This window comes from Lynx rufus, unplaced genomic scaffold (genome assembly GCF_022079265.1).
Source record: "Lynx rufus isolate CCGP_SWC_20201006 ecotype Redwood Valley unplaced genomic scaffold, mLynRuf1.p SCAF_53, whole genome shotgun sequence".
In the NCBI taxonomy this organism is placed as follows: Eukaryota; Metazoa; Chordata; class Mammalia; order Carnivora; family Felidae; genus Lynx; species Lynx rufus.
Window position 1 is genome coordinate 365,218 of NW_025814871.1, and position 51,599 is coordinate 416,816.

Sequence of the window (51,599 nt, forward strand, 5' to 3'; positions counted from 1 at the left end):
TGCTTTTCTCCTTGCCCATCAGTGGCCGCCTGGCCACCTGCAGCCTGGATCAGGGGCGCCAACCATGGCCTGAAAGTCCCCCGGATATTGGGCCCGGAGGCCACGCAGACCCAGGAAGGGCCCAGCACTGACCGCTGCGCACAGTAGGTGCACACTTACTGCTCGTTGGGGGTGCCGACGCTGGCACTGGGGACACCATCCGTGTGTTGCGTTCTGTCTCCTAATCAGGCAGCTGCCTCATCCATCCATCCATTCATTCATTCATCAAGAATTCACTGAGCGCCTACTGTGTACCCGGCACATTCTAGGCACTGAGGACGCAGCGGCAACCAGGACAGACAAAATTCCACACCCTCAGGGAGCTGACAGTCTAGAGGAGGAGACAGACAAGATCTGGGGCCTTGAGGAGCAAGGGAGGGGGAGGGAGGGAAGCTAATTGGGAAGGTGCAGGCAGGGCAGTGGCCCTGGGGGGGAGGGGGCGCGCCCAGGGAGGCCGGGGTGAGGACCTTCCTTGAAGCGGGATACAGGAGCATGGGCTTCCAGCTGTCACGGGACCCCTAAAATCAGGGGGTCCCGGTCAGCCCTGAGTGTGAGGGGCACTGGGGCCTTGCGGCTTTTTCCCCAGTGGAGATGGAGAGGGGCAACCAGGCCCCCATCCTGAGGCTGAGGCCTGACCCCCCCCCCCAAAGCAATACAACAGCAAATCTAACCGGGTGCGCGTGGCAAGGAGATACGCCTCCATCCCAGGGCAGCCGGCAGTGCTGGGGGGACTTCAGGACGCCCCCTCCCCACCTCCCAGACCCCCTCCCCGTGGCGGGGCACCCGGGCACCCCGGGAGGGAAATCGAGTCCCCTCTGCTCAGGGGCCCGCATACAGACGGCTGCCCAGGGGGCCTGCAGAGAGGCCGGGGTGGGGGCCACAGGGTCAGGGTCCCCACTGTGCACAACGCAGCCCCTCCTCGTGTTGACGGTGGCCCCTGAGGCAGTGGATGGTGGCCAGTGACCCAGGCCCTGAATGCAAGTGTCCAGTGGTAAGGGGCGTGCGTGGGTGAGAGCGGCTGGGGGTTCCTCTGCGCACGCGTGTACGTGCCCGTGCACGTAGCAGATGACAAGCCCAAGGGGGGGGTCTCCCAAGTGTGGCCACTGGGTCCCGGTGATGACCATACAGGACTGACCCTGCCCCCTGGGAACTCCCAGTCTCCGGGGGAGAACAGGGAAGAATCAGAAATGCCACATGGGGGGGAGGGGAGTGGCCACTCGGCCAGTGACGTCGAGAGAGGACATGTGACCTAATCTGAAAGGTCTCAGAGAGAGAGCGGACCAGTGATCGGTGACCTGCAGGAAGGGTACACGACCCAGGGGAACAACATGTGCCAAGGCCCTGAGGTGGAACAAAGCTATTTTTGTCCTTACCCATCCGAGGTCCTTTTGTGCTAAGACTTTGTCTTAAAAAACTGGAAGTCCCTTGGGGCGCCTGGGTGGCGCAGTCGGTTAAGCGTCCGACTTCAGCCAGGTCACGATCTCGCGGTCCGGGAGTTCGAGCCCCGCGTCGGGCTCTGGGCTGATGGCTCAGAGCCTGGAGCCTGTTTCCGATTCTGTGTCTCCCTCTCTCTCTGCCCCTCCCCCGTTCATGCTCTGTCTCTCTCTGTCCCAAAAATAAATAAACGTTGAAAAAAGAAAATTAAAAAAAATAATAAAAAAAAAAACTGGAAGTCCCTTAAATGTCCATAAGCTGGTGCCTAGATAAACAAAATGTGATATATCCACGCATGGGAACGTCCCTCGGTCGCGAGCAGGAGCGAGGCGCCCTCCCCCGCCGCCCCGCGTACGGACCCTGAACACACGACGCTCAGGGAGGGAACCCGACACGAGAGGCCACGCAGGGTGTGAGTCCACCTGGGTGAAACGTCCCGAACAGGCCCATCCACGGACGGGAAGGGGGCTCGTGGGGGATGGGGGATGGGGGTGACTGGTGATAGGGGCGGGGCTTCCTTTGGAGTGATGGAATTGGAGAGAGGTGATGGTTGCACCACTCTGTGAATGTACTAGAAATTGTGGAACCGTACTTAATTTTTTTTCATTTTTAAAAATGTCTTATTACTTATTTTTGAGAGACAGAACACGGGTGGCGGGAGGGGCAGAGGCAGAGGGAGGCACAGAACCCGAAGCAGGCTCCGGGCTCCGAGCGGTCAGCACGGAGCTCGATGCGGGGCTCGAGCCCACAAGCCGCGAGATCGTGACCGGAGCCGAAGTCGGACGCTTAACCGACCGAGCCCCCCGAGCGCCTGGATTGTACTTGAAATGGATGGATGGTGTGCTATGTGAATTATATCTCAATAAGTTTTTTTGAAATAAGAAAATTAAGGTCACTTGCTAAGATCCCGCCCCACGATCCCTGCATGGAGTCCTCCCTCGGGTTCCCTCCCCGCGACGCGGGGTCTTGGGGAAAACAGCCGCGGGGGGCAGGCCTCCTCCCTACCTGAGCCTTGGGGTCCTCGCTGTGGAGTGGGGGGTCCTCGGGGTGCGCAGCACGGGCGTCGCCGTCCATCCGGGGACGCCGGGCAGGGCGGGCGGGGCGCACACAGGGGTCTTTGTGCGGCTCCGTTGGCTTCATTAAGAGGCAGGTCCTGTCGTGGGGCCCCGCTCGGCCGCATTAATTAGCGGACAGCCTTTCCTCCCCGCTAACTGTGCCCCAGACGCTGGGTCCTGGACGTACCACCGAGGCGACAAGCATCTGAGAGGGTCTGCTGGGTGGCCCCCAGCCTCTCTGTGCCCCCACCGGGGGCTAGGCTGGGGTGAAGGCCCCTGGGACCCCAGCCCCGGACACCCGCCTTTTGCAAAGCCAGAAAGGGACTGAGGCAACAGATGGGGCGCCTGGGTGGCTCGGCCCCTTCAGCGTCCAACTCTTGATTTCGGCTCAGGTCACGCTCACACGGTTCCTGGGCTTGCGCCCCGCGTCGGGGTGCTTGGGATTCTCTCTCTCTGCCCCTCCCCGCACGCTCTTTCTCTCAAAATAAATAAACGTAAAATTTTAAAAAAAAGAAAAGAAACGGACAGACCCCACCCTGGCCTGGTCAGTTCGGGAAACCGAGTCACACGGCGGTAGAGCTTGGCGACACAGATGTCATAGGACTTGATGGGACCCTACGAGACCCGTCGCAGGACGGGAGGATTCGCGCCCCAAGCGGACGATGGTGCAGGAGGCCCTGAGCAGCCCTGGGGGTCCTGGCATCCCAAGGGCTCCCCTCTCCCCCTCCCAGCGGCCCCAGGGAGCAGAGGACTTGCTTCCATTTGTCAGAGGGGGAAACTGAGGCCCACGGAGGGCGGTGGAGGATACAGCACCCCGTGAAATGTCCATCCCGGGGCCCAGCCTCCAAACACGCGAAGAAGCCGTCACGACGGATCCCGGAGGGCCCTCGAAGACGCCTCTGCCTGGCAGATTCCAGACCCGACTCCAAATTGTTAGTTCCGAGTGCCCCTCCCAATCCGGGCCGAGGGCCCCAGACACACACGCACATCCTTGAAGTTTACGCTCATTTTATTATAAAAAAATACAGAATCCAAAGTTGATTGTAATGGAGGGGGGGGTCCCGGTCGCCAGCTCCAGGCGTGACGCCACCACCCGCCCACGATGCCCCCTACAAAAGCCCCCCACCCGGCATCCAGGAGCCGTCTCCTGGCGGCCTCGCATCATTATATATTTATATATAATATATATAAAACACAGATCAGGAAAGGCGGGTAGGAAATATGAAATCTGTATAAATGCGGTTTGCTTCTTTAAAGTGTCGGGGGGGGGTGTCTTTTCTTGGTGGTGGCCCCCGTGTTTCCTTTTGTCCTGTTTTCTTTTCTCTCATAAACGTTATTAGTTCGGAGAGTAGGGGCAGGGGCTCCGACAGACACACGAGCTTATTGCGAAGTGCGGCTTCTACTCTAAAAAGTCCCCCCACCCCCCCACCAAAATAAAAGTGCCCCCCCTCCCATGAAGGGGTAAGAAAAAAAAGACACTTTCCAGGCCATCCTTAGGGATACAGTAAAAATAAATCACAGTATATGCTCGCTGGCTCTATTTACAGAAATGTCACGTCTTCTGGGCCTCGGGGGCGAGCGGGTGAGGCTGGGGGGACCGGGCGGGGCCTAAGCGGTTCTAAGACGGGGGTGGGGGGGTGGGGGGGCTCTGATGGGGCCAGGGCTCCACACGGGGCTCTCTGGTGAGGCACCCTGGAGGGAGGAGGTGGGGGGGAAGGGGGGGTGGGGGGTGGGGTCTGAGGTGGGCTCTGATTCCTGGGCCGGAATCAGGGGCACGCATCCCCGGCCCCTTCCGTCTCAGACCGACCGGCCTGTCCCAGGGCACTGGAGGGTCAGCCAGACCAGGGGTCTCCCGATCCCCGTGCCCCGGGGGGGCCAGGGACCCGCGCAGCATCCACTCTGTCTCCTTCCCAAAGTTACCGGCGACAGCAAGGAATAAATTAAATTAAAAACTCAAGTCTTTCTGATTCCGCCGTAAAAGAAAAGCCCTAGCGAGAGGTTCTCGGGCTCTCCGGCACCCCGGAAGGAATGGCTTGGCCCGGAGGCTGGACAGACACCCGGCCTCTCAGGCATCAGGGCCTTCGGCCGCGCCCCCCAGGGCTGGCCCTGGGGCGGTGGACAGCCCCCCCCTGCCTGGCAGGGCAGCACCAGTCGTGGGAGAAACGGAGTCTCGAGCTGGTCTCTAGGCGGGGCACCCAGGTGGGCCGGGACTAGGGGCCCAGGAGGGTCCACAGCACAGGGACGGTGCTGAGGACCAGCTGGCAGGCGCCCAAGCCACTGCACGAGTTATTGCTGGTGAAGATGGGCTCCGGGGCCTCGTACAGGGTCTCGTCTGGGGGGACACGGAGACAGGATGGTCAGCAGGGGGCCCCCCTCCCCACGGGGCTGCACCCCCACACCCACATTGTGCCTCAGCTGTCCCTCCCAGACCCGGAGATTTCTGTCCATCTCGGTCGGGGCTGTGCCTTTTGTGCAGAGCGTGGCAAACAGTAGGTGCCAAATGCGTGTCCGGCACCTGGGTGAAGTCACAAGGCTGCGGAGACACCCCCCCCCTTCTCTGCGTGTGGCTTTGATGTTTCAAGAGCTCAGAACGTGGACCCTTTGGTCTATCTTGGGGCACCTTCCTGGTGTTCACTCTTGGATGAAAGGAGCTACGGCCTCAGCAGAGGGCCCGGTCACAGACTTCACCCTCAGTCCCGAAGGTCTGAAATGCTGTCCTCGTTCACACGTGAGGAAACTGAGGCTCGGGGTCAGGAGCCGCCCCCGCCATTGCTGAGGTTGAGGGACTCCCCGGGCTGTGTTGGGACCACCCCCTGGCTCTCCTCCGTGGGCTCTGTGGGCTCGGGACACAAGGGTGGGGGATGAAACCCTGCGCGATGCCCTGAGCACTTACTGGTTGGCCGCACGTAAACCTTCAGCCTCAGGCAGGGTCGGTCCACAGCATTGGGCGGTGTGGCAGCTGGAAGAGAGGGGGATGGGGGTTGGGGAGTAGGGGGCTCTCAGTGCCAGAGACCTCCTGGGGCTACATCCCTTCCCCACACTGGTAACTCGACCCTGACCCAAGGCTACAGGAGGTTCCGCCCATAAAACTCCTAACCACACCTCAAAGCCCTAGACACAATGCCCTCTATTTCCCAGAAGTCCTCCCGCATACTTCCCCTGCCCCTCCCTTTGCTGAACCCCGACCCCAGAGACTGGGGGTGCCTGTGTCTGGTTCCACGTCACCCCAAGGCAGCACAGAGCAAAGTTCGAAGGTGTTGAATAAAAATGTTTTTAACCAGTCAGAAAAAAAAAAAAAAATCAGTGTAACCAAATGACTGATCTGGGATCGAATACCTGCTCTCTGGTGTCAGTGGGCAACTCACCCCCTATCTGGGCCTCGTGCGTCGCACAGTAAGTGCTCTGGAAATGATTACTTCCATCTGGGAGCTCACAGAAGCCAGTCACCCCTGGGAGACAGGCTATGCGCCCACCTCGCGCGGAGAGGGACGCACCCTGCTGGAGGTCACAGGGAGGCCGAGGCGTTAGGTCCCCACACCTCCAGTTCCACCTTTCCTGCTCCCTGCCTCTCGGCCCACACGGCCCACGGAAGCTCCCGGAGGGGCCGGGGTCACACCATAGCAGTGAGTCATGCGGGAGGCGGCCTGGGGACCAGGGTAGGGAGGGGAAGGAGGCCTGAAGCCCAGTGGGGGCCACGGGGGTTCACGTGTGACAACGGCACGGGCACACCCCCCCCCACCCCGTGCGCACGACCCGGCACACGGACACGCTCAGGCCTGTCCCCCTGTCCTCCTGGTGGCCACTGCCTCTGCCCGCCCCCCAGAAGCCCCTCACGCTGGAAGATGAAGACAAAAAAGCATGTAATAAAAATAACATTCGTCATAGAGTAATTACGATAATTATCTTTATGAAACTCCCGTCCTGGAAAGAAAAATGTAATTTTTCTTATATTACGAGGACTTAATTTAAACACCTTCTCCCCTCCTCCACCCGCTTCTTCCGTGAATTAAAAGGAAAAAAAACCCAAGTAGAGCAGAAAGAACGAAGCCTCACAGAGTTTAATGTGACGCAGCGGGAAGGAGGGTAGCGAGGGGCTGCGTCTCCCCACGGCCCCAGGGGCAGACCCCGCGCCCCACCCGGCTCCCTGGGGGCCCCCACGAGGCCGGCCGAGAGGTGGGCATCTCCGTGCCCCTCGGGGTCTCAGTGGCTCTGCAGAGGCATCAGCCCCACGCCAACGCGGGCTCCCCGATGCCCCCATGCCGGTGGGGACAGTGCCCAGACTCCCGTGTTCCTGGCTAAGTCCCTGCAGAGTCACGGGCTGCCAAGCACACAGCAGCGTCCTGTCCCCAGACCCTGCCTTTGGCACTTTAGGGGGAGGAAGAAGGATGCCCCCGGAATCCCTCCCCCCTCCCACGTGCGGCAGAGCCAGGGACAGCCTCCCTCAGCCCCGCCCACTCGCCGCGGGGCTGTGCCTGAGGGTCCCCAAGCCCTGAAAAGCAGCTCCCACAGTCCTCGGGGAATCTTGGGTCAGGTGGGCCTGGTGCGGGGGACATGGTGGGGGAGGGTGGCCGGGGGAGGGCCTGGGAGCTCCCTGCCCAAGCCAGGGTGTGATGGGCAGAACCCGAGCTCTGCCTTCGACCCTGGCTTTGACCACGCTCCCCTCCCCCACCAGAGTCCCTACACCCGTTTGGGGGGGGGGGAGGGGCAGTGACCACCCCTGATCTCAGTGCCGGCAAGTTGATGGTGGAGCCATCCGTTCCCCCAGCCCAAAGGCCCAGTGGCTTGATCCAGAGACAGGTCACAGAGGGGCATCTGCGGGTTTGTGACCTCAGCCCCACTCTCAGCCTCAGTTTCCCCGTCTGAAAATGGGAACTCTAGATAGTGAGGCCTCTGGGGCTTGCGCGAAGGATGATTCCATTCAAGCGCTTGACCCGGGAGACACAGAGGCCGAGGCTGGCCCAGACCCCATCTCCCCATACCAGGACTCTGCTGCCCCCCACCCCCTGTGCCCCCCCGCTCTCCCCCCGTTCCACACTGCCACGTTGTCTCTACCTCCTCCTGCTCCCCCCACGTGCTGCTCCTCAGACCCCACCCCCCATGCACCCCCGGCCCCCCTCGTGCACCCCCCCCCCCCGCACCCCCGCGCCCCCGCACTCACAGATGTAGTAGTACTCGTGGCCCGGACGGAACTCGAAGCCGAGGGAGAAGGGCGTGAAGAGCTGGAACTTCTCCGAGAACTTGAGCGGCCCCCCGGGCGCCGCGGGCCGGTTGCACTCCCAGCGCTTGAAGCCGCGCTGCCGGTGGTCGCAGGACGCGTGGCCCTCGCCGTTGACCATGTACAGCACGTAATGCTCCATGCGCTCGGCCGGCGGCAGCGGCGCCCCGTAGTGCGGGCAGTAGATGTCCAGGTAGTCGTTGATGCTGACCTCCACCGTGTAGCCCCCGCCGTCGTCCGCCGCGCCCGCGTGGAACCTGGGCCCCGCGGTCCGCGCGGGGAGGCCGGGGGGGGGGGGCGGGGAGCACGAGGGGCGCTGGGTCAGCGCGGGCGGTTGCGGGACGGGCCGGGGGCGGGGCCGGCGCGGGGGACCCGGGAGAAGCTCCGGGGCGCGGGCCCACGTGCCCCTCCCCCCTCCCCGTCCCCCCAGGCCGCCCCGGAGCCTCCCGCCCGCCACCAGGCGGGCCTCGGGGGAGGAGGGGCGGTCGCCTCGCCGGGCATTCTGGGTAACCGCATGCAACGGAGCAGGTGCGGAGCCCCCGGGGCCCAGCCTCCCTCCCGTAGGCCGCGCGTCCGGGCCCTTCCGTGACGGGGCCGGCACGCGCTGCCCCCGCTCCCCGTCACGAAGTCCCTCTCCAAATAAACGTTACTGCCTGACTGCCACGTCCCCTCCTCCAGGCAGTCCCCAGGCAGCCGCCGTGGCTTTTCCTCGGCAGATCTGACTGCCAAGGCGGCACAGGTGGGTGGGGCCTGGAGCTGGGTGTTCTGGACCCCTCTCCTAGCGTCAGTTTCCTTGCGGGGGGCGGGGGGGGGGGGTGTTAGGGTTTGGCGTGAAGGTCGCCCCAGCCCGGCTCAGAGGTGCTCTGGGTCGCGCCCCCAGCCTCAACTCCTTACCTCCCGTGTGACCCCAGCAAGTCCGGGGATCTCCCTCCAGGGCCTCTGCGACTTGACAACTGCCCCCCCAACCTCCCGGTCACCTCACCAGGTTCCCCCACCCCTGCCGCCTCCGCCCCTCAGCCCCGCTTCCCAGCCTTTGCCCTGGAGGTCCCAACTGTCAGGCAGCCTGTGCACGCAGCCTTGGGGAGCCCCCCCAGACCCAGCTTCGTCTGGCGAGGATGGAGGTCAGCTCCCCCCACCATCACCGCCTCAGGCCACAGCGACAGGAGCCCTTAGATCTCCCGGACGCGGTCTCCTGGGTCCCTGTCAAGTAAACGCAGCCTGGACCGAGGAGGGACAAGGGGGCCTCTGGAGAGGAGCTTTATTAGCACATAAAAGGCCTAAAAGCAGAGGAGAGGTGGGAAGCCCCTTCTCCCTCTCCGTACAGTTATGGAAACTGAGGCCCAGTGAGGGTCGACAGCAGAAGGGGCCCAGGCTGCTTGGACCCCAGCTTGGCCACGCCACGCCTCTGTGGCCCAGTCCGCGGGAGGGAGCCGAGGTGCGGCCCCCATGCCGGGCAACTGAGGGGGGGGGGCAGGATTATCAGCGGGCATTGGCTGCCCCCCTGCAGCCCGGAGGCGCTGCGCCAGGTCGGGGCGGCTCCGGGGACCCCAGAGGGGGGAGTGAGGCAGCGGGAGACCTTGCTCACTCGTGCCTCAGTTTCCCCACCTGACACAGGAGATCTCGTGGGGATGTCAAGTCTGCGGCTGAGGCGCAGACTCCCGAGAATTCCAGCTCGGAGAGTCGGAGGGAGCAGACTCACCTCCAGCCCTTCCCTGCTCTCGGACCGCCCGGGAATGGGGAGCTCTGCCCACCCCCACAGAAGTGGGATGCTGTTTGCAGATTCAGTGAATACAGCAGTGAGACTCGGGGAGTGGACGTCAGTTGGGGGCTGCAGATAGTTCTGTGTTCAGGCTCGGGCTTGCACCCAGCTAGGTCTTGTGGTTCATTCTCGTCTCAAAGCCTCAGTTTCCAACTCTGTACAGTGGGGACAGTCCTTGAGAACGCCAGTCGTGTACATAGCAGGCCCTGCACAGAGGCAGGGCAGCCCAAAGTCAGGCTGGGCCAGGGTCAGGGTCAGGCTCACAGCAGGGTCAGGCTGGGACCAGGGTCGGGCTAGGTCAGGGTCAGGGCCAGGGTCAGGCTCAAAGCAGGGTCAGGGTCAGGCTCACAGCAGGGCCAGGCTGGGGCAGGGCCAGGCTGAGACAGGGTCAGGGTCAGGCTTGGACAAGGTCAGGGTCAGGCTGGGACAGGGACAGGGTCAGACTCACAGCAGGGTCAGGCTGGGACCAGGGTCAGGCTAGGTCAGGGTCAGGCTCACAGCAGGACCAGGGTCAGGCTCAAAGCAGGGTCAGGGTCAGGCTGGGACAGGGACAGGGTCAGGCTGGGGTAGGGTCAGGCTGGAGCAGAGTCAGGGTCAGGCTCACAGCAGGGTCAGGGTCAGGCTGGGACAGGGACAGGGTCAGGCTGGGGTAGGGTCAGGCTGGAGCAGAGTCAGGGTCAGGCTCACAGCAGGGTCAGGCTGGGACCAGGGTCAGGCTAGGTCAGGGTCAGGCTCACAGCAGGGCCAGGGTCAGGACCAGGGTCAGGCTCAAAGCAGGGTCAGGGTCAGGCTGGGACAGGGACAGGGTCAGGCTGGGGTAGGGTCAGGCTGGAGCAGAGTCAGGGTCAGGCTCACAGCAGGGTCAGGGTCAGGCTGGGACAGTGACAGGGTCAGGCTGGGGTAGGGTCAGGCTGGAGCAGAGTCAGGGTCAGGCTCACAGCAGGGTCAGGCTGGGGCAGGGTTAGGCAGCGACCCTGCCCATCCCTTGGGCTGCCCCTCGGCTGGCCAAGCACGGGTGTCTCACGGACCGGCTGTGTTCTCTGGCCGCTTGGGCGAGATCGATGCAAAAGCCACTCCAGGCTTTTTCAAAAGTCGTTTTCGCTCCTTCCCAGCCCATTGAAAGCCCCATTGATCAGCCAATCGATGACAGCCGTGGCCGAGCGCCTGCCAGGACCACCCAGGCCCGACCCTGCAGGGGAGGTGGAGGTGGGGAAACGACGGTGTGGGGGAGGGGGGGCACAGGACCGGCCCCTGTGCTGGCCCCGGCCCCCTCTGGTCCTCAGTTTCCCCTCTCCTCCCTGGCCTCTGCTGCAGGGATGTTCGCTCAGCCTGAAAGGGAAGAGCTCAGCTCTCCGCGGAGCCTCGCAAGACGAATGGACTCGGGGGTGGGGCTGCCGGGGCATCGCCGACTCCCCACCCCACCCCTGCCCGTGCTTCTCCATGGTGCCTGCCTCCCCTGCACTGGACCAACGTCGTTCTCCTCTCCCGTTCAATCTCCCGGAAAACGTCCGAAAGCGAGGCTGCTTTGCTGGCCCAGAGGCTGGATGCTTGGGCCCCGCCAGGCGGGCCAGGCTCCTGGCCTCCCCTAATCCGGGGCTCGCTTTTCTGAGCGTGAATCAGACCCTCTGACTCACTGACTCAGAGCTCCCCCATCACTCAGAGTAAAACCCACTCCTCCCGGGTCACGAGGCCTGTATGGCCTCCCCGTCCCCACCCTCGTTGTCGGAGTTGTTGTCCTCCAACTGCCCCCAGCTCACTCCCTCCAGCCACACCAGCCTTCTGGCTGCTCCGGTTCCCACCCCAGGGCCTTTGCATGTGCTCCTCTGCCTGCCCAGCCTGCTCTCTCCCGCCGCCTCCACCTCATCACGTATCTCATTCCAACATCATCATATTTTTACCTTTACGCAGTCTGCTGTCCGCCCCCCCCCCCACCCCGGACCCTGGGGGCCAGCCTCCTCCTCCGCCCCTTTCCCTCACCGCCGGCACAGGCCTCGTGCACAGTGCCTCCACACGTTTGTTGATCAAACAAAGGCCGAAGATTCAAGGTCTTTGAGGTGCCGGAGTCACAGGGGGCAGACAGTGACCCACACATGGAGTGAGGACCCCCGGCAGGTGCGTCCCAGAAGAAGCCCCCACCCCTCCAGCTCTGGCTGCCTAAGCGGACCATTGTTTTCCCCTCCCCGGCTCTAAAATAGCGATGGCCTCGCTGCGTTGGCATTTCCCGGTTCCAAGTTGGCGGGCAAACCAGGGGCGGGCGCCTGGCCCCTGCTCAGGGTGGCGCCTGTGCGGGGGAAGGGCCCAACCCCAAAACCAAGCCGGTGCAAGCAAGACAAAGCTTTCATTTTCTCCATTAGTGAGGAAGCCTGATATGCAAATGCTCCACGGGAGCAACAGAGAGACAGAAAAACTCTCACTAAGGGGTTAATGACTGACTTGGGACGGGTTCCCAGACAGAGGGCTCCTGAGGCTTTCCCCTCCCGTGCCACACCTTCACCCCCACTCTCGTTCACCCTGCGGCTGCCTGCCAACGTGTGCTCCTCCAGGCAGCCCTCCCAGCCCCTGGCGGACCGACCCTGCCCGCCAAACCCACCCCTACCCCGCAGCCGCCCCCGCGCGGCTAATTAGCTCCAATCGGGCCATTGTCAAGTCATTAGACGCTAATAGCAAAGCAACTAATTAGGAGTCTCGCCCAAAATGGGAGTGGGGAGGGCTGTGCCACCCCCCCCCCCAGACTAGAAGTTGAGGCAGGGGTGAGGCGCCAGCAAGCTGAAGCCCACGCCACCCTGCCAGCTGCACTTGGGACCAGCTCCCTGGTCTGAACCCAGTCACGCCGCCTAGTGACCAAGACCCCAGGGAAGGACACACCCAGGCGGGCCCTGGGTGGGCAGCAGGGTCCCGAGGCCCAGTCCGGGGCAGGGTCAGCCCCTCCCCACCGCCATCCCCGGCGAGGCCCAAGACCTCGGCACGCACCCCCAGCTTTCTGAGGGGTCGAGAAGACACTCCCCCACCTGAGGCCTGGCCACCTTCCTTCTGCTGCGGCGAGGGGCGGGGGTGGGGGGGGGGAGCTCCGGTGCTGGGGGGAGCCTCAGAGAAACCCGGGCCCCCAGGTGGTGCGGGGTCAGCCTCGGGGAGGGTGTGTGCGGAGGGGATGGGTAACTGAAGCAACGACCCGACCGCGGAGCTGAAGCCAGAGGTCAGCCCCGCCTCTGGGCCCCGGGGTCAGCAGCACACAGGACGTGGCTGTCCTGGCCCCCCCCGCCCCCACCCCCCAGTGTCCTTAGCCGGCCTTGGACGCAGCAGCCTCTAGGACTGGGGACAGCCCGACCGGCCGGCCTTCCCCAGAGCCATGGGTGAGTCACTGTCTCCGGGTCCATGAAAGGGAGGCATAACGGGGTGGGCAGATCGGACGGGTGCATGGCTGGGCCGGCCGAGGGGGCAACTTGGCTCGTGTAGTGAACGGAGCCGCTTGAAACCAAAATCCCCAGGTCCGACAGGGCGACCGAGGCGTGGCGGCCGAGCCCCCGGGGCGCAAGAGAGCAGGCGTGGGGGCGAGACCCCGGCCAGGGCTGGCCTGCCAAAGTGTGGCTGAGGTGGGGACCGAGCTGTGCCGGTGCACCTAGCGGTCATCCGTGTGGAGGCGCAGACGTGGCACGGGGTCCGGGGCTGTGGGGGGGCACAGCCGAGCCCTCCCCCTGGACCCATCTCCAAAGGAGAGAAGTCCCCCAAAAGCCACGCCACGGGGCAAGGCTGGCCGCGTCTCCCGCTCCTGAGGGTAAGGAGAGGGGTGCGGGCCTGGCTTAGGCCGATGGAAGGAGACGGCCGGGCGCTCAGAAACACCGCCCCCCAGACCCCCTGAACGCACGTGCTGCCCCAAGAACCACGTCCACGGGTGACCCCGAGGGGCCCGCAGACCTCACGGAGACGTCTGGGGGGGCCCGGAGGTCAGAGCCGCCAGAGCCAACGCAGGCACAGCGCCCCAAGGGGAGGCACCGAGGCTGGGGACGGGGAGGACCCGGAGAGAAGTTGCCCAGGCCCGCGGTGGGGGGGGGGGGGGGCGGCCCTCAGAACTGCCCCCCCCACCCCCCTCAGCTGTTTCTCGCCCTGTCCTTCGGGCTGGACCGTCGCTGTCCATGCAGATTTGGGGTCCAGCCCCAGAAGCCCCTGTGTTCACCCGCAGGAGCTGCCTCGGTTCCCCTCTCTGTCGGGGACCTCTGAGCCCCTGGGGTCACGCCGGGGCCACAAGGGCCCTGCCACCGTCTGCTGACCGCCACACCTGTCGGCCCCCACTTACGGAGACGCGGAGGCTCCCGGCGGCCAAGCCGCCAGCCTGAGCTCGTGCCCGGGCTCCCCGCGGCACCCCCGGGCCCCACCCTCGGCCCCGGGTGCCCAGACCCAAGCGGCCTCGCCCTCCAAGCTCTGAAAGCCAGGCAGACTGACCTCTCTCGAACAAAACCAAAAACCCTCGTACGGCAAAATATGGCATCACCCGCGCAAAGCCACTTCTCCCCAGGCCCCGGGCAGTGCTGCAGCGCCCCGGGGACCAGGGAGGCCCGACGCCTCCACCGTGGGAAAGACCCTCTCCGGTCGCCATTTTCCTACCTGCACCCCCACACGCGGAAGCACACGCAACCCCCTTCGAGCGCTCCCGCGGCCCCGAGCCGCCCGGTGCGGGTGGGTTCCGGGCCCACAGCCCCCGCCCGCATCGGCACCACCGCGCACGTGCAGGCCCGCGCTCGCCACTCGGGTGGGGGACTCGGGGACAGCGGGCGCCCTGCACAGTCCCCCGGCGAGGACCCACCCGGCTCGAGGAGGGGACAGAGGAGGACAGTCAGCCGGGCCGCCATCGCCGGAACCGTCCGCCCCCTCACCGGGGGCCCTGGGACGGCCGGGGCCGGGCCGCACGCGCAGCCACACGCGTGCACTCCGCTCACAGATGCGCTAAAGACACACGTGTGCGCCCCCCGCACACACACACACGCACGCACACACACACAGCCCCCCCCCCCCGTCCTCCCCGGCGCAGACACGCACACGCAGACGGGCACGCGCGCCCCGGGGCACGCGCACCCCCGGGCACGCGCATTCCACGCGCAGACGCGCCGTGCGAACACGTGCACGCACTCTGGCACAATCACGCACACGCGTGTGCAAACATGCCAGAGCCGGGAGGCACATCGTCACCCTGCCACGCAGGCGTGTGTGTGAGTGACCCCTGCACGCCGCGGGAAAAAGCACGCGAGTGCACGCGGCGACACAGGCGGAGACACGGAAGCCTGAGCCGGAGGCCGCAAGGACCTTCCGCACACAGCACGAGCCCCCCGCGGCTGCACACGCGGCCCCGCCAGAGGGCCCAGCCCCACCCGGCCGCGGACAGGTGCAAGGACCAGGGAGGAGGCGGCGCGCGGCCGGCCTGCGGGGGTGACCCGCCTGCGGGTGGCTGAGCCGGACAGCGGGGCCCCACCCTGCCGCGGCGGTGACGGTGGGTGCGGGGCTCGCTCGGCCACGTCCACCAGCCGCGTGTGCGCAGGAAATGCGCTGCGCGGCAGGAGGATGTGACTGGGAAAACAGAGCCACACACTTATTACCTTGGTGCAGGTACGAGGCCGGGCGGGCACGCGTGGCCGGCCTCACCGCGGCACTGCCTGTCCGTTCCCCACGTGAGCACACCCGTCCGTCCCTCCAGCTCCTGCACGACCGCCTGTCCCCCCACCCAAGTGTGCCCAGCCCTCGCTCTGACCCCTTCCCTGCTGTGCCTTTTGTGTGCGCCCCTTCTCTTGGGCACCCCCCCCCATCTCCTCCACCTGCCGCCGCACTGATCCGTTACTAACCCAGCCGGGTCTCTCGTCTCTACCCGCGGGACTGCCGCCAGCTCCAGGCCTGCTCGCGGACCCTGCACCTCTGCCCTGGGCAGCCGCCTCTGGGGAAGTCACCATTCCTGGGTGCCCTTGGACCCGAGGCCCGACACCACCCCTCCTCCCGTGTCCGACACGCACCCTGTCACCGGCTGCAGGTTCCAGGCCAGCCGGCCCCGGGCAGCGAACCTCCCGAGAGGTCCCCGGGCCACCGAGGCCCTCGGGCAGCTGGTCGGAACAGGACTGTCAGGTCAGCAGCAGGAGGCGCTCGGGTGTGAGGCCAGAGCCGGGCACCTGGGGCTGCCTCGTCCCCCCGGCCGGGATCCTGTCCACAGCCCTGTGGCAGGTGGGGCGGCAGGCCGCCCCAACCACCCCCTTCCGTCCCCATTCGAGGCTCCTCGTGTGTTTGGCGTTTGCTAGAACAAAGGACAGGCCATGCCTGGGACGGAGATTCCAAAGCTGAAACCAAAAACTTGGGCCGGGGAGGCGCTGCCCGCTGGGCTCCCCCGCTCGGCCGCAGGGAAGAGCCTTAATCAAACCCACATGTGACCAGCAGGGCAAGGCGGCCAGGGAACCCGCTCCGCGGTGGCCTGACTGTCCCTGTGCAGCCCGGGGTCTCTGCCCTCAGCCCTGGGGCCCAACCCCACAGCTGAGCGACTGAGGGGGGCGTCTGGGTGCGCTCCCTGCCCCCCACGGCAGGACAGTGGCCACCCTTGTCCCAGAGCCTGCCTCAAAGACGGCCCTTTATGCAACTTTCTGCCCGACAGTAACGGGATGGCAGAGGACAGTGAGGGTGTCTTGACCGGCACTTGAAAGGGAGAGAAAGTGACCAGTGGCAGAGGGACAGGAAGCAGAGAGACTGGCCTCCTCACTCCCGTGCGCAGCCCAGCCGGCCCTGGGAACGCCGTGGGAGCCTGGGTGCTGGGGCTGACCCCTCGGAGTGCTGGCCTCCAAACCCCATCTCCCGTGGGCCCCCCGGCCTTGGAGAGCCGGCGATGGCCCAGAGGCTTCTGCAGATGTCCAGGACATGGTCAGTTACCAGCAAACTTTTCTCAGTCGGATTAGCCAGGACTCCGGCTGCCCCCCAAATTGCACTTAGCGCTGGGCGCCGAAGGGGTTGTGCGGGCGGGCAGGACACCGCAGCCAGGCGTAGCAGGCTGGGCACGAGGCCACCTGGGTCCCCACCTCCGCTCCTCTCCCCTCAACCGTGACCTTGAGCCAGGCACGCGTGCATTCTGTGCCTCAGTTTCCCCATCAGCACCGGGAGGACGGGAGAGGATGCCGCCGGGCCAAGACTCCCAGGACCGCTCCTGGGTGCCTCAGTCTCCCCACCTCTACAAAGCTAGGACCTTGGGCCCCCTGGAGCGAAGACGGTCCTGGTTTGGTAGGGAGGAACAGATCAACTTCCCCGAGTTCACGTGGGGACCCACCCGCAGGACGCGCCCGCGGACCCCTTGCCCCGGGGGGAGGGGGAGGCCGCGGTCCCCCACCCGGCACAGTTCAGCGATGAGGTTCCCCGGGGGATCTCCACCAACTCCGACGCCGCCGGCAGGCGTCCCCGGAGAGGCCCCAGGATGGGGGACCCCCAAGTCCGGGAAAGGAACTCGGGGCCGCCCAGCTTCGGAGGGTCCCCCCGAACTCCGGGGGCTGGCGGCGCTCTGGGCGCGCAGGGCGTCCGGTGGGGCGCCCTGCGCGTGTGCGGGGGGGAGGATGCACGAGGAGCGGGAGCGCCCCGAACTCCGGGGCGCCGGAACTCCCTGGGGGCTCCCGCCGGGGCCCGCGGCGCCCCCCGCCCCCGCCCCCGAGGCGGAGCGCGCTCGGGGGCCGCCCAGAGCCCGGGGCGCGGAGGCCCGGCCGGGGCGGGGGGCGCCCGGGGCCCCCGGCGCCGCCTCCCCGCGCGCGGCCGCGCTCACCTGGGGTTGCTGCGGTTCCAGTAGACGGCGTAGCGGTCCGAGTTGGCGCGGGCGGCGTCCTCGGCGCGCGCGAAGGGCGGCGGCGGCGGCAGCGGCAGCAGCAGCAGCAGCAGCGGCAGCAGCGGGCGCTGCGCGGGCGCCATGGCCCCGGTCCGGCCGCCGCGCTCGCCTGGCCGCCGCCTGCCAGCGGTCTCCGCCTCCTCCGCCGCCGCCGCCGAGCGGGCGGGCTCGGGGCGGGCGGGAGGAGGGCGCGCCGGCGCTTGGAGATCCCCGGCCGCCCCCCCCGCCCGTGCGCGCGCGACCTCGGGCGCCGAGAAGGCAGGCGGCGGGCGGGCGGGGCGCCGGGGGTCCTCCCCGGGCGCCGGCCCCCCGGCCGCGCGGACCCTCGCAGCGCGGGCCGCCGCCGCAGCCGCCGGGGAGGGGCCGGGGCTCCGGCCTTTGTCCCGCCCGAGCGCCGGGAGGGCCGCGGGCGCCCCCTCCTGCCGTGCCCCGGCCACGCGGGGGCCGGGCGGGGGTGGGGGGATGGCCCCCCTCCTGCCTCCGCCGCGCCCACCCCACCCCCCCACCCCGGGCCAGACCGTCCCCGACTCGTCCCTCGTCCCTCCCGGTGGGGCTGCCTGCCGTGGGCAGCCCTGGGGTCCTGCCCTCCCCCGGCCCCCCGGAGACGCCCAACTCCGGGGGGCCTCGAGCCACCACCACCGCCCCCATCATCCTCACAAGGGTCCCCTGCGCTCCTCTCCCTCAGGACAGCAAGGCGGTCTGCGGAGCCTGGCCCCCGGGACAGGAGGAGGCACAGAGACGACTCACCCCCTCTCCGTCCCGCCGTCATTCAGCCATTCCAACCCAGACCCCAAATCCTAACCTAGGCGAGCTAACCAGCTTCATGCCTCCCTGTTCCTCCTGGGCAGGTGTTTTCGGCACGTGCTGGCCCGAGTCCAAAGGCTGGTCCACCACTGCCTCCCTGGGGGACCTCAGGGCAGTCATTTGTCCTCTGTGGGCCTCTGTTTCCTCTCCTGGGAAATGGAGCAAGAGTCTCTGCTTCAGCTCCTGAGCGTGGGGGGCACAGAACAGGTGCCCACTACACAAGGGATCTGCCCGAGCCACTCAGGGTGGGATCCAAGCCGCCCAAGGTAGGACCCAGGCCAACAGCAGATGAAGTCCATACACAGATGAAGTCCGACCCCGGAGCAAGACAGAGAAGGGCATCTGGGCACAGTGCACGGCTTCAGCGGAGGCCCAGAGTGGTCGCTCCTGGGGAGCTCACTGGGGGCCTGTTCCTCCGTTTTCCGGTCTTATGCATGCCACAGCCTCTGTCACCAGACTCTGAGTTTACAGAACTACTCTGTCACCAAGTGCTGGCTGGAAACTGCTAGTGGTGCCCGGCCGGGGTCCACCTCTCTGGATTTGTTTCACTTGCCCAGGCCTGGTGAGAGTGAGACCAGAGCCCTTGAACTAGAGGGTCCCCACGGGAGGGAGTGTTGCAGGTCCTCGTAACAGGAGCCATTAGAGGCCAGAGACCGGCAAACTAACCTTCACCCCAGCAAAGCGGACGGGCCCACGCCAGCCACCTGCCTCCAGGGTGTTGGGGGGCACACGCCACACGACGCCTGAGTTTCTCCCCCCCACCCCTTCCCAACCTTTGCTCAGGCTGTGCCCTGAGAGTACCTCCCTTTTTTGTGCCATTCAAATTCTGATCATCCATCAAGGCCGGTCCCTGCCCCCGTGCCACCCCCCCACCCCCGCCCCCGCCACGAGGAGGTTCTCGGTCCTCTGTCCCCTGGAGAACTCAGCCTGCCTGTCCTGGGTGTTGTTCTCTTACCTGACTGCGGGTACCCGAGTCCCAGGGCTGGCCCTTCAAATAGACTCTCCGGATACCCCTGGCGTGAGGGCCTGGGCTTCCAGCAACACGGGCCCAGCTCAGCCCAGGATGACGGGTCTGGCCCTTTGGAGAGCACAAGGGTGGTGGTGGCCCCCAGTGAGGAAGTCCCCCTTGCACAGCTACGGAGGTGGAGCCACAAGCCCAGGGGCGCCAGCGGGCCTGGCCCAGCCCAGTGTCCCGCCTTCTGGAAGCTCCCACTGTTGTCCCACTTGATGGGACCTCACAGTTGGTTGGGGCTGGGGTCTCCTCTGTCAAAGCCAGCAGGACGTGAGCCTGCAGGGGGTAAGGGAAACAGAAAGGGCACACCACACAGGGAGGACGGCTCGGCGAAGGCCCCGCAATGGGGCTGCTCATTTGCATGCAGGGGCCACCAAGGCAAGAGCCGCCACGCCACTGCCGCTGCCGGGCGGATTTGAGCTGAAGCTCTGTTTTCCTTCTGTTCTTGTCTCTCTCTCAAGGTCAGAGCCAGAGCAGGGACAGGAACAAAGGCGCGCGTCCCCCATTCAACCTCCCTGCGCCCGCCGGCCGCTCCTGGAGGCGGGGCCCTGGGGAGGGGAGGGCAGGGCAGCTCCAAGGCCTGGCCCCAGGCAAGGTGGGGGTGGGGGCACAGGACCCGCTGCTCCAGGGGACTCCTGCCCCGCCCGGGGGGGGGGGGGGCCACTGTGGGCACCTAGGAGGCCCTGTCCCCTCCCAGGGCCAGTGGCCACCCCAGCCTCCAGGCACAGCCAGTGTGTGTGTGTGGGGGGGGGGGTCAGCTGGGGCCAGGGGTCATTCTGGAGGAAGCTTCCTCTGGAGTCAAGGGTCAGAGATCAGGTGTACTCTGGGGACAGGGGTCAGTCTGGGGTTCAAGGCTCAGTGAAAGTCAGGGGTCATTCAGGGTCGGCTGTCAGCCCTGGGCTCAGATCCAGGACAGGGTCTCCGACGGGGTCTGCCCCTGTCCACCCTGCTCTGCACTCTCGGGCTGGGGGGTCTGCTCCAGACTCGGGGAGGGTCCTGCCAAGGCCAAGCTCAGACTTGGCTCCTAGCCTGTGTCTGTCACCCCTGGTCCAGCACCTGCTGCCTGCTGCCGGCCGACCCCTGGCCCGCAGGGCGAGTCCCCACGGCTTGGGGTCAGTGTCCGACACCCTTGCACCCTCAGAGGCCGCAGTGCCAGAGAAGAAGCTAAAACCGCGTGGCGGAAGTGTCTCACTCAATAACCAACGGGACCGAATGTACCTGCCGCTCCGGCTCTGGTGGTCTTCAGAGGCCCCACTCCTCCCCGCGCCGCAGGTGCAAAGAGTGGGGCCAGCAGAGGAGCCCCCCAGGTCCCGGGAAGACGCCCCGCCTTGACGGCTGACGCGGGCCCAGCTCCCACCTGTCCCTGTTTCCCAGACGGGCGACTGAGGCCGGGGTCGGGCCGGGTCTCAAGCTGCACAGCGAGTCGTCAACCAGGAGCCCGAGACTCCGGCCTGGCCGCTGGCCGCGTCCAGCATGCGTGGTGGCCTGCGGGGCAATCGAGGTACCGGGAGGGGCCGGGGCCGTGGGTCTGGACCCCCCCGACCTGGCACAGGCTAGGGACCCGCTGCGGTGACCCCCGTGTGCGAACACGAGTGCATGTGCACGTCCTGTGTGCCTCCCACACGCGAGCGTCTGCGCCGTGTCCCGGGCCTGCCTGTGAGCACAGGAAGCCCCTCCCGCGCTCGCCCGCGTGCACACAGGGGCCCCCCTTTCATCCCGGGCTGACGGGCCCCTCTCCTGGCTTTTAGCCGCTGAGAACTTCCTGCTAACAGTGCAGTAACCTCGGCGGGCGGGGGCTGCCGGTTACTCGGCACTAACGCTGGGGGGGCGGGGGGCGGGGGGGGGGGCGCGGAGACCGCTGCTGACAGGCACGAGGGCCGGGAAGCGGGCAGCGCACCCACCCTGCCCGGACTGGGGTGGGCGCGCGGCGGCCGGGCTTGGGGCGGGGGACGGGGGACAGGCAGTGTGTTCCCAGCTCCGGATGGCAGAGCGCGGGGTCTCTCCTGACCTCATTAGAGTAATTAACGTGCCTTTTGAAGCTCGAAAAATCGCTCAGAGCTGTGGGGAGGGGGCGCAGATCACAGGGCGGGAGAGCCGGGGACGGTGTCTGCGTGCCTGTTAAAAGCGTGTCCCGGTGGGTCTGACGCAGAGAGACAGACGGAGACCAAGACCAAGTGAAAGAGAGCACGCAGATGGAGAGAAACACAAAGGAGGTTCAGAGTCAGAGAAAGAAACGCAAGGACAAAAACAGAGAGACAGACACGAGTGGAGAGAGACCCACGGTGGGGGGACGCGTGGAGAGAGAGCCAGAGCCAGAAGGGCAGGGCGTGGGGGACATCTCTGGGGCCTGGCCTCATTTTTGCCACCTTCCCCAGAGGACCTGCTGGGCCCTCAGTGCGGGACCCTCCCAAAGAACAGCATGGGAGGAGCAGTCAGGGAGGACTTCCTGGAGGCAGCAACCGGTCAGCACAGGAGAAGGGTGAAACGTGAGATCTGGAGTGTGGGAAGGCCAAGAGAGATGCCTAGGGGAGCAGACTAGGGACCTGAGCAGAACGCCCCAGCTGGAGAGAAGGCTGGCCAGCTGACATGACGGAACTGGCTTCTCTACGCCCTGGCAGCAGGCAGGGAGGCAGGCTCGGCGTGGCAGGGCGGGCCGGCTGGCCTGAGCGCTGGGCGGGCCCAAGAGCCGACAGATCCCTAGCAGGCAGCAGGCTCAGCCCACGCCACCACGGACACGGGGACGAGGCAGGGCTCAGGATGAAGCAGGGGACACGGAGAGCCCACCGGTACGACAGCTTTGCTCCACCTCCCTCCCACCCAACCCTCTGCGGGCCAGCAGGGGACGCCGGACGGCGCGAGGCTGCCACCCGGTGGCAGCTCCTCACGGCGACACGGCTGTGGCAGGTCTGGCCAATGGGCAGCCCCGGGGCGGGGCCGGGGAGACCTCAGGCTGGGCAGCCGCTGGCCAGCCCCTCCCCTCGGACTCTCCACCACCAAACTGAAGAGGGTCGGGGTGTCAGGCCACAGCTGGAATCCACCCAGAAAGAGCAGCTCTCGAGGAAAGACAAGGCCCGAAGCGAAACCCACCGAACTCCCCGCCGGGGGTGGGAACCCAGGTGCGTCAGTGCCTCCACAGGAGCCTGGCGGCGGAAAGGGCACGGGAGGCACAGGGGTCCTGAGGCCGCAGGACGCTCCGGCCCCATTCGCTACTGACGGCGCTCCTTGGGAAACACCCCCGGAGGTGCTGGTGCCGTGAGCAGGGTCAGGTGGGGACACCAGAGGCCGTGGCACTTGCAGGGCTCCGGGTTTAAGGTGGCACAGAGCAGGGAGCCCGAGCAAGGACTGCGACACGGGAACAGGAGTTCTCTCTGGGCCTTTACCCCAGCAGGTGAGCGCACGTCTCCCCCGTCTCTCCGTCTGCCTCGTAGGATTCCTCACTGGGCCTTCGGGCAGCTGGGGGCAAGTCCAGAGAAGCCCAGCTTGGTCACAGGTGGGAGGACGGGGACCCGGACGGAGCCCCGCTCTGTTGCCCACCCACCGCTTACGAGTTGGCACCCAGGGTCGGGCCCCACGCACAGATGAGCGCCGGCCACAGAACCACCGCTGCCTTTATTGTCTCCAGCCCGGTGGGAAGATGCTTCCAGACAGGCCGCTCAGGCCGCCCGGCCCCACCCCCACCCCCGGCAGGCTGCAGCTGGGGGCTGCCTCACCCCACAGAGGAGGGCGAACGGCACAAGTCACGGCCCCACCAGTCTCAAGGTCCTGTGTAAGGCCTCCAGGGCCTCTCTGGTTCCCACCCAGCATCCTCGACAGTCCTGTCTGGGCGAAGGGCCAAGGCGGCCTCGGGCAGAGTAGGCGAGCTAGGCAGGACCCACGCGAGCTCGCGGAGTCTGCGTCACAGCCGGAAGGCGGTCAGTGGGGCACGCCAGACGCTAGGGAGCCGGTTCCGTCTCCTGTCCTCTCCCCGGAGCTTCTGGCAACGCTGCCTCCCTGACCTGAGCATCTGGAAGGTGAAGGGGACAGGGTGAGACCCCACCTGCCTGGGGTGATGAGCAGAGGCCTCAGCTGTCTGGCCCCTCCACTCTGCTCCACCAAGAGCTACCTCCTCCAGCCTGTTGGGTGCTGCTGTCCTGCCCATGGGGGGGGGGGGGAGGGGCCCCCCACCCAGAGGAGTTCCCGGATCACACCAGTACCTCCCTCCGGGGCCTGGAAAACCAGAACCGTGCCCTGGTCTCTCCGCCTCCGTGTCTGTGGCCTGCACCCCCCACACACTGGGGTTGGACAGGCCCTCACTCCTGCTCAGGCACTGTTGCTACTGTGTGTCCAGGCCCCCATCCTCTTCCTGACCCACCCCGTCGGCAGCACCCTGGAGTTCATTCTCCACCCGACACAGATCGCGGCCTTCGTGGTCAGGCCAAGGACAAGAGCCAGCGCCCACGATTCAAGCGCTGCAGCCTCTTCCCACCTTAAAGAAACGGCTAATGGGAGCTGGGAGTAGGTGTGCCTGGCCCCGGCCACACGACCTGAAACCAGAAGGCCAGCACCGGGATCGCATGGACCCCACAGGCTGGCAGCCCCCCTGGCTCTCCGACCGGGGCCCCTGCAGGCTCAGGGGAGGGCTGAGCTACCATCTCCGATGCCTCGTCTCAAAGACGATCTCCTCGTCGCTGTCCAGCGAAGCCATCTCCGTGGGGTCCTCGGTGTTGGCCAGAAGGCCGTACCTCTTCCGCTGTGGCTTCTTCAACCTGGAAGCAGACCCAGGCACGCTCAGCGGCCATCCTGGGCTGCGGTCCCAGGCGTGGCTGACGCCCTACCCTGCCGCGGTCCGGAGTCCTCCTCGGGCAGACCCTCAATGCTCTGCTGTGAAACCTCCCGGCCTAAAGTGGGTGTCTCTTTCGCCTCGTAACCACCACCTACGTGAGCGACAGAAAACGGGCCCCTCCCTGGGCAGCTCCCACAGCTGAGGCCCAGGGGCCAGGGACCCCGGGGGCAGGGCGGGACGGACGTCTCAGAGAACAGAGAAGAGTGTGACAACGCGGCCTCGCACCGACGGGACTTGAGGGTCGGCCAGAGACGCCATCAGCAGAGCTGTCTCGGGCAGAAGGCCCGCTCCTGACCCCCCAGCCCCGCCGCGGGAGAGGGAGGGGAGCCTTCCGCCGTGGACGCGTCCAGGGCCACGTACTCAGCGCAGTCACTGGAGGGCTGCCTGGGGCTCTCCGCGCACGGTCGGCTGTGCTGACAAAGGCCTCTGGAGGGGCAGCCACGGAAAGGAGGCCGCACGGGGAAGCCCCTAGCGCGGGGGGCGCGGGGAGGGAGACGGCCCTCCACTCTCCGGCGGCAGAACAGAGAAACTGCACGCGGCCAGCCCCACGACGACACAGCCGAGGCCTGCGCGGCCGGCCGGGGGGGAAGGACGCAAGGGGACAGACAAGGCCGCGGCCGGGGTCGCAAGCCCACCTCGGGCGCCGAGGGACGCCCTCAACCTTGCGGCGCATCAGCGCCCCCGCGTCCGGAGGCGGCGGGGTTGACGTCACCGCCGGGCCCCACCCACCCCGGCCACGTGACGGCCGCGCACCACGCCGGCGACTCCGCCCCGCGGGGGCGGGGCTTCGCGGCCAACACGTGAGGCGCGAGGCGCACGCCGACTGGCCGCGCCGGGCGGCGTGCGCCTGACGCACCTGAACGCCCGGATGAGGAAGTAGAGCGCGGCCAGGCCGCTGAGGCCCGTGAGCACGTAGAAGGAGCGCAGCAGCGGCGAGCCCGGCGAGTCCGGCGGTCGCGAGTGCGTGCTGTTGTGCGGCGGGCCCGGCTGGCTCCCGTTCGTCACGGCGGGCGGTGGCGACAGCGTGGCCTGCACCGGGCGCGGCGACGGGGGCGCGGCCCCCTCGGCCCCGCACAGCAGCGCCGATAGCAGCAGCGCCCGCAGCAGCAGCAGCAGCAGCAGGGGCGGCGGCGGCGGCAGCACGCGCGGCCCCATGGCCCGGCGGAAGCGGTGGCTGCGCCCCGCCCGCGCGAGCGATTGTCACTCACCGGCGTGGGGGCGGCCCCAGCCAATGGCTCGCGGGGGTGGGGCTTAGCTCTCGCGAGCGCCCCGCCCCCACCTCGCCTAACCCCGGCGGTCGTGGGCGTGGCCCACGGTGCCCAGCCCGGGCTGCGCGCGCACCTCCGGCTGCAGGCCCCGCCCCGGAGCCCACACCTCCTCCCGGGGGCAGCTTTCCCGAAGGCACGGCGGGTCCGGTGGTGTCAAGGACCCTCGTGGGGGACGAAGCCGCGCCACGCAGGGCGGCCGGGCCCAGTGCTCTCCAGGCCCTCAGTCCCAGCCAGGGCCCCAGGAACTCCAGGGGCTCTCCCCCTGGGAGGCGCCAGAGGCTCCCACCGGTGGGAGAACCGTGGGCACTTAGGCCGCCCCGCCGCCATCCTCCCACCCCACCCCCCACCCCCCACTACTGGCAGTGGAGGGGGGCCACCGAGGGCCGAAGGCAGTGGAACCAAGGGTCAACCCTAGTGCTCTGCATCCCTAGAGGGGGGCGGAAGGCAAGCAGCTCAGGTGGGAGGCTCTGGGGGCCACTGCGCCAAGACCCTGGGAGAGAGGTGCCTGCCTCCGATGAGGGAGCCTGTGCCCCTCAGAACCTGAGAGAACTGCCCAAGGGGACAACAAAGAACCGGGTGGTCTTCCCGGCTTGGGGCCAGCTTGTGCCCTGAACAAGGGCAAAGAGGCTTTTCTCCAGCAGACTCCCCCGAACCCCTTTCCCACCCAAGCTCCCCGGCCGCGTCCCAAGCCAGACTCAGATTTGTGTGGACACACCAGCCCTTTATTCAAATCCGACTTCCGTGTCCTGCTCCTGTTGAGGGGGGCGTCCCGGCTGCGGTGCGGTGCCTGCCGCCACACACCTGTCCTCCGAGAGCAACTCGAGTTGCTGCACCTCAGCCTCCCCGGTGACGCGCCTGCTGGAACAAACGGGAGAAAAGAGCTGGCTGCAGGAGAGCCCCCCAGAATGCTGCCCACCCCCGGCCCCCACTGGGGTTACAGGAGGGCAGACCAGGAAAGGAGAACCCACCAGCGGGGTCAAGCGGCAGGGCCAGAGAGCCTCACATCACCCACCCCAAGAACCACTTACAGGGGACACGGTACGAAGACCGGTGGCTGTGCCTCTGGCTCTCGCTTCCAGATAAAGTCCCTTCTGGGACAGTGAGTCCCGGTCATCGCTGCTGTCTGGCCACACCTCCGAGTCACGCTGGCTTCCCTTCAACCTGCCAAAGCAAAGAAGCGTTACGCGCGGTGTCCTGGCCACAGGTCACATCTGCCCCTCCCCACCTCCCCTGAAACCATCCACAGCTCCTAGGAGGGTCTCAAACTAGTCATCGGGCCGTCCCGGCAGAGGCCCCGTCACAGGCTGGCGTGCCCAGGGTGGGCCTGCGCCTTGCGGATGGGCCAGGCCACGTCCCACCCTTGAGCAGAGCCAGCTGCCCAACTGGGATGGAGCTCAGAGGACCGTGTGGGCTCTGGGAAAAACTCATGGCAGCAACAGACATCAGAGAAAGCTAGTTGGGAGCCTGAGGGACGGAGGTCTGGAAAAGACTGTCAATTGATGAACAAAAATCCCAAAAGGCAGGGCGTTCGGTGGTCTCCAATCCTGCTTACGGATCAAACCTACTCCTGTGGCGTGACCGCCCAGGCCGCTCGCCGGGCTGCAGGCGGGGAAGGGCTAACGGCCCAGATCTGACTCTGGTTCGAGCTCGATTAAAAAAATTAAAATTAAAAAAAAAAAAAAAAAAGTAAAAAAAATGGAAAAGGATAAACAGCCAAAGGAACATTCCCCAGGTACAGAACTTTACTCTCAAATGAGCTCTCGACAAGAGGGATGCGGACACGAGCAAAAGGAGTTACCTCGAATTACAGGGCTATTTCCACATATGAGCTAGCCAAGGGAGCAGCTTGCGTCTCAGAGGGTTCTGTTGGGCGCACAACACTTCTGTCCTCCGAGGGGCTGCAGCTTCCATAGGCTAGCGGTGAGAGCTCAGAACTCGTGAAGCGACAGCAGAGCTAGCTAACGAGCCGGTCGGTCCGTGGTCGCCCAGGGACGCTGCCTGCCGTCCGCTGTCTGGCCTGCTCCTCAGCTAAGGCGGTCCGGGTCAGCGTCACGTGCCCGGGCGTCCACCGTCCCCCGCTAAGCTGCCCACCCTGTCGCCCACCTTCTCACCTCACCGGGGCCGATGGCGGTCGGCTGTCAGGAGGGGCCCAGCCAGCGTCTGTCTATTCTGCCTTCCCTGTCTAGCTTTGTGAGAGCCTCAGGCGGGACCAGCAGACCTACTTCTCGAACTGCCCTTTCCGCTCAGTTCTGACCGCCTCGAACCCGAGAGCAGGGAGTGTGTTGTGCAATGAAAGGGAAATTGTCAGAGCAAGGTTCGTTTCAGACGGTCTTTTAATCGGCTTCGTAAAGCCAGAGAAAACTGCGTACAAGAATTCCTTAACCGCTTCAGGTACAACATCAATGGGTTATGCATACGTCTTCCGGTAAAAAAAGACAATATAAATAAACATTTTCAAGAACCTCTCGAAGGGACATCTGCAACTCTTGCTGTGCGTCATACACAGCCCGGAAGGGCCGAACAGGCCAGGCCCGGGGCGGCCGGGGTACCTCTGCCACAGCCCCGGCATGGGTCCTACCACGCTACACGCAGAAACAGTACACAGAGCTGGAAAAAAGCCACAGCTTGCTGAGCTTCCGGCAAAAAGCGGATTCAGAGTCCATTCAACCTTAAAGAGAAGTGAACCGGGGCACCCGACCTCACGGGCCGACCCCACTAAAAAGAGAAAGAAAAAAAGGCAACACAACCAAAACCAAAACCCACACAACCCCCAAAGATTTCCTAAAAAACTTATGGCTCAGGGTAAAAAGAAAAAAAAAAAACCAAAATCTGAAGTACTTTTCAGAACATTTTTAAAACCCTTAAAAACTGACAACGCTTCCTTAAGAAGAGTAGTCTAGGAACGAAGCCATCTGGGGGTCAGAAGCAGTCAGGCTGTGTTTGACAAGATCAAAACGGATAGGACTACAAAAGTGGGGTACAAGGAGGTGTGTTCACTACACATGAACGATTCAGCGAAGCTCCCAAAATCTTTAAATATACAGCCATTGGAAGGACGATCTTGAGCAGGAAGGATTTTTACTCGTTGTGTGTAGCTGAGAACAAGAAGCAGGGACATGTAAAGGCACTGAAGCACGCGACAAGACGCAGCATCCGCTCCCGGGCTCCCGGGTCCAGACCTGGAGGGCACGGCCCCGCAGCCTCAGGAGAAACCACCCCCCCCACCAGCTGAGGGCGGGGCGGCAGGCAGGGCGCACATGCACTTCTGCTGCCTGCGCAGGGGGGAGGGGCCCTCACTCTCCCTTTCCTTCTTGGTCACTCTGGTTCTGCCTTTATGTTTTGTGGTAGAAATGGCTGCTGGCACAGAGACCGAGAGGGCAGTATCGCCCCTTCGAGGCAAGCACGGTGACAGAGTCTGAGTGTCGCTCGCAGAGGGCGCCAAGGCTTACTGAGCTCCCAGTGCAGGCCCCGGCGGCGAGGTGCCCTCGGAGCGTGACTTACCGTAACTGTCGTAGCTGTCTCTGTAGGACCCGCCTGAGCTCCGGTCGCCGTAGCCGCCACCTTGACTCCGGCTGCAAGGAAGACACTTGAGGCTACTTAGGCCCGCGACAGCAGCAGAGTGGCCCGGCCTCAGGCACTGGCACCCGCACGCCCTCACCTGCTGTAGTAGTCTCTGGAGCCTCCATAGCCCCCACTCCTGGACTCAAACCGGCTCCCTCCATAGCCTCGATCCCCTCCTCCTGCAGGCAGGGACAGGAAGAGAGCGTCAGCGCCCGCCGGCAGTGTCCCCACCGTGTTCCCAGGGGCCCCAGGCCCTGAGCATAGCACTTACCTCTGGAGAACCCACGGCCCCGGCCTCGGCCCCCTCGGAAGAAGCCCCGGCCGCCAGCAGAGCCACCTCGATAGCCGCGGGATCGGTTGTCGGACGACTTGCCGGCCTGGTCGACTCGGATCTGCCGCCCGTCCACAGACTGGAAACGGGAGACCTGCGCAGGTTAGTCGGTGCTCCCCCATCCTCGGAGGCGGGGTTCCCTCGGAGCAAGCAAGGGGTTCTGCACCTTCCGCGACCCCGAGCGGCCGCCCTCACCTTCCCGTTCATGGCCATCATGGCGTCCTTGGCGTCGTCGATGTTCTCAAACGTGACAAACCCGAAGCCTCGCGACCGCTGGGTCTCCCGGTCTTTCACGACCACCACTGCACAGGAGAGACGCGGAGTCTGCGCCCAGCCCTCCCCGAAAGCAGCCCCGCTCCGCCGCCGGCAGCACCAGCCGCACCTTCCGCGATCTGTCCGTACTTTGAGAAGACCTGCTCCAGCGACTGCTCGTTGGTGTCGAAACTCAGCCCTCCGACGAAAAGCTTGCCTTCGTCTGATGCCATGGCGGCCTGCGGCAAACGCTGTTGAATTCCTCACGAGACCCTCCGGGGCCTCGCCGCTCCCCCCTCCTCCGTGCACACGCCACCGGGGCTTGCGGGGTAAGCCCTGGAGGGCGCCCCCTCTGCCCCCTCAAACCCACACCTACGACTTCTGAATCCCCAGCGCGCCCTTCGTTCCTGGACCCCCGGCCCCTCCTCCGTGCACAGCCCAGCTCCGCCCGCAGACCGCGGGGCTCCACGGTTTCACCCGGCGGCTGCCGGCCTCAGGGGACGCTTAAGGCTGGACACTGAACGCAGGCGTCGGGCTCCGCCGGCACCGGCCGGGCGCACCTCGGGATTTCCGCTTTGTACGAGGGGTCAGACTGACTCCCACCCTGAGCGCCGGGTGGGGAGTGGCAGAGTGCTTGGTCCACTGTAGGGCAACCGAGAGGGGTGGGGGACTGGGCACTGAGCGCGGGCAGAGGCTCCGACGTGGAGCCTGACGTGTGGGGCCGAGGCCAGCTTGGACCGACTCGACGGGCTGGGGGAACCCCCGCCCAAGGGCTCCGGAGACACAGGCCAGAGACAGACGCGGAACTGTGTCCCGCTCGCGCTCCTCCAGCGGGAAACCGGGAGCGGCGGCCCTGGCCACGCAACGTGGCCCCGCCCACTGCCGCGCGCATGCGCCCCGCGCACGCCCTGCGCCACTTCATCCGGGCACCCAGCACTCCCGCCATTTCGCTGGGCGCTGCTGTGCGCCCGCGGCCGCCATTTTGCGGTGGCGTCCCGCTCGCGGAGGGCCTGGCCCGAGGGAAAGACGCCCTCCGGCCGCAGCTTGGCCCGGTGTCCCGCTGCCCATCGCCGCCGGCGGGGCGGACTCCACCCCGGGCCCGCCCCGGCGACGCCCCCGCCCAGGGGCGTGACGCCGCCGCCCCGCCTCCTCCGGCCGGCCGCAGGCCGCTCGCCGCCCCGGGCTCGCGGAGCCGGTGCCGCCAGGGCCCTCACCACTGAGCCGGGAAGGTCCCTGACGCAGGCGGGAACAAGGCGCAGCACACCGAGCCAAGCCTCCTAACGCTCGAGTGAGGGGGGGGCGCCGAGCGACCGGCCTTAAGTACGCCGCCGCGGGACCCCGCCCCCTGCACCGCGCCAGCCAATCCGAGGGCTCGGGGGCCGCAGCCGCACCTCATATTCATGAGATGGGGGCCGGGCCTCTCCTGGCTCCGCCCCCTCCGGGGCGCGCGGATGCCGGGCGGAGTAATTGGTGGGGACGCGCCCCGGCCGCAGTCCCTCGCCCGAGAGCGGGGGGCGGGGCCGGCGCGCGAGGGGGCGGGGCTGACCCACTTCTGCTTGCCCGCCCCCATCCCCACCTCCTGGCCAGAGGCCGGGAACAAAAGGGCCTCTGGAGGCCAAGGGTCCAAACCTCCTGGGGATCCCCTGCTGTGCTCCAGCCAGCGCTGACGTGTCAGCCTCGCCAGGTCCCCATACCCACCGGAGCCCCAGCTGTCAGGACATCTGAATCCTGGCATCATTCTGATACACTTGCCCACACAACCCATACCCTGGTACTCCCAGGATCCCATGCTCCTGAATGAATACACCGCTTCACTTGGTTGGCCCCAAGGCCTACTCAAACCCCCGAGACTGAGACAGTCCCACCTCATGGACCCCAATATTCCCCAAGATCCTAATTCCTCTTACTTCCCTACTTTGGGGCACCCCAACTTCACCCAGCCTAGTTTGCCTACAGACCTCCACCAGCACCCACACCTAACTTCCATCCCAACCCTGACTTTTCTGCTTGGCGTGGCGCCCGCACCCCTACACTCACCTTGACAGACGCTTGTGCATTCCAGCTCTAGACTGCAGGCTGACCCCAACCTGGGACCCAACCCCACCACTGTGGCCAGCACTGCACCCCGACATTCGTCTCAGCCCTCCAGTATGTGCTGCAGCCTCCTGCCAGGGCTTAGTTCTGCTCCCCCTGGTGGGGGCGGGGGGGGGAGGGGGGTCGGCGAGCAATGCTCTGCTCCTCCCCCTGTGGCTTTTTCCTGTCTCTGTCCGGGGGTTCCAAGATCTCTGCTACAAGGCGAACCAGCTTTGCAGAGACCCTCACCCCCAGATTGCTCCTGGGGTGTCCCAAGTCCATTTTATGGGAACTGCCTTGTGACTGCCATTTGCTGCCTGCCCTGGTTTGGCTTATGTTGTCTCCTGGGGTCCTGGACCCCTCCGTGGGGTGGAACAAACTGGTGACGAACTCTGACTGCCCAAGTTCTGTTCTAGAATGTTTCCAGAGGGTGGACCCTATGCAGAAGAGTTGGGGGGATTTGGGAACAGAGGACCCCCCCCACACACACACACTTTCTTGCCCACCCCAGAGAAGTTCCAGCCCCACTCCAGGCCTCAGACTTGCTCCCACCCTAAGGTGGGTCCAGCTGAGAAAGGAAGGGACACAGGCAAGGACACGGTCTCCCATGACAAGGTTGCTGGGACCCCTCCTCAGCTCAGGAACCCACTCTCCCAGAGCAGCTCGTGAGTCATCGCCACCCCCTCTGCACCGCCCAGCCCCGCCCCATGCCACAGCCCTCCCATAGACCCCCGTCAGACACAGCCTGCTGCGTCAGCCTCTCACGCAGGGTGGTTATTAAAAGGAGCAAAAAAAAGACATCAGCTCTCAGCTCCCTCTGCCTTCCGCCGCCCGTGGAGGGGGGTGGGGAGCTGGGGGCAGGTATGCCCAGCCCAGGAACTCTGCCCCGCCGCCTTTCTGAGGCGCTCCCCTAGCAAGTCAGGTCAGCGGCTCCTTGCTCCAGTCCAGGCCAAGGTGGCCTGGAATCATCCTCTGCCCCCAGGACCCCACACCCACTGTTCTGTGGTAGTGACTCGGCCTTCTCCTGGTTCTGTGAAGTGCTCTGTTCGTTCGTTCATTCATTCATTCATTCATTCCGCCAGCACGCTATTATTAAGTGTTTACTACCAGTCCGTTGCCGGGTTACCAGTCTCCACGTCTGCCCACGACTGTCCTGGGTTCCCATCACAGAATGGACCCATACCTGGGGACACCTGTCGCCAGGTGCGCCTGCTCTGGGCATTGTGTGCAAACTGTGAGCTTGCGTCTCAGGTGTGTGGCCTGTCTCCGTACCTGTGTTTCTGTGGTTTCCTGCATCTGCGTAGCCGTGGTGGGGGCGGGGGGCTCCCAGGAGGTAGGGAAGACCTCATCGCTTCTGTGACCGCTGCGCCACGCTCTCCCCGCGGACGCGAGGGGGCGCTGCGGCCTCGCTGTCGCCCCAGCCGGGGGTTCCGGGTCCCGCCGCGGACTCCAGCGTTGGGGGGGGGGGGGGGAGCCTTCGTCCCGCCCACGGGCCTGCCCCCGCGCCTCCGCCAGTGCGCCGGGGATGGGGTGGCGGTGGTGGCGGGGCTGGGAGGATGCGGCTCAAAATAGCCCGGGGCACGGGAGAGGCTGCTATTCGCGGCCCGGACGCGCAGTGCTCGCCGCCTGCCCGGCGGGACTGGGATTAGGCCGTGAGGCCCCCGTCGGCGCTTTTACAAATCGCCTCTCCCCGGGCGGCCGCCGTGCCTGCCTCCGAGACCACTCCTCCCCCCCCTCCCCCCGAGGTCCAACACCTCCGGCGCTGAGAGCCCCACTCGCAGGCGTCGCCCTGGAGACCAGGCGGGGTCACCTCGCTCCCGCGGCGCCCCCTCCGCCTTCCCGCCGGGCCCGGCCGCTGGACGCCGGGTCCTCCCCCGACCCTGGTTAATGACCGGGCGGGAGGCGGTAATGAGCGTCTGGGTCCCGGACGGGCGTGGCCGGGATGAAAGGCGCGTGTGTGGGGGGGACCCTCAGGCCGCGTAATTATCGCCCCCTCCCGGCCGGCCAGGCGGGGGCCGGGACCGTGCACCTGGAGGCCTCCTGGCGGGGGCGCACAAGTGGGACCGTCCCGGCTGACTCCAGCCGGCCCGCCCGGCCCAAATCCGCAGGGCCCAGAGCCAGGGAGGGGGAAGCGGAGACTGGATGAGTGTGCGCGTTGCCAGGTGTGGTGCCCATGTGTGCCCGTGAGCTGCGGAGTCATGGGTAATGGCTGGGGACTGCGCTTGTGTGGACGCGAAAGTGGGGCTGTGTGCGCGTGCGGGTATGGAAGTGTGTGCAGGGAACGCACACGTGTGTGTGCGCACATGGGAACCCGCCTGCATGGTACTCCGTGTGCAGGAACACGAGGGACCCCTTGCGTGTGAGCCAAGCGGACCTCAAGCATGTGCATAAGGGGCAGGGGTGTGGGCTCAGTCACAGACAGGTCTGGTGTGTGGCACCTGGGCGAGCCAGGGCTCACAGAGCATATGTGCCGGTGACTGATGGCGTGACGCATGCCCGCAGGGTGGGCACAAGTGCGCACCACGTGTCATCCATCAGTGGCCAGGGTCTCCTGCGGCAGACATCAGCTCCTGGAGGCAGCAGCTGTTCGGTCCCTTGGGGAACCGGAGGGGACTGCCTCCTGGCCTCACTTTCCCTCCTGTTCCTGGAGAGGGGTGTCCACAGTGGAGGAGGATGTCTGGCGCTGGGGACGGGGGTACCCACCCACCAGGGAGCAGCCCCCTGTGACTCAAGGCCCAGGCATGCGGAGGCCGCCATTCTCACACCCTGGTCACACTCGCATCCCAGGAACGCAAAGGGCCAGGCGGTGCACGGCCGGTGTTGGTGACCACAGGCCGCACCAAGTGCAGGAGTATGTGATGTGGGGGACTGTGGGGTGGGCCCCGCGGCCCACCCGTGGAAGGGCAGGAGGCCGGTGGGAGGCCCGTCCTGCCCCTTGGGTTACACACGTTTGTTCTTCCCGCACTCACGGTGCCCCGGAGATCCGGGCGCCGACCCCTTCCTTTCTACCTGGGAAACTCGGCACGGGTGTGGTGGCAGATGCACAGGGACGGGCACCCATCAGGCACGTGCGTAGGACCCACGTCAGGTGCCTGTGAAATGCAGGGGCACCCCCAGGTGGGAGGAGCTGACCCCCACGTGTCCCATCCACTGTCCTGACCTTGGCCCCACACAGGCTCCCTGCAGGCACAAGGTGGGGGGGGGGCGGGGAGCAGAGGGACTCCTGCCTGGGGCAACCCTGGAGTGCCATAAATGCAGAGTGCCCCTTCCAGCTCTGTGTCCCCAGTACTAGTGTTGACGTCCCCCGACTGCCTGCCTCTAGAGCGCCAGCGCTGGCCAGGTGCCTCTCTGGGCCTCAGCTGCCTCATCCGAGAAGTGGGTGTTGCAGCAGGGCTTCCTGGAGCCAGTGTGGGGGAGTGAGACGCTTGGGGTTCTCTGGTCTTTCTTGTACGGCAGGACACACAGAAAACGGTCTGTGATCCTCACACCCCCTTCCTCAGTGCCCAGTGAGTGAATGCAACCCCCCCCCCACCTATCCCCAATCCGGATTGGCAGGTCTCTGCTCCTCTGGGGGGCCTACAGCCAGGGAGGGTGTGTGGGCAGTGTGGGTGGCTGGAACCACAAACTTGTGTTTCGGGGAGGGTGCGCAGTCTCTGAGGACCTGAGTTCCTGCCCCTGCCCGGTGTGACTTTCAATTTTGCGGTTTTCTAAAGGGAGGTCTTGGTCCAGGGTGAGAGTGGGGGTGCCGTTGTTTTGAAAATCACACTGTTGACTGAGGTTGTGCTGCCATCGAAGTGTAGGCTGGGGTCCGTATGTGTGTGTGTGTGGGGGGGGGGTCTGTATCCGGCAGAGCCCAGCTGGGAGCCTGGCGTTCAGGTGGGGTCAGGATCTACCCCTTAGCTGTTGAGGGGTGTGCTTCTCCGAGCGTGGGCGAGAAGGCGGGCTGGTCGGTCCGGTGGCTGCCAGGGGCCCTGTGTGGGAGCAGGGGGTTGTGCAGATTCTCCGGGAGGCCCGGGGGCAGGGTTGAGGGGGTGGGGGTGGGGGTGGGGCGGGTGCGGCAAGGTCGGAGCCAGCTGTCTAGAGGCCCCCCTCCTCCAGCCTGCGGGTGATCGCCTCCCCTCGAGGGGAACGGGGAGGGCGGGCGGCCCCGCCCACATTCCGGAGGACTTAGGGGGTGCCCTCTACGGCCCCAGCCTGCACGCTGACCTCTGACCCAGCCTGAGCCCACTCCCTCCGTCCTGGGCACCCAACGCAGCGGCAGCTGGCCCCAGGGAGGGGCAGCCAGACGGGGGTGGAGGCTGGAATGTGTGCCGGGGGTGAGGGAGGGGGCCCCAGAGAGGGGGCGGAAGTGGGGGAGGAGTCGGTGGGACGGAGACCGAGATAGCAATACAGACCGGCCGAGATCCTGAGGGAGGCAACGGGGAAGAGAAACAGAGAACAGGAAAAATAGAACCAGCCAGACGCAGGAGAGGCAGACGCAGAGGAGACGGAGGGGCAGACACAGGGGGAGAAACAGAGGCAGCCAGCCCGGGATGGAGAGCCAGCGGGAGGGCAGTCGCGGGCAGGGCCCCAAGTGACAGGGCCCCGCCCCCACGCCAGGGCTGGGCTGCTCACCTGTCCCAGGTCACACGGGCGGCCGCCCGTCCCCTGCCCTCCCGGGGCTGGGCAGCTGTGGGTGTGGCTGGAGTCAAGACTCCTGGGTTGGGCCCCAGCGCCCTTGGCTGTGGCTTGGTAACTCCCATTCCCAAGGCGCCCCGGAGAGGTGGGCGGGCCCCGCGGGGCCCGGTGGGGGTGGCTGTGCCCCGGGCACCTGCCTGGTGCTGGGGCTGCAGAAGTTGGCTCCGACCGGGCACCGCTCACTCCCGTCTCCCCAGAGGCCCGGCCCGACCCCAAGCCAGACCCTGACCCCGGCCTTTGGCATTTCAGAACCGTGAAGCCGGCCCCAATTCCCCATTTGGCCGCCCCCAGGGCGCTCCGGCCCCAAGCGGACTGCAGTGACCCCGGTGACCTGCTTCCGCTTGCCCACAGCCGTCTCATCACCCAGCAGCATCGCCCACCTGGACCCAGGCCTCCAGTCCCGGCTCCACCCCTTGGCGGCCACGCCAGTGCACAGGGCCCGGCCGACCGACCCCCGACTCGGTGCTGGGCCCGCCCAGCCTGGGGCTGGCCTCGGACCGAAGCTTTCGGCGTGCATCCTCCCCAGCGGGCAGAGCCCGCTGCTGTTCACAGTGGCCGCTGCCTTCTCTGAGAGGACTCCTGGTCACAGCGAAACTTGCTCCCTTCCTCCGAACGCCTAGCTCCCTGCAGCCCCCTGCCAGCCAGCGCCCCGTGAAGCGGAGGCCAGCTGCAGACAATGCCCCATCTGTCCCTCCTCAGGCCTCTCCTGTAAACCCAGGCCGAACGCCCAGCCATCCAGCCACCCCCTGGATGTTCTGGCCTCTGCTCCGCCCACCTGCTCCCCTCCCTGGGGAGGGGGCCCTCTCCTCCCCAAGAGACAGGCTCGGGGAGTCACCCCTTTCAGGTCCTCGCCTCTGCCTTTTCCTCCCACCTTTTGTCTTCTCTCCCCCAACTAACTTCGCAGCTCCCCCCCCCCCAAGTACACCTGCTCGCGCTCCTCCAGGCCGCTCGTTGCACACGTTGTGCCTCCCACCTAGGGGCACCCCTTCCCCCTCCCAACGCTTGCAAACTCCTACTATTCCTTTGGTAAAGCCTCAGGCCAAGCGCTCTCCTCCCGCCGGCCCTCCTGCGTCCCCCAGCCCGGGGGCTGCAGTGCTGCCCCAATCCGGAGGTCGCGTCACCGAATCGAGGAGGAGGGGACAGCAGACAATGCTTGGACGTGGAAGGAGGGGTGCGAGCGAACGCGCCGGTGCGGGGCTCCACGTGCGGCGCCCTCCGGGACGCCCCCTCTTCCGTCCCGGCGCGGCCGAACCGTCAGACCCTCGGCGCGCCTCCCGCCCCCAAATTTGCAGACGCGCGACCACAGGGAGGAGGCCGCACGCCTCCGCGCTGCGCTTGCGCACTCAGCCGCCCAGGCGCAGTCCCACCTCCCGGCGTGAGCGCCGCGCTGTCATTGGTGCGTGCGCAGGAGCGAACGACGCGGCCGCCAGTGAGGCGGCCCCCGCGGTGGGCGGGGCCCGGGCCTGCGGACGCGCGCACGGGGGCGAGCGGGGCGCCCTCCCCCCTTCGTGACGTCAGGCCCGTTTCGCGGCGCGTTGCCGTGGAAACCGCGATTCCATTTCTGCGGGTTTCCGGGGGCCACCCCCTCCCATTCAGCTTTTTCCTCAATGGGAGGAGGGGGCGGTGCGGGGTAGACTCCGCCCCCTGAGTTCTCCGCAGCATCTGCCCGCGCAGGGCCTCAGTTTACCTTTCCTTCACTTGGCCTGGCCAGCAGCCCCTCTGACCGCAGCTCCCTTCGGCCGGGCACTTCCCCCTGGGTAGGTGTGCGCGCTGCGCGGCCGAGTAGGGGGAAGAGGCCAGTGGCCCGCAGCCCCCACCGGGGTGTTGTCCTCCCGGGACCCCAGGGCAGGGCCGTGACCCTTGGACTTCCGGGCTGGGCGCCAGGAAGCGCCCTGAGGGGTGGGTTCCCGGGCAGCAGGGCAAGTGCCCCCCGCCCTGCAGCGTGCAGACACAGCCTGCGATTCAGCGTGTGATTCAGAGGGTGGCCCAGTTGACACCTCCCTCCACAGCCCCTACCCAGCCCTGTGGAGTCACCTGCTTACAGCTCTCAGCCCTGACCCCCAGGGGCGGCTGCGTGGGCGGAAGTTTCCACCTGAGCTGTCTCACCCACACCTCCAACCTGTGGCCCTCCTTACCTGCGGGAGCTTGTGCCCTTGACTTGGAGGTCTGGAAGGGTCAGCCTGCAACGTGCATGGCACCTTCCTGCCTGATTGTGTGTGTGCGTGCGTGTGTGTGTGTGTGTGTGAGAGAGAGAGAGAGAGAGAGAGAGAGAGTGTGTGTGGGTGTGAGCGAAAGAGAGAGGGGGGGGGGAGAGACTGGGCTGGGGGAGGGGCAGAAGGGCCTCCCGGATACTTCCAGGACTCTCCTGGGACAGTCCTGGGGTTTCCCTTGCTCCTGGGGTCCTTGGAGCTGGGGCGCTGAGGGCAAGGCCTTGGGCTATCAGAAATCTGCCCAGGAGTGGGTGGTCACCAATATAACAAACACCCCCAATTCTTAGGGCAAGTGATGTTTCTCTCTGGGCTTGGGGTTTTCTCATCTATTAAATGGGAGTATAATTAGGTCTGTTAGGTGGCAGTGCCTGTTAACTGAGGAAATACATGTAAAATGATGCTATTAGTGTCCTGTCTGCCCAGCCCCAACATGGATGGAAGCAGGACCCCAGAGAGGAGTTGCTCCTGGCCAGGCCCTTGGGGAGATGCCAGTTGAGGAAGTCCCCTGGCAACGCAAGGGCGGCCAGCAGAGGGGTGTTCCTGCACTGGGCACGGCCCCGGACAAAGGCCTGGAGGCTTGAGGCATGACCGTCAGGGCTGGGGAGCGCTGGAATGCGAGGCCAGGGTGAGGCCACAGAAGGGTGAGAGTTCACCCCAGGCTGGGGCAAGGCCAGGCCAGAGGCCTTGAGCGCAAACCCTGGGCCCTGGGGAATCACTGATTTCTGCCAGAGAGCTTCTGGAGGCCTGGCAGGTAGGAAGGGGCTCTATCAGCCTTGAGGAAGGGAGAGGGCTCACGTTAGGGGGCCCACGCAGGCAGTACCTCCTGCTTGGCCCGGCAGTGGGAACAGTCTTCCTGTCTGTGGCTGGGGAAACCGAGGCCCGGTGTGTGGGTCAGGTATCCTGGAGACGGTTCCAGGGGTTAGTCCCCAGTCCACTTCCCAGGGCCGGGAACCGAGGCCCCACCCAGGGCACACTGTGGGCAGGCAGCCCTGTGCCCACACCCTGTAGGACTTCCGGCCTTGGGTACTGGGAAGTGGCTGGCCCCTCCTTCCCCTGCTGGGGCAACTTCCTGCCCACCCTCACCTCCAGGCCCGGAGGGAACCCGGGAACTACTGTGGGATCCCCGCCCCCCCCCTTCCAGCTCCCACGGCCTGAGGTGGTGGGAGAACCTAACATCCTACCGGGTCTCCAGACCATCCCAAGCCCTTTCTCCGATAGAGACCACCCATCAGACCAGGGAGCCCCCTCTGTGATGGCCAAGACCGCTCCCCTGACCCCTGCAAGAGGGCAGCACAGTTACTCAGGTTTCATTTTCTGTTTATTACTTGAAATCACGGTGTTTGTATGCGGCTTTCTTCCCAATTTTTTCATACAGGAAACTCACGCAAGGTGCCGGGACCCCCCCCCCCCCAGCCCGACCCCCCGAGGGTGGGTAATGCTTTCTTGAGGGAGCCCTGGTGAGGGCAGAGGGGGGCGGGCTGGTTCCTGCCTGGACCTCCACCCTCAGACCCGCGGAGGCACAGGTGTTATTTAAAAATCGTTTAAAAAAACAAAACAAAAAAACCCAAAACAGAACACATTTAAATAGGTATCCAAGACACTTCTTGAAAAACAAACCCAATCCTTTTTTCTCCTTTTTTTTTTTTTTTGGAAAATAAAAACAAACAAAAAACAAATCCTTGACCCCTACCCTCTGACCCCTCCCCACCCACCCCCCCACAAAAAAGTTTACAGAGCTACAGTTAACACATGATGTTCACATCTGAAACCATTAACTTTAAACACATAATGGGGGGTTCACCTAAGATAGGATGAAGGGAGGGACAGGGAGTGGGGGTGTCTGGAGGACAGAGAGGTGGGGCAAGGACAAGACTGGGGGGTAAGGGGGGCAGGGCCCAATCATCTCCATTATCAGTAAAAATAAGTGAATGAACAAAAACTCCACCCCCATTGAAATGGCCCCAGTAGGGGGTTTGCCCCTCTGCCCCAGGGGGAATCTGGGGATGAGAGCGGGGAGGGTCCAATTAAGACCAGCAGCGAACCCCCCCCAAGGGGGTTAATGCTACACAGCGTCACCCCTACTGGGGGCTTCACAGCTCAGCACCCCCTCCCCTCCTGGCTGCCAGAGGGCCTCCAGACACAGCCCACAGGCCCAGATCCCTCAGGTTGGGCCAGGAAGGAGGGCTGGGGGTATTATTTCCCCTGTCCCCCCAACCATTTCTCTCCCGAGTTTTCAAGAGACTCCCAACCACTATTGGCTCAGAAAATTAATAGTCTATAAATACCCCAAGCTCAGAACAAAAGGGGGGCGGGGCAGGAGGAAAGGGCACAGTGCGTGGACTCGAAGGCTGGCGTCTGGTCTGTTCCCCTCCCTCTCTCTCCTTTCCTACTAGGAAAGGGCCCCACACCCCCACCTGAACCCCAAGGCTGGCTGTGGCCAGCCTGCTGAAGCGCTTTTTTTTTTTTTTTTTTTTTTTTTTTCCTGGAAAAAGAGACCAAGAGAAAAAAAGCACAGATGTGGAGAAACGGCCCCGCGGGCGCAGGGCTCTCTGGTCGCTGTGGGGCCTGCTGGCCGCCCTGGAGGCCGGTGTGCACGGCAGGCCTTCCCTCCCGGGCCCTGCCCGTCTGTAAAGTGCATCATGAGGCATCTACATTTTTGACTTAAACCTGAAGGGACGGGGGCGGCTTCCTCGTCCCCACTCTCAACCATCTGGAGTGACTGCTACATATCTGGAGCTTGGGAAGTGGGCGGGGAGGGGCCCAGCTCGGCCGAGGCTCGAGCCGGCGGCGGGAGGAAGAGGCGGGGAAGTGTGAGCTGAACCGAGGCGGCAGGAACCCAGTCCATGGAGAGTTCGGAAAACCACGGTTAAGAATGGAACTTAAAAGAAAAAAAAAAAAAAAAACCACGAAAAACAAAAAATCAAAAGGAAGCTGGCCGGGGAGGGGGGGGGGGCCTCCTGCTGCCCTGACCGCCTGCCCTCCCGCGTGCAGGCCTCGCTGGGGGGGGGGACTCTCGGCCCAGGGTGGTCGGGCGAGGGACGCGGGTCCTAGGCCACCACGAACTCTGACTTAATGTCAGGATTGACTTCCGGCTTCCAAACGGAGTCCTCAAAGTCGAGGCCCAAGCCGGAGGCCTCGCTGGGGCCGCCGCCGCCGCCTCCCCCGCTGGTGTCGCTGCGGCCGGCCTTGCGGCTGGGCGGCCAGTGGTAGGGGCCGCGGGCGTCGCGTCGCGCCTTCCTGCGGAGCCGCTTCTGCTGAAGCAGCAGCTGTAGGCGCTCCACCTTGCAGCGGGTGGCCCGGTTCTCCGTCTGCCGCAGCCGGTCCCCTGGAAGGAGGCAGGGACTGTGACTCCTGAGCGCCCGCGCCCCCGCCCGCGCCCCCGCCAGGAGACACAGCCCGGGCTCCTTTGAGCCGGCCGAGGGGGGTCTTTGCGGCTCTGGCGGACCCCGGGGCCCCCCGAGTGGACTCGAGCCGTCCGCTGCCTGTGTTAACCGCGAGCCGGGCGCTGGCAAGGCCGGGTCCAAGGCAGACGCGGAGCAACACTAGTGCCCGAGTTAGGTGGACCTCCAGCCCTGAGGCTGGTGCCTTGGTTTCCCCTTTGTGACCTGGGGGCCGGGGGTCTGCCCGGCAGAGAACAGTGCCACTGTTCCACAGGTCTCAGGATTCATTGGGGATGACTGGGTCTCTGGGGGACACAGGCTACCCCCAGAGCAGCTCCAGCGCCCTCCCCTCCATCAGACTCGGCCATTCAGAGGCTCCACCTGCCATCTGGACAAGGTGCGGGGGGGGGGGGGGGGCGCGAGCAGGGAGGAAGTACCCCCCCAGGAGAGGACAAGGACACTTTGTGCCCCCAACACACATGCTCCCTTCTCTCCAGGCTCGTGCGGAGAGGGTGAACAGCAGCTGGTGCCCCCCCTCCTCCCCCAGCTCCCCGGTGGGTCAGCTGCTCTGAGCAGCCCACAGAGGGGCCTTGAACAGCCCAAGGGCGGGCGGGGCCAGCCGGTCACTTACCCAGAGGCTTGCACGTGCGGGCCTGGCTCAGGGAGGCGGGGGCTGCAGCCGCCAGCTTCTCACAGGAGGTAGTTTTGGGGGTGAGGTCCGGGGCGGGCGAGGCGGGCGCGCACTGGGCATGGCAGCGTAGCTGGGTCAGCGACGGGGGCATGCCCTGGTAGTGCCGCGTGGCACTCAGAAGGTCGTTGAGGATCTGCAGGATGGTGCCGATGTCACGCCGCGGCCGCCCGCTGCTATCCTGGCAGTTGGGGTGCAGCGTGCCTGCAGGAGGCAGGGGGGCTGCTGGTGAGTCCGAGTGACTGACACGCGGCCTCAGAAGGGCAGGGCGCCCCTCGTTCGTATACGGCGGGACCCCAGGGTGAGGGCCCAGACACGCAGACCCGCGGCCTCTGGGGTGGGGACGCGCCATGGCACCTACCAGAGAAGGTCCCTGAGAACACCCCCGGGGCGTGGTTCACGAAGCTCTCAATGACAGCGCCGGGTTTGCGGGAGCGGGAGGCGGGGCTCCCGCCGGGGGTGGACGCGGGGCTCCCGCCGGGGGTGGACGCGAGGCTGCCAGCACCGGCCGGGGGCGAGCAGTCCATCTGCTGGTCAGGGGGAGGGAGGCATGGTCAGCTGCGGGGTGCAAGGACAGCCCTCGGGGGCCAGGGTCTGGGGATGGCCCTCCGTACGGGGAACACCTCTGGGACCGCGGACAGCCACCTTCTGGGCCCCGAGGAGAAGGCTTCCGGGCAGGACTCACCTCGGGGCAGGTGGCAGCTGAGTGGGAGCGGAAAGAGCCGGCTGTGACGGGTGAGGGGGACGCAGGGGCAGGGCTGCTGGACACCGGGGGCACTCGGGCGGCGCTGGACACTGGCCGGCAGGGAGAGGACACAGGGGCGGTCACGCTGGGGCCCCCCCGGGCGGCGGCGGCGGCGGCGGCGGCGGCCGCCAGCACGTGGCGGTGTTGCAGCGGGGTATGCTGGGCGGCCAGCTGCAGCTGGACGAACATCATGTGGTCACCCACGCGCAGCGCCAGGGTCAGTGGCGAGCGGCCGGACAAGAAGTCACTGACCTGTAGAGAGCGACTCGTCAGCGCCAGGGCCCCGGCCTGCTGCGCCCCCAGCCCGGCCCGGCCCCGGCCCCCCGCGCTGCGTGACCTGGGGCCTCTCGCCGCCCCTCTCTGGGCTCTGGGGTCCCTGTCGGTGCCACGGATGCTTAAATAAAATGAATCGGTATTTCCGGAAGACGCCTCCGCCAGCCCGGCCTGGCCCGGGCGCCACTGGGGGCTGTGGGGGACAGAGGCGGGTCAGATGGGGGGGCCTGGCCCGCCCTGGCCAGTTTGGTTCTTTCAAGGGGAAACCGAGGCCAGAGGGGGCAAGGCCCAGTCGGCGGTCGCTGTCCTCAAATAACCCCACCCTCCCAGCCCCCAATCCTCTGCCTGTGAATATGGGAGGGGGGCCAATCTCAGACCCCCTCCCAGTTAAGCCACCCAGGCAGCAAGTGGGCGGGAATTCCTGGACAAATTCTTCGTCCTAACCTTTGCTTTCTCAAGATAAATATTTATCTGTCCTGGGTGGGGCTGAGGCTGAAGGGGAGGTTTAGCTGCTGCGGGAGGGGGCCCTGATGGTTCTCTGAGGCCTGGGTCCCCTGAGAGCTCAACACAGCCCCAGCACAAACCCTCAAAATCTGGCGGTGTGCGTGGGGGGGTGCATCTGAGCCCAGGCTGCACTGGGCTCCACCTCTGGAGCCTGGCCAGCGCCGAGCTTTCCCCAGGGGCCAGGATGGTGGGGGGGGTGGAGGTTTCTGAGAAGTGACATAGGCCAGGATGACTCAGAACCACCGCCTCCCAGCTCTCTGCTGGCAGCGGCTGGCGTAACCTTGGGGGCCGTGGGGAGGAGGAGAGGGAGGTGGGCAGTTTGCAGCCCCCACCCTGAAGCCTGGTCTTCATGGCATCCCCCCCGCCCCCCCGCCAGCCCCAGAGACTCCCCTTGCAGGAAGGGCCTGGGGTGGCTTCCCAAGGGCAGCTGGGGAGTCCCCCCCCACCCCTCCGCCCTGCAACTTCCTCCCTGGGGAGGGCGAACAGGAGGGCATGACTCTGTGCCAGGCGGGGAAACAGCCCTGGGAGCTCAGTCACTCCGCCCAGTGGCCCCCCCCCACTCCTGACGCAGGCACCCTGGGGCGGATGTGAACCAAAGACACCCCTGGCCCCCCCACCTCCGCCAACCGCAGGCCCCCCATGAGCAGAGCTCAGTTCAGGAAATAGAGCTCAGCTCCCACCTGGCTCCCGGGACCCCAGCTCTGCACTGCCCACCCCCCCCCCCCAAGGCAGACCACCCAGCGCCAGGGCCCCTCCTCACTAGCTAGCTGCTGAGGACAGGATGCTACATGCCGGGGAGGGGGCGAGGGCCTCAGGGCAGGAGGAGGGAAGCCGCTGAGCAGGTTTCCTGCGGCCAGCCCAGCCCACCCCCTAGCTGGGGCGGGCAGCAGCAGGCGGATGGCTGAGGCCTGTGTCACCCTCCCGGGAGGAGGGACCCGCCGCCAGAAAAATGAGGAAAGGAGGAGGTTAAAAAAAAAAAAAAAGAAAAGGCTGCAACAAAACCGGGAACCCGGGTGTGGGCCAGCCCCAGCCTCCCGCTTCACCTCCTGGCCAGTTACTAAATATTTTCCTAACATCCTGTCTAGGCTGCAGCCCTGGGGCTGGGTGCCCCCCTCCCCCTTTTGGGGCAGAGAACAAAGGCCAGAGGGAGGAGAGAGAGGAGTGACTCCGCACCCCTTACAATGGGGTCACGGAAGGCGGAAGGACTGTCACCAGGCTGGCCCGTCCAGGCGCCCCCCTCCCCGCAGAAATCTTAAAAAGGTCACCCCAGGGAAACCGCAGTGGCTGCGGAGGGGGTGCTCCCCAGTGTGGGCCTGGGGACCCAGGCCCTGGTGTGGGAGCGTGGGCCAAGGTTACCCCCTCAGGCAGGCTTGTGAAAGCCCAGCCCCCTCCCCCATGGCAGCCACCGTGGGAGAGAAGGCCCTCAAGGTCAGGTGGTGAGTGCTGGGGGGGGGGGGGCGGGGTGTGGGTAGGAAGGAGGAAGAGGAAGCTGGGTGACCAGGCTACCCGGGCAGGAAAGCTGGGCGGCGCACCCCCTCCCTCCCCACGGGTCTCCAGGGAGCACAGACAGCCCCAGGCCCTCGCCCTGGGCTGGGAGGGACCGGCGAGGGTCTTACCTGTGTCTCAGTCAAGCTCTCCAGGGCCTGCATCACAGACTGCTCTGGCCTTGAGGCCTGCGACTGCAAACAGAGAAGCCGCTTTGAGCGTGCGCTTGGGTCAGAGGGCCCGGGCACCGGGGCAGGGGAGCCGCTTGCCGGCAGGGCCGCCCTGGCAGGGCGTGTGCTGGGAAGCGAGCTCTCAGGGGAGGGGGCTGCCCGCCTGTGCCAGAGCCTCCGGGGCACTGTGCCCCAGCCATTTACCATGAGGCCCGCCTCCACGGTGGGTACCAGCGTCAGCTTGCTGCCATCCCCCACGCCGAACTCCTGCAGCTTCCCCGAACTGAGCCGGCTGGGGGGAGGAAGGAAGAGGGTGAGGCCAGGAGACAAGGCAGGGACTCGGAAGCAGAGGCCGAGGGGGGAGGGCTGTGCTCCTGGGGGACGCAGGGGAGCCCTTCCCACCCCTGTCCCTTCCCGGCCTTCCACACCCGGGGCCTGAACCTCCCGGTGGGGTGGGGGGGGAGGGGGGGTCTGTCAGGCATCTGGCCCCGAGAGCCCCCAGGCAAGTGGCTCAAATCTCCTTCCCAGAAGCCCCAACTCTGTACTAGGGCACCACCTCTGCACCTCAACAAAGCACTTTTTCATCATCCGGGTGCCAGTGCGTCCTTGCCACCCTCTGCCACCCTCCCCTCACCCCAGGGTCGGCCCCAGCCAGTAATTCAGCTCCACCGACCCGGGGCTCCTCTTTGTGGGAGCCACAGGGCTTAGCCTTTAGGGTCTTTTTGCGGGGCCGGGCTCCCCCTCCTCCCTCCCTCTCCCTCTCCCTGGCGCAGGCCGCCGCCGCTCAGACAAAGGAGACCCTCCCCCACCCGCCCCTCCCCCACTGGGGCCCCTCCGCTGGGGATGGACAGTGCGTGTCCCTGGAGGCCCGCGGGGGGAGTGCTCCCCGGTCTGGAGGCGATTTAAATACCAGGGGGGAGGGGGAGGCTGCGGGAGTGCTCGGTGGTTAGAACAAAGGGGGGTAGAGAGACGCAAGTGGGGGAAGAACACAGCCAGACGTGGAGGGGGGCACCGAGCAGATGCGGAAGCCAGCCGGAACGCAGGCAGAGAGGGAGGTGGCCGCGCTTCCCTCCCCCGCAGCCGGGACCCCCACACTGACCCGGGACTGCTGCCTTCCCGGGAGGGGGGGAGGGCCGCCCTCGCAGCCGCCTTTGTGCAGCGACCCCAGGCGGGGGAGGGGGCCGAGGCAGGCAAGGCCGAGCAGAGGGCGCCCGAGAGCGCGCGGCGCGCCCCCGCCCCCCGTCTGGCCGCCCCCTTCCTTCCCCGTGCGGCGCGCTCTTTGTTCCCGCCCGGGGGCCGGGGCCCGAGGGGGCGGCGGGCCCGGGGGCGGCGCGCGGTACCTACGTGTCTTTGTGGAGCAGTGCCAGGCGCTCCTTGGGCACTTTGAGCCTCTGGGACAGCCGCTTGCGCAGCCCCTCCACCGTTTCGTCCGGGGGCACCGACAGCTCGTAGCGGGTGCCCGTCGTGCTGTGGATGGCCAGGCTCATGGGAGCCGCCTCGGCCGCCGGGCCCAGCTCGCAGGCGCCGCCGGGGGCCCCGCGCCGGCAGCTCCGGGCGCCGCCGGGCTGCGGCTCCATCCCCGGCCCGCGCTGGAGGGATGGGGTCCGCGGGGCGCCGCCAATCCTCGCCGCGCCTCCGGGCAGTGCTGGGGGGCTCCCCGAACCGGGGTCCTCGGGGCTCCTAGGGGCAGCGCGCGTCCCCTTCGAGAAAGTCCCAGGAGCGGAAGGTGAAATCAGGAATCAAAATCCAAGCAGCGCTCCGGGGTCGCGTTGGCTCGTCGGGGCGCCTTCCGGGGGTGGGGACTGCACTCGCGGCTCCTTTCAAGGACAGTGGGCGCGGAGGAGGGTCCGGAGAGGGGGGTGCCGCTCGGGCTTCCGCGCTCGGTGCCGTCCGCCGCTCGGGCCGCGCTTCCCCGCGCGTCCCCTCCCTTAGCAACAGCCGCCGCCGCCGCCGCCGCCGCCGCCGCTTGGAAGATCTGGGGGTGAAAGTAACAAGAAAAAAAAGTTATAATGTATCAACGTTCCAAGGGGCGGGGCTGCCGCCCCCTCCCATTCACTACTTACTCCGCCGGCCCAGCGCCGGCCAATCGTCGCGCGCCGAACGCCCAGTCGGCCGCACGGGCGGGCCAATAGGAACCGCCGCGGCGCTGCCCCACGTGGCCGCGCGGGCCCGCCCCTCGCTCCGCCCCCGGCCCGGCGGCCAAGGGGAGCGCGGCGGGGGCGGGACTGGCGCCGCTCCGGCCCGCCCCCGCGCCCCACCCGCCCGCGCCGGGGGCCATTCATACGGCCCGCAACAAAGGGCAGGCGGCCGGAGGGAGACGGGGGAGGGGGACGGCCCGCAGGGTCCGGGCCCGGAGCCGCGCGGCGTGGGGGCGGGCACTGTCCCTGCGCCGGGAGGGGCAGGAAGCCGGGGGACACCCACCCCCCCCCCCACCGTATCTGTCCGGGAAGCCGCCGCGAGCGGAAGCGGGAGGCGATCCCCACGCTTCGTGGCCGGGCGGCTCTCGGGAGGTTCGGACGGCGGGCGTCCCCCACCTGTGGGGCGTGAGGTCCCGGCGAGGAGTGGGGCTGCGGGCGGGGCCTGCACCCTGGTGACGTGGGCCAGTGCCGGGAGGGCCCCTCCCGCGCCGGTACCACCTCGCGTCCCACCCCTGTCCCGCGGGCCGGGCCCGCTTCCCGAGTCGCGCCCGCCCGAGCCGTGACGTGACGCGGCGTCCCCGGCTGCGCCCGCGCGCGCCGCTTGGGGCTGCGGTGAGTCAGCAGCGCCGGCGCGCCCCCTGCCGGCCCCGCCCGGGAGCGCTGCCGGGAGTCCTGGGGAGGGGGCGCTGAAGCTGCCCTGGGGCCGGGAAGAGGCCGACGGCACTGCCGGCGAGCGGGGAGCTTCGCTAGGGGCTTGAAGCCTCTAAGGAAGGAGACTGGGGCCACACAACTGAAGAAACTCAGGCCGAACAGCAATTTGCTCAAGGTCACTCGCGGGGTAGGAAGAGTGCCCGGGAGGCGGGGCGGGGGCTGAGGTCCTGCCTGGGCGGTGCTGCTTGCGCCGAGCCCCTCCCATCCCACGACCCGAGGGGCTTGCCAGGGCTAGAGACACCCCGAACCCTGTCTGCCCACAGAACAAAGAAAAGTGGGGCACCTTTAATAAAAGGCCTGAAGTGGGGACCCTCCTACTCGTCCCGTGAGGTCCCACCCCGCACTCACCAGGCGCCGCCAGTCCGAGGTCCCAACCGTCCTGAGCTTACCCACGTCCGGGACTAGAGCGCGGTGGCGGGGCAGGTCTGGGACCGAGCGGGCGGCCCCCAAGCCTTTATCCGCACCGCCTTCCCTCGGGGTGGAGTTTGGGCGGGCAGGGGGCGGAGGGCCGGGCGGCCAGTGACGCAGGCGGGCCCCCGCCCCTGCCTGCAGGCCAGGGCCCTGGGGCGCCTTGGGGCCTGGCTCCCCACCCCTGAAGCCTCGCTGCGTCTATGGGGGGGGGGGCTCTCCATGAATACTGTAGAACCTGGGGTCGGAGTCGGCTCAGCCGACCAGTAGTGTCCCCGAGACGAGGTTTCGGGGTGCACGAACTGACTCCCGCCCCGCCCCCTTTCCTGCCGCCCCAGGCCGGGTGCTTCCGCCTGGGGGCGCCCGAGTAGGGGAGCGTGAGCGGAGGGGGGCCTGAGTCAGTGGCCACGATCCAGGAAAACAGGCCGGAGTCACCTGCCTGTTGTGGGGGTGCCCCAGCCAGCTGCCCAACTGCCTGGCCGCCTGCATCCCTTAACGGTGACCTCAGACGGCATTTATGGAGCGATTAACCTGCGCCAGGCCTGCCGAGGGCAGCCAGGCACCACCCGCCGCGCTATGACCTTTCCGAGCCTGTTTCTGTAGCTTGGCTACAGAGTGATAGGAGAATCCCGCGCGGGGCTCTCTGGAGCCCCGGGGGTGTTGGGGGGGCAGGACCACCCTACCCATCTCACAGACCAGTTAACTGACACCACACGGTAGCAGACGAAAATGTGTTATGCCCTGTTTTCCCCAGCATGCTACTCTGGGTAGGGACGGTCTTGAGGATGACCATGATTGGTGTGGGGCCTTCTCAGTCCTTCTGCTCCCTCTGCCCAGAGGAGGGGGACCTCAGGACCTACTGCCCTACCCCCTGTCCATTTATCTGGTGTCTCACTTTATCTGGCCTGACCACCTCCACCCCACCCTAGTCGTGGGCACCCCTCCCAGGGCTGTGTGCTTTTTCCAGGTCTCCATCCTGCTCCCACCCAAAACTCTTGCAGCCTCTGCCCCCCCCCCCCACAGTCACACCCACACAGGACACCCCGCCCCTCAGGGTCAGGGCTGGGCTGTAGGGAGAGGCTGAGCCAGCCCTTGGAAGGGGTCACTGAGGGGCTGGGGTTGAGGTGTGCGCTCCAGCAGGTGGGACTCCGGCTGGAGGCAGTGCCGGAGACTGGAGAGGGGATTGTGGGGCCACAAGCGAGGGCCTTGCAGGGGCCAGACGGCCAGGTGGGCACCCCACCAGGCAGGGGTGGCCCAGGGAGTGGCGGACTTGAAGCTGGAGCATCTCGACGCTGGAGGGGCTGCAGGTGGAGTGAGTGGCGGGTCAGGGCTCCGCGGCTCAGGCGGGCAAGGCTGTGGTCTCGGGGCGCGGAGACCTAGGCCGTCAGGTTGCCGAGGGACTGGGTGGTCCTCCTGGAATTGGGGCCCCGAGGGTCACGCACTTTGGAGGTGGGGTACTGCTCTCAGGAAGGGACCGTGGCCCCAGCCTGCCTCTACAGGTCCCACCTAATAAACACACTAAGCCCGTCCACTTCCTACTTCCTTTCCTCTTCAGAGCATCCTCGTGCTCTAGATGGTTCCGGGGTGTGAGCACACACCAAGTGCGAGGGGATCCCCTTCCTGGGAGAGGAACGGACCCTTACGGGAGCCTGACCTCCAGGAAAGGACCCCTGGCTCCTGGTCACAGGGCCCACTCCACTCCACCCCAGGGCAAGGCCCGGGACAACACAGGCTGTTCCCGCAGGCCCACATCAGGCAGAGGCACCCGGAAGGTTCCAAAGCTCACACCTCCCCCAGAGGCCCTGCACAGTGCTGAGGGGCCTTACCTACATCCGAGACTGCCCACCCTTCCCCCCCCCCCCCCGCCCGCCCCAGAGGCTGAGATCTCTTAGGACACAGAGAAGTACGGATAGGAGGATCCCCGGTGTGGGTGGTGCCGGTCTGGCGGCCTGGTGAAGGTGCTGCTGTCTTGGTGGTGTCGCTGTACCCTCTCACCACCTCCTGGAGCCCCCACGGTGTCCTTGGTCTTATTTATCGCTCCCAGGGCCTGGCCGCTAACCCTAGGACCTAGACTCCAAAACGCTCCAAAACGGGGGACAGGGAGAAGTGATCCCACGGCTGTCACAGCGTTCTCTGGGCTGGGGGTTCCTGAAGTGGGGGCCAGCTGCTTGGGCCTACCAGCCTGAGGAGGGGGACCCAGCTAGGAGCCCTCCACAGCTGCGAGCTAGTCTGGAGGCCCCCACAAGCATGGCTCCACTACCTGGAGCCTCCAATACAGCCACAGGACAGTCACTCGCACGGGACAGTGACACACGAGCACAGAGCCCATCTGTGCTGACAACATGCCTGGGGGTGGCCTCCCCGTCACCTCCAGGCTGCCAATGACACACGGGGAGGCCCCGACTCTCCTGCACATTCACGCCCCTGGAATCCCCTTGCCCACCCTGCTGAGGCGCCCGGGGCTGAGGAAGGAGAAAAATGAGACCCCTGCCCCAAAGTCTCCCGCGGGCCACCTGGAGCCAGCATCTGGGCCACCCCCACGGTTGCAAAAGGGAAGGAATGGAGCAGCTGCCCGGTGCCAGGGCTGCCCCCGCCCGGCTGCCCCACCCCATCTGGGGCCAGCCCAGGGGCCCGGATGCCACAGAGGTGCCAACACCACCGAGGAGGAGGGCGCAAGGCCAGCCCGGGCCACCCACAGGCCGGGTGAGCAGAGGGCTGGGCCTCTGTGGGAGCAGGCAGGGCCCGCCCCTTCCCAGCGTG

The 51,599-nt window shown here is 66.3% G+C and overlaps 4 protein-coding genes and 1 long non-coding RNA gene across 13 annotated transcripts; all 5 read right to left on the reverse strand.

The window, feature by feature from the left end:
- Positions 1-3,537: 3,537 nt before the first annotated feature.
- Positions 3,538-17,410, reverse strand: EFNA2 (ephrin A2). The gene is made up of 11 exons (XM_047100763.1): positions 17,402-17,410; positions 17,268-17,326; positions 16,845-17,042; positions 15,496-15,582; positions 14,863-15,058; positions 10,240-10,292; positions 10,107-10,146; positions 9,443-9,630; positions 7,687-8,000; positions 5,422-5,487; positions 3,538-4,860 (listed from the first exon to the last, which is right to left on the reverse strand). Exons 1-11 carry the CDS (start codon positions 17,408-17,410, stop codon positions 4,739-4,741), a joined length of 1,332 nt encoding a protein of 443 aa, XP_046956719.1. The 3' UTR covers positions 3,538-4,738.
- Positions 17,411-17,852: 442 nt separating this feature from the next.
- On the reverse strand, positions 17,853-20,758 carry LOC124527687 (uncharacterized). Its single transcript, XR_006965940.1, has 3 exons — positions 20,362-20,758; positions 19,087-19,209; positions 17,853-18,280 (listed from the first exon to the last, which is right to left on the reverse strand). It is a non-coding gene; the product is annotated as an uncharacterized LOC124527687 (long non-coding RNA).
- A 1,975-nt stretch (positions 20,759-22,733) lies between these two features.
- Positions 22,734-25,120, reverse strand: FAM174C (family with sequence similarity 174 member C). The gene is made up of 3 exons (XM_047100791.1): positions 24,822-25,120; positions 23,772-23,888; positions 22,734-23,146 (listed from the first exon to the last, which is right to left on the reverse strand). Coding segments are annotated over exons 1-3 (417 nt in total). The 3' UTR covers positions 22,734-23,145.
- An 813-nt stretch (positions 25,121-25,933) lies between these two features.
- CIRBP (cold inducible RNA binding protein) lies at positions 25,934-32,855 on the reverse strand. Of its 6 annotated transcripts, none has more exons than XM_047100794.1 (8): positions 32,723-32,855; positions 29,508-29,616; positions 29,321-29,427; positions 29,066-29,219; positions 28,892-28,973; positions 27,032-28,805; positions 26,262-26,394; positions 25,934-26,088 (listed from the first exon to the last, which is right to left on the reverse strand). In XM_047100794.1, exons 1-6 carry the CDS (start codon positions 32,744-32,746, stop codon positions 28,679-28,681), a joined length of 603 nt encoding a protein of 200 aa, XP_046956750.1. In that variant the 5' UTR covers positions 32,747-32,855; the 3' UTR covers positions 25,934-26,088; positions 26,262-26,394; positions 27,032-28,678. The 6 variants fall into 6 exon arrangements, with proteins under 6 accessions (XP_046956750.1, XP_046956752.1, XP_046956754.1 ...); XM_047100796.1 differs by having other exon boundaries at positions 26,262-28,328; positions 28,735-28,805; positions 32,723-32,854; XM_047100798.1 differs by having other exon boundaries at positions 28,735-28,805; positions 32,723-32,852.
- A 7,336-nt stretch (positions 32,856-40,191) lies between these two features.
- Positions 40,192-47,555, reverse strand: MIDN (midnolin). Of its 4 annotated transcripts, none has more exons than XM_047100788.1 (8): positions 46,927-47,555; positions 45,787-45,874; positions 45,544-45,606; positions 43,488-43,616; positions 43,091-43,402; positions 42,767-42,932; positions 42,349-42,609; positions 40,192-41,662 (listed from the first exon to the last, which is right to left on the reverse strand). In XM_047100788.1, exons 1-8 carry the CDS (start codon positions 47,157-47,159, stop codon positions 41,385-41,387), a joined length of 1,530 nt encoding a protein of 509 aa, XP_046956744.1. In that variant the 5' UTR covers positions 47,160-47,555; the 3' UTR covers positions 40,192-41,384. The 4 variants fall into 4 exon arrangements, with proteins under 4 accessions (XP_046956744.1, XP_046956742.1, XP_046956746.1 ...); XM_047100786.1 differs by having other exon boundaries at positions 42,767-42,935; XM_047100790.1 differs by lacking the exon at positions 43,488-43,616 and having other exon boundaries at positions 46,927-47,554.
- Between the last annotated feature and the right edge of the window lie 4,044 nt (positions 47,556-51,599).

Bases quoted from the DNA above. Each gene is read 5' to 3' on its own strand.
- EFNA2 (XM_047100763.1), bottom strand. The intron at 15,583-16,844 runs GTGGGGGACCGC...TGTTCCGACCAG, and splicing joins TCATCGCTGAACTGTGCCGG to CTGCCCGAGGGCCTCGGTGG. The intron at 15,059-15,495 runs GTGCGTGTCGGA...CTGTTTTCCCAG, and splicing joins AACCTGCAGCCGGTGACAGG to TCACATCCTCCTGCCGCGCA.
- FAM174C (XM_047100791.1), bottom strand. From the start codon at position 25,120: ATGGGGCCGCGCGTGCTGCCGCCGCCGCCGCCCCTGCTGCTGCTGCTG. The intron at 23,889-24,821 runs GTGCGTCAGGCG...GTCTGCTTCCAG, and splicing joins TTCCTCATCCGGGCGTTCAG to GTTGAAGAAGCCACAGCGGA.
- CIRBP (XM_047100794.1), bottom strand. From the start codon at position 32,746: ATGCAGGAAACCACAGAAACACAG. The intron at 29,617-32,722 runs GTACGGAGACAG...CGTTTGCCGCAG, and splicing joins AGGAAACCACAGAAACACAG to GCCGCCATGGCATCAGACGA. The intron at 29,220-29,320 runs GTGAGGGCGGCC...TAACCTGCGCAG, and splicing joins TGATGGCCATGAACGGGAAG to GTCTCCCGTTTCCAGTCTGT.
- MIDN (XM_047100786.1), bottom strand. From the start codon at position 47,159: ATGGAGCCGCAGCCCGGCGGCGCCCGGAGCTGCCGGCGCGGGGCCCCC. The intron at 43,403-43,487 runs GTCACGCAGCGC...CGCTCTCTACAG, and splicing joins GGGGCGGCGAGAGGCCCCAG to GTCAGTGACTTCTTGTCCGG. The intron at 42,610-42,766 runs GTAGGTGCCATG...TGCCTCCTGCAG, and splicing joins GTTCTCAGGGACCTTCTCTG to GCACGCTGCACCCCAACTGC.